The 72,089-nt window shown below is 34.6% G+C and overlaps 1 protein-coding gene across 4 annotated transcripts; it reads right to left on the reverse strand.

Moving 5' to 3' along the window:
- Positions 1-14,482: 14,482 nt before the first annotated feature.
- On the reverse strand, positions 14,483-52,074 carry DCN (decorin). Of its 4 annotated transcripts, XM_011933648.1 has the most exons (10): positions 51,601-51,828; positions 48,339-48,664; positions 47,309-47,552; positions 33,974-34,086; positions 28,032-28,245; positions 26,800-26,913; positions 22,581-22,674; positions 21,145-21,283; positions 15,505-15,695; positions 14,483-15,178 (listed from the first exon to the last, which is right to left on the reverse strand). In XM_011933648.1, exons 3-10 carry the CDS (start codon positions 47,517-47,519, stop codon positions 15,169-15,171), a joined length of 1,086 nt encoding a protein of 361 aa, XP_011789038.1. In that variant the 5' UTR covers positions 47,520-47,552; positions 48,339-48,664; positions 51,601-51,828; the 3' UTR covers positions 14,483-15,168. The 4 variants fall into 4 exon arrangements, with proteins under 4 accessions (XP_011789038.1, XP_011789052.1, XP_011789045.1 ...); XM_011933655.1 differs by lacking the exon at positions 48,339-48,664 and having other exon boundaries at positions 14,970-15,695; positions 51,601-52,074; XM_011933662.1 differs by lacking the exons at positions 26,800-26,913; positions 28,032-28,245; positions 33,974-34,086; positions 48,339-48,664 and having other exon boundaries at positions 14,969-15,695; positions 51,601-52,074.
- Between the last annotated feature and the right edge of the window lie 20,015 nt (positions 52,075-72,089).

Genomic DNA, 72,089 nt, shown 5'->3' on the forward strand with positions numbered 1-72,089 from the left:
TCTCCTTTGTTTAACCATTCATTTATTCAATTAGCTCATTCAGTCAATACAGAATGCCCAACTGTGTGTCTGGAATCATCCTGTGTTCTGGGAACACAACTGGAAAGGAAGGGTCTCTGCTTTTAAGGAGCTCATGTACTTGGAAGAAGAAAAGTAATAAACAAGTAAATAATATAATTTCTTAAAATAACATGTGTTATGAAAAATAAATAGGATAGGAGATTGAAAGTGATTAGAGTATATGTTGTTTCATATTAGTATAAATGGGAGCCAGGGAAGTGACATGTGACCCCAGATCTGGAATTATCTAGGCAGAGAGAAGAGCTAATATAAATATCCTGAAGTAGATAAGGCTTGTCATGTCAGTGGTAAAAGTGAACTACAGAGAGTTGGGCAAAGAAGTAATCCTGTACAACCTCACCGTTTGTGTTGTTGTCCAAATGTAATGGGAAGTTCCTGAATGGTTTAATCATGGAGTGATGTGATTCAATCTATGTTTTATAAAGGAACTGACACTGCTGAGTGAAGCAGTTGGGTAGACAGAGAGAGAGAGAGACAGAGTAGAATGGAAGCAGAAAAATCCCTCTGAATATTTCCCAGCCCAGGGGAGCAATTGCAGTGTTGAATTGGGTAGTAGCAGGAGAGATGATCAAAAAACAATATTGAGGACATGTTTTGGATGGTACACTGATAGTACTTGTTGATGGATTATTAAAATACTTCCTAGATTTTCAATGAATGAATAAATGCTGCTATATTATATAGGTAAGTAAGAACTTGTTCATTTTTCCAACCCGGAAGTTGTAAAAATCATATGTTCTCCTGGAAGAAAAAGATAAGCATAATAATGCCAACTAGTAGCAAACACATTTGGAATCCAGGTATACTACTAGTATTTAAAAATTGATGAGAAGGCTGGGCACGGTGGCTCACGCCTGTAATCCCAGCACTTTGGAAGGCCAAGGCAGGAGGATCACGAGGTCAGGAGATAGAGACCATCCTGGCTAACACGGTGAAACCCCGTCTCTACTAAAAATACAAAAAATTAGCCGGGCGTGGTGGCGGGCGCCTGTAGTCCCAGCTACTCGGGAGGCTGAGGCAGGAGAACGGCGTGAACCCGGGAGGCGGAGCTTGCAGTGAGCTGAGATCCGGCTACTGCACTCCAGCCTGGGCAACAGAGCGAAACTCTGTCTCAAAAAAAAAAAAAAAAAAAAAAAAAAAAATTGATGAAAAAAAATTATACCTCTTGTTTAACATTCAGGGTGTCCACAATCAGTATATTAAGCTGTTCCCTGGTGACTTGAAAAGATGTTCTCCACTCACATTTTTATTATTCCTTTTTTTCACTCATTTCACAAATATTTATTCACTGCCTACTAAGTGAATCTAAGTCCCAAGATCCAAGTCCCAAGGAAGTAACATAAAGAAGCACATAGGCAGAGTCAATTTTTTTTCTGTTAAAATTCTGACAATATTGCTTCATTTTCTTCTGAGGTTTAGCTCTGTGGAGAAGTCTGAAGTAGCTATCATTGTTTTGTTTTTCATTTGTACAGAGTATGTTTCATTCATGTTTGTCCCCATTTATATTTGTGTGACTTTTTAAATTGATACTTATGTTCATTTTTTAAATTCAAATACTTTACCAGGTTTTATTAATTTTTTAATGCTTCACTGGCCCACTTTTAGCCTGAACATTCAAACTTTCAAATCAGAAAATGTTTTTTTTTCCCTGCTTTGTCTTTGATTACCCTTCTGTGCTATTTAGTTTCTTTTTAAACATCACCAATTAGCCATAAGGTAGACTTCTCTTTTCACATTTTCTTTTCATCACATTAGATTCTTTCATTTTTTGTGTCTTTTCTTTGGCCTCCTAGGAGATAACTAATATCAGAAATGTTGCCCATTTGAATTTCTGTAGTGTTTATTCACCTCTGTACTGTTTCTGAAGCTAAACATTTTTTATTCTCATCTCATATTTCATTTATTTTAACTCTGCCTACCATCCAATTTTCTATTTTTTCTATCTCAATATCTTTTATTTCATACATACAATTTGTTTGGCATTAACTTAGAGTAGAAGATAGAGCTGTCAACATTTGTTTCCTAAAAAATGATTTTCAAAAGAGGTCTTTCTTTCCACAGCTTCAGTGTTTCTCTTTATGTTACATAATCTTTTCATAAGGTTGTAACTATTTTGAAAATGTTTTCTCATCTTTGAGTGATTTCTATCCAGTCTGGCATTTTGCCCATAAACAAAAGTTTCAGGTTCTATTTGACATCCTTTACTTTCTTCCAGCTTTTAAAGAATAATCCTTTTAGATATTAAGTTGGAAAATGAAGTGGTGAGCAACATTTTGTGTTTTTACAAGGGTTTTCTTTTGAATGTGAATCTACTGAGCTAACAGGAAGTTTCTGATTCCATTACCTGGTCATCTTATCTTGCCAGACACATTAAAAAATGAAATTTAACAAATAACTTAGAGACTCAAGAGTCTATCTGGCGCTTTCAGGAAACATGAAAACAAAAGCCTATGTAAAATATTCTTAAAATGAATTGCCTATTTCCAACTTCCTATTGTTAAAAATGAAATACTATCTTCTATGCAAATTTGCATGAACTTCTTGAAGTTCTGATCCCAAAATTAGTGCCAAAAATAGTTTAATAGAGGCACAATTTAGGGATTTTAAAAGCTTTTGTTACCCTAGAAATTAACTTTAGATAAGTAGTGTTCTTGGTCTCCTCATTTTGGCCAGCAAAGGATCAATATTTGAGCAGTAAGATCATACAGTGGGAAGTATGCATGGAAGACTCTTTAATTCTATTCCATGACTCCCCCATTTCATGATAATTATTTTATGGCATCCCCAATTCTTTTTTATACCTGAGTTTGGTTAAGGGAATTCTTCCTGGAGTCTGGCAGGACATTATTCAATAATGTAGTTCATTGTGTTGCTGAAAACATGCAACTTCTGGTAAATAACACACCAAAAGTTTTCTCTGGAGAGCAGCTCCTCATCAGGGATTTCATTTTCTAGCCCTGACTATCACAAAAGGAGGTGCCATGATTAATACTCACTAGTGTAATGTGAGTGGAAGTGATGGCTGGCATTTCTAGATGGAGGTGTATGTGAGATGGGGTTTCATTTTTCACACTCCTATCTGCCATTTGCCAGCTGAATGCCAGGATACCAAGCATCTCAGGGAAGGTGGAGCCACAAGACAGAGGGAGTCTGGACCCTAGCATCAGCACAGGAAGGCAAGTTGCATATCAATGAATATCCTTACTGGACTGTTTATGAGCAAGAAATTAGCTTTTATTGTATTAAATCACCAGGGGGTAGATTTTTTTCCCCTAAAACATCTACTGTCATCTTATAACTAGAACTAGTTTGTGTTTAGTTTCTTATTAAGAAGGTGGAAAAAATCAAATCAGTTGTTTCTAACTTTCCAATGTTTCTCAAAAATAATTCAAAACGAGATGCTATAGGTAACTAGATGTCCTTCAGTTTCCCCATTATTTTGAGTTGCCTTTTCCTTCAACACACAAGAAACATAAATTGAGTACCTCATCCTGCATGATGGGGAAATTATTGGGGAATTTCCTATGTGTTTATAAAAAACCACAGGAGATGGAATTTCAAGAAATACTTCATGTTGCCTGCACCTCACACCCTGAACTTCTTCATAAATCTCTTTTGGTCTTTTTGTAATAATGAGTCAATACCAAAGGATGAATTTCCTAGGGCCATCCTACACTTTACACTCACCCTTCTCTTCAGTCCACAAAGCACAGACACTATTTGAATTTAGATATTAGGGAAACCATAACATGTAATAGGAAAATTTAACACAGATGCCATGTATCATGACTTGTACAGCCCAATAGACATGTCCCTTCACAGGTGTTCCCTCCTGGCTGTCTCTGTCTTTACAACCTCTACTTTTGCCATGTTGCCTGTGTTGCTGGAGACAGATCTCATACGCAGCACTAACATTTCCCATGTCTTGTCTTTTCTTATTTAAATCAATATACCATAACCTGAATACATGCAATGAGTTATGACAGATGTATATACTTGTGAAACTAATGCTTTGTATAGAACCTTACCATCATCACCTAAACTTTTTACTTTCCCCTTTGCAGTTCATATCTCCCCTCGCCCGCCTTTTTTACTAAGTACTATTCCATTTTATGAATAAACTACTTTATAAAATAATTTTTTTCATCTGTGAATGGCCACTTGAGTTGTTTCTAGTTTTGGGTTATTGCAAGTAAAACTGCTATGAAGATTTATGCCCAAGTCGTCTTAGTACGGACATGTGTTGTCTATGAAAAATACTTTTAAATGGAATAGTTGGGTCCTATGGTAGGTGTATGTTTAACTTACAGTAATTACCAAAAATAATGTTTTAAGTGCTTATAATGTTTTACCTTGTCACCAGCAATATGTGAGAGTTCTAGTTCCTCCACATTATTCTCAAGGCTTGGTATTAGGAGTTTTAAATTGTAACCATTTTCATAGGTACAGAGTAATATCTTATGATGGTTTTAATTAACATTTCCGTGATGACTATTGATATTGATTTTATATGCTTTTTGAATATTTATTATTTATATATTTTCATTTTTAAGTTTTGTTTATAATTTTTGTAGGTATATAGTAGATGTATATATTTATGGGGTGCATGAGATGTTTTGATATAGTCATCCCTGTGAAATAAACACCTCATGAAGAATGGGGTATCCATCCCCTCAAGCATTTATCCATGAAGTTACAAACAATTTTATTATACTCTGTAAGTTATTTTAAAATTTGCAGTTATTATTGACTATAGTCACCCTGTTGTGCTATCATATAGTAGTGTTTATTCATCCTTGCTATTTGGTTTTAACCATCCCTACCTGCTTCCCAGCCCTCCACTGACCTTCCCAGCCTCTCATAATCATCCTTGTACTCTCTAAGTCCATGGGTTCAATTGTTTTGATTTTTAGATCCCACATGTAAGTAAGAACATGCAATGTTTGTCTTTCTGTGCCTGGTTTATTTCACTTAACATAATGATCTCCAGTTCCATCTATGTTGTTGCAAATGACTGGATCTCATTATTTTTTATGGCTGAATAGTACTCCATTGTGTGTATATACCACATTTTCTTTATCCATTGATCTGTTGATACACATCTAGGTTGCTTCTAAATCTCAACTACTGTAAGCAGTGCTGCAACAAATGTAGGAGTGCAGAACTCTCCTTTATATACTGAGTGTAAACCCAGCAGTGGGATTGCTGAATCATGTGGTAGCTAAATTGAAAATTTGTATATTCTCTTTCATGAAGTGGATATTCAATAATTTGCTCATTTTCTGAAAGCTGTTTGCTTGATCTTATTAAAGTCTGAAATTGTGGAGACACACATACACACATAAACACATACACATAGACACTCTGGATAGAAATCCTTTGTTAAGTACATGTAGTGTAAACATTTTCTCTCAGTCTGTGACTCTCTTTGTTCTTGAGATGTCTTTTGAAGAGCAAAGATTTTTAATTTGATCTGGTTTAATTTATTACTTTTTTCTATGATAGTTCATGCTTTTCATATGTTCTCTAAAAAAAAACTCTGCCTATCTTAATCTTGCAAAGATTTTCTCCATTGTTTTCTTCTAGAAATTTTTTAATTTTAGCTTTTAATTATACATATGCATTTTGGGTTAATCTGTAGATATAATATTAACATAAGGTAATAGTCAATGTGGATATCCCATACTAATATCCAGTTGTGTCAACACCACTTGCTGAAGAGATTTCCTTTCCTAATTGAATTGACTTTTCATTTTGTTGAAAGTCATTTGATTGTTTTTGGGTTGACTCATTTCAGAACTGTTTTCCGTTCAACTGATCTTTATGTCTGTCATTTTGCCAATATCACTGTATCTTCAGGGAAAGACTTAAAAGTGAAAGTCCTCAACTTTTCCTCTTCATAAAGGGCGTTGTATCCATTAGATTGTTTGCATTTTCATAGAAACTTTAGAATCAGCTTGTCAATTTCTATATAAAGGCTAATTAACATTATGATTAGAACTGTGATAAATCTATATGTCAGTTATCAATACTGAATCTTTAAATGATGTATATAGTATATGTCTCAATTTTTCAGATCTTCTTTAATTTCCATTAGGAACGTTTTATATATTTTAATGTATATATCACACATATCTCCTGTTAAGTCTATTCATGTGTCATTTTTTTGAATTTAAGATAATTTTTTAAAAAAATCACTTTCCAGTCTTTGCTATTAATAAATAAAAATTGAACTGATTGCTATATATTAACACTGCACCCTCTGACTTTGCTAAATTCATTTATTAGTTTTAGTGGGTATTTTTTATTCATGTCTTAGTATTTTTGATGAACACGTACATATCATTTTCAAGTGAACATCATTTTATGTTTTCCTTTCTAATTTTCATGCTTTCTATTTATTACTTTTTCCTACTGTACTATCTAGAATTTTCTATTCAAAGTTTAATAGAAATAGTGACCACAGCCATTCTTGCTTTTTCCTGATCTTAGGGGGGAAAGCATTCTGTCTTTCACTATTTACATACAGTATCTCAGTTAATGGCCCTAAATAACTTGAGTGGTAGGCACCTAATTATTGTTTCTCATTTTGATATGCTTAATGTCTCACAGCTTGTGAACACCAAAACAAAGACTACCCTAGGTCAGGTTGACCATAGGCTTTTATTCTCTTTTTTTAATCGTTATTTTTATAGATTTAGGAAGTTACATGAATACATGGCATAATGGTGAGGTCTGGGCTTCTAGTATGCTTGTAACCTGTAGAGTGAACATTATACCCAATAGGTAATTTTTAAAACTTCACCCCTCTCTCATTCTCGCCACTTTTGGAGTCTGTACCACCTATTATTTCACTTTGTGTGTCCATGTGTACTCATTGTTTAGCTCCCACTTCTGAATGGGTACATGCATTATTTGATTTTCTGTTTCTAGGTTATTTTATTTAGAATAATGGCCTCCAGCTCTATCCATGTTGCTGAAAAATACATGATATTATTCTTTTTTATGGTTGCATAGTATTCTATGGTATACATACACCATGTTTTATTTATCCAATTATCCATTATTGGACACTTAGGTCAATTCTGTATCTTTGCTATTGTGAATAGTCTACAATAAACATACAAGTGCAGGTGTCTTTTTGATATAATAATGAAGACTGGTCCTTTTAATTAACCCAGATGGAAATAAAGAAAAAAACTCAAATAAATGAACAAAGACTTCTGGAAATATGAGATTAGGTGAAGCATCCACTCCTACAAGTTATAGGCATTCCTGGGGGAGAAGAAGAAAAAGTAAAAGTCTTGGAAAATGATTATGATGGAAAATTTCAGGAAAACATCCCTTGTATAGCTATAGAATTAGGCATCCAGATACAAGAAGCTCAAGAAAACACTTAGAAGATTCTCAGCAAGACAAATCTCATCAAAGTATATGGTCGTCAGACTACCCCAAGTCAATGTGAAGGAAAAAATTAAAGCAGTTAGAGAGAAGCATCTAATCATTTATAAAGAAAATCTCATCACACTAACAGCGAGCTTCTCAGCAGAAACCTTACAAACCAATAGAGATTGGGGGCCTATTCTTAGCTTTCTTAAAGAAAAAATAATGTCAACCAAGAATTTTATATCCTGCCAAGCTGAGCTTCATAAGTGAAGAAGAATTAAAGTTTTTCCTAGGCAAGCTGCTAAGGGAATGTGTTACCCCTAGACTGGTCCCAGAAGAAATGCTCAAAGAAGTTCTAAATGGAAACAAAGGGGCAGTGCTTGCCATCATAAAAGCACATGAAAATATAGAACCTATAGATACTAAAAAGTGATTACACAATTGAGACTACAAAGCAACTAGGTAACACTAAGACAGGGGCAAAACCTTGCTGGCTTATATTCTTAATGCCTGCTCTGCACTGCCTCAAGAGAAGCTGGATCAGAGTCTGCCACTAAATTTCAGGCCGCCACCCAGGCTGCTTGCACCAGGCTTAGACCCCCAGGCACATTCTCTCTAAGCTTTGAGACCAGGTCTGTGCTAGACAACAGCTGAAGTCCATACCAGAAATCTCCTTTCCTGAGCCAGAGCTGCTTTTTATGACCCATTCATTTGGCAAGGATATGACTCTCTGTGCATAGTTGGGGATGGAAGGCATAAATAGGAGGGAGAGGGAGTAAGGGAGTGGAGTGGTAGAGGGCTTGCCACGAAGAACACTGAGCCACTAAAAGAAATCTTTTTCTTCCCTAACTCTGTTAGTTCCTCAACTCTGTTTCCCCTGGCTAATGGATTAAGTCTATATCTAATCTCATAGCAGTAGTCATTTACTAATCAAATACCTCTTAAATTATTTATTCCTTATCTCTTTTTCTTATCATAATATAACCCTATTGCACTGTTGATTATGAAATGGCAATGAGATTATATCAGTGAATATGCTTGTAAACCAAAAGCTGCCATATAAGTGCAAAGTAACATTGCCATTGTTGTTACTATTGGTACTGAAAGAAACTCAGAGAATGGACACAAAACTAAGTTTGCTATTTCTGAGAGTCACAAAGGACCAAGATTAAGGTGCGCTAGAAACCTATGAAAAGATTGCTTTTACATTTTATTACCTGATTTTCATCTTTTGCCAACTACGCCTAAGACATTCTTTCTGGGAAAGGAATTTAAAAGTGGATATTAGTATCTGGGAAAAAATGTAGGCTCTGTGAATATGACAGTAATTTTTAAACCTGGACTAAATTGTACAGTCATTCATGAGTAGTTTGAGTTTTTGCACTAATTTTCCCTTTCAAAAAACTACTAACTCTAGTACTACTAGCATTTATCTTAGGTAGATATATCTCTAGTATACTTGTCAATAGGAGTCACTGAAGCTAGAAAGGAATGATTTTTTAAATCCATGAATCCAGATGGTGTGAAATGAAGAATCATCTTAATCAAAATAACAGCATCCAGAAACATCTGGTCCCATAAGCTTTGTTTATCATTTCCTGAACCTCAGTAAAAGCTTTGTCTTGTGATTTGTAGGTGGCCTGGTATTTCTTACAATTTTCCAGATGTTTTTCCTGAAGTCAGGACAGCCACAGGAAATTTGTTTAACATTATAATTTTTAATCATGAATGAGTATGTAATACTTTTGACTTTCATTTCCTTTCGGAACCTTCTCAGATATTGTCTTTTTGTTCAGTTTTGAACTTTATTGAAATACCTCACTTTCACATTCCAAAGTTATTTACTAGAGGGAAGAAAATATACATTTTTTGTTTCTATTTTCTCTAGACCTAGCATAGTTTCTGTCATATTCTAAGTCCTCAATAAATATGTGAACTAGTGGAGTAAATGAATGAATAGTTAAATTGAAATTTTATTTTCTCTCATATAAACATGTTAAGATGTTAACACACACATACTTGGTTTTGTGGAAAGAGGAGGAAAAATAAATTATTTCAAGACATTTTTTATGTTGTTCACATATCATTGTCAGACCAAGTGGCAATATGTGTGCTTTATAGTCATCAATATAAACATTTACAGAATTAGATGGAGTCATTTCATGCTGCAATTCCATGTAAAAATTGCCTTAGCTATAGAAATTGTATGTGTTTTCATAATTTTCTAGTTAAACATGCTGGTATAATGTCTGAGGCTCACTGAGACCTCCTGCAGTTTCAGGAATATGCTTTCTTTACGTTATAAGACTGTTTGTTTATAACTGTCAAACCACCAGCAAGTTATCAACTCACATCCAATACAGGCACCAAGCCACACTTTTGTTAATGTGAATTCTTGAAGAAAACAGAAACTAGACTGTTTTTAAAAGTTTTAAACTCATAAGTCAAAACACAGCGATTTTTTAAAAAAAACAATGATTTCTTTCTCAAAAGGTTTTTTTCTTTCCTGGGTGGTGTTCAAGCAAGAACTGTTTTGGAAATGCTGACAGGATCATAGCAAAGGCATCCAGAGGGAAACATATAATATGTTTATTTATCTTAGAAACCACAGAACATTGCAAAAGGCCAAATTGGCCCTGTAAAATGTGTTGCTAACATGTACAGTATGATAGCTTAGTTTGGATAAAGTCAAGTCATTTCTGTGCTGATAAAGAAAGATCACCATCTATATTCTGGCATCTCTAGAATTTATGTCTACAGCTCAACCCTTTCCCTTGAACTCCAAAATTCTAGATCTAAATCCTTCTTGACACGTCCATATGGAAGTTGAATATGCATCTCAAAAAGAACAGATTCAAAACCAGATATTTGATTCTCAGTTCTTCCAACTCAACCTCCCAGTCATTCTGATCTCGCTAAATGGTGACTTCATCCTTCCAATGGCCCATGCCAAAATTCCTGAAGTCATCTCTGTCTCTTTTCTTTCTTTTTCATGCCCCATCTGATAATTGAGCCATCCCCCTGGCCTCTCTACCATAAAAACAAACCCATATTTTGATCCCTTCTCAACAGTTTTTCTACTATTATCCAGGTCAAAGTCTTCCTCATCTCTCACCTGATTATTGGACTAGTATCCGAAATACTCTCTCTTGGCCTATTCCTGTTACCTTACAGTCTATACACAAAAAGGGATCCTCTCAAGACAGTTAAATCAGGTCACTCCTCTGCTGAGAGCCCTCTAATAGCTCCCTGTCTTACTCAGAGTAAAAACTCATCTTTACAATGGCCTAAAGAGTCCTACAGGATGCAGTTGTCATTACTTGTCTGACCTTGTATCATATATTATCTCTACTTGTTCACTTTACTCTTCTCACATTTGTCCTCTCTGGTCTTGTTGGAACCTGTCATGTATTTTTTCCAAATTCAGGGCCCATTTCTTTTTTGCTTGCTCCCTTCAGTTCTTCATCTCCCTGCTCAAATGTCACTCCTGATAAGGTCTTTTTCCGACCATCCTATATAAAATAGCAAGTCTCACTCCCTTCACATCCCTTATTCCCCAGTTCTGCTTGACATTCTTCCACTTTAATTGTCATGTCCTGGAATGTCTCCTCCTGCTGCAACATCTGCTGCAGAGAGCAGGGTATTATGCACTGCTGTGTCTCTGCCACTAGAACAGTGTCAAGCACACAGTAGGTTATTAATAAATATTGGCTGAATAAATGAAGTAATATGTGCTAGTAGATATGTCTGATCAAGACAAAAAAGTTGGATTGTTTTGACATTTTTGAGTGTATTTTAAAATTGATTTGTGTTTTTACGCTTGTTCCTGATAGCCTGGAAGCATTCTTTCAGCCCTCACAGTCCCTGCAGAATGTGTGGCCTGGGAAGAGTCTCCTGATCTCCAATGCCTAAGTGATTGATGGCGGTCATAATACTCAGGAGGCAACTCACCCAGTCCTTGTCTGGTTATCTTATACTGGGGTAGGGTGTGCATATGGCCTTTCTCTTGGTTCAAAATTGTTCAACTTCACTGAAGGTTGTTTTGCTTTCCTGAATGTTTGTGCTTGTATATGGTTTTAATAAGTTTTGTGTTCTCCCTTTCTTGATTTTACTTTGTTTTCCATTATTATACTTTGTAGTGTGAAATTGACAGTCTGTCACAGACCTGTGATTTGAAGTAATTGTGACAGATGGTGTGCTTGAATACACAAGCAGATCCACTAGAAGGAATGTTTTAGCAATAAGTATGGGAATTTAAAATTGAGCCACAAAATCAAGAGTGAAACGACTGCAATGTCGACTCAGCAACCTCGAATGTCTGTGCTGCAGGAGAGTCTGAAGGACAATGAAGTCTTGTGAAGAGTTGTTGTGTGAGTGTGAAGGGGCATTCTTGGACTAGGACTGCCTGGAACATTGGATGAATGAGAAATGACTTTATAAAACATTTTTAGTTTACTTGAGGGATTAGGCATTTCTTCCTTTGTATAAAGATAAGATTATGATATCCTGCAGCTGCTTCTGCAATAAAATTGCGGAATAAAATGGCTTCTTGGAAGAGCGTTATGGAGAACGGTAAAGGAAAATAAAAAAGATAATAGTGATGATTCAGACAAATGAAAGAGCTGAAGAAGAGGAGATCCAACTTATGTCTAATTTATGTCATGAGAATTACTTAGTAACATTTATTGCCAGATCAAAGTCTTTGACGAGAAATACTTTAAAAGAACATGAATACTGTGTTCTGGAAAATTTGTGTCACTTGATAAACTAAGATGGCTGTCCTGAAGACAGAAAGTGGTATGGCCTAGGCTAGCATAAATGTACAACAGAGGCTTTTCCAACCAGGGGGGTCAGAGACAAATTAATAAGTTTTCAACCTTTTATGTGAACCACACATAATCGAATAACAGTTTTAATAAAAACAAAAAGATAATTAAACATTTAAACAGGAAAAAAGAAAGTGGATATGAATGATTAAATTGAATAAACATTCCTCCCAGAAGACAAGTTCAAGATTGAACCCCCAATACCTGTGAGTCTGACTTCGTTTGGAAATAGAGTCTTTGCAGATATAATCAAGTTAAGATGTGTTCATACTAAATCAGGGTGAGCCTTAATCCAATATAACTCATGTTCATAGAAGAAGAAGAGAAAAGACACAAACACATGAGAGAGAAGGCCATGTGAGGATGAAGATGGAGGCAGAAATTAGAGTCATGCTGCTATAAGGCAAAGAACAACTAGATCTAACTAGAAGCCTAGGAGGAGCAAGGAAAGGTTCTTTTCTAAAGGTTTTCGAAGGAACCTGACCCTGCTGAGACCTTGATTTTGAATTTTTAGCCTCCAGAATTGTGAGAGAATAAGTTTCTGTTGTTTTAAGCTACTCAGTTTTTGGTACTTTATTATAGCAGCTGTGAGTTCCTTAAAGAGGCTAAAAAGCAGGAGACAAAAGACAGACATGGTACAATAGGAAATGAGAGGACTCTCTGCTGACTTATTTCTCCAAGTGTGGACCAAGAAGCAGCAGCATTGCTGGAAGTTTGTTTGAAATGCAGAATCTCAGACCTCAATCCAGACCTGACATGTAAGAATTTCCCTTGAGATTATTATAGCTCCAACTGTGTGCCTGTAATAACAATGGCAGTAGCAACAACCATAGTTGAGCCCTTTCCATTTACTCTACATTTATCTAAAAGTTATACTCTACACTTGCTAACTGAATTTACATACCAATCCAAAAGACATGTACAATTAATATTCCCATTTTATGGACAAGGAAATGAGTCACAGAAAGGTTAACTAACTTCCCTTAGTCATGCAAATATTAAGTGTGGAAGTCAAAGAAATGAGCTACATTTATCTTTATTTCAAAGGAAATAAAGATACATATATATGTATATATACAAAAAGATATACAAAGAGATATATATGTGTGTGTATATATACAAATATATATATATATATATATTGGGGGAAGTTGTGTTGACACTTAAGAGTACTGGAGAATCAGGATTGTCTCTCATTTTGATATTGAACCAAATTAGAAATAGCTTGACCACTGGAAAAGTGTGTTGAATCTGCCTTACAGATAAGTGTCCAAAATGGCCTTCCCATCTTTAGATTTCTACTTATTTCTCACCACAGTTGTCAATTAAGCAGCAAGATAACTGCAGGCTTTTCCCCATAAGAGAAAGGCTGCAACATAAAGGGTGTACCGTTCAAGGCTGTAACATGGAGTGTGCATCATTGAAGGCTACAACATGAAGGGTGCATCACTCAAGAGAGAAGGATGCATCATTCAAGGTCCAGCTCTGAAAAAACAACAAAATGTCCACTGATGGACATGCACCTTGAATTCCTGAACGTGTTCCAGTAGAAACTACCTCTTCAATTGTAGTCATGAGAGGAGGATTTCTTGGGAGACGAAAAAGAGAAGACAAAGAGAGATTTCCCCCCTCTTATTAAACATACTGGAAAATTCCGATTTTATGGTCCTGCAAGAATGTGGAAAGATGGAAAAGAGTAACTTTCCCTAATGTTAATAATAGCTCGATATATGTCAAATGTAAATGAAAATGATTGCTTCTGCTTCTGAAGAAGTAAAAGAGTTTGATTAAGCTTCCTTTATGCCAACCTGCCAGAGATGTATCCAGGCATACCTCTTGGATTTGGAACTTAGTCCCTGTCTTGAATAGCGCCTCCCCATCCAATCTTGCTCTCGAACTATTATGCATCTATGGAAACCCACCTCAACTGTTATCTCCTCAAGTTGTTCGTGTTCCACTGCACTCATTCTGCTACTATTAGCGGAATTGATTACCCCTCATGCGAACCTCTACTGTAACTTGCATATATTTCTGTGATAAAATTTATTCCACCATATATCAATTATTTGCTGCATTTAATAAATTATTTAAATTTATCCTGTAGTATTTCAATTATTTTTCCCATATGAAACTATGATTTATAGGGCCTTTAACCGTCAAATATCCAACTTCATAGAAAACAAAAACTATTTTCACATATTTGCTTATTAATTGTTGATAGCACAAATGTACAATTTGATAAATGTTTACTCTAAGTAAATCATCCCCAGGCTTGTTAAATTGTCTACATTGATAGCTGTTTCTAAATTCTACAGAAAACATTTCTAACATTGGTGGTTTAACTAAAGAAAATACTTATGTCTAAAACATCTAGTAATTGTAGAAATGTTCAGTCTGATTACATGAAGTCACATCATAGTTTTAATATTTATTTAGCAGAGGAGTAAATTGAAACATCAGTTCTGTAGTCCAATCAGGAAATGTATGCTTTGTGCTTTCTAAGCTTACATTGAACATAGATGATGTAAGTTACCATACTCAAATGTAAGACAGAGAGAGGTAGAAGAAATAGCTGAGAACTTGAAAAGATATACTGTTATTGTCAATAAAGCAATGTCTTCTCTCTTCATAAAATTGTGTTTAGGGAATGTTAACAATTAAGCTTGTATACAATAGTAATTTTGAATGTATTTTTAAATTTATTTTTTCAAAATAATGACATTACCAAAAATTTTACATAGCCTGTATTGAATTCACACATTCAAATGAGGCTTTACCAGTAATAATGGGGATTAATACAGAGCTAGTGTTTGGCATTTGACTTTATCTCAAAGGAGCTAACTGCTCAATGAATTACAGAAGACTCATACTCTTTTTATTTTTTCCTGGAAATTCAAAAAGAAAAGCTTTACTAAATATTGACATATATATTTACTCCAAATTTTACATTTAGTGAAATAAGAATATCTCTAATAGCTCAGTTAACATCAACAGAAAGCTTCAAAAGATGATCTGAAAATGGCAGGCAAAATTTCTTTTTACTGTAGGCAATTACTTAAACTGGAAATTTGGCTTTATGCATAATAAGTCATGTGGGTAAAACATCCACATTGCAGTTAGGTTTCCAGTATCTAGCTTTTATTTATTTTTTAGCAATGACATTAACAAGATTTTGCCAGGTTATAAAAATGAGGGCTTTCTTGAGAATTACTTATAGTTTCCGAGCTGAATGGCAGAGCGCACGTAGACACATCTGAAGGTGGATGGCTGTATCTCCCAGTACTGGACCGGGTTGCTGAAAAGACTCACACCCGAATAAGAAGCCTTTTTGGTATTGTGTCCAGGTGGGCAGAAGTCACTTGATCCAACTACAGAGATATTGTTGTTATGAAGGTAGACAACCTACAACGTGAAACGACAGAAGATGATTATCATTCTCTAAATATGTTGAGGCCCTTCAGGTAAATATTTTATTCTTTTTATTACTTTTTCATCCTTCACTTTCTTTTTTTTTTTTTTTTTTGAGATGGAGTCTTGCTTTGTCACCCAGGCTGGAGTGCAGTGGCATGACCTCAGTGCACTGCAGCCTCTGCCTCCCAAGTTGAAGCTATTCTCCTGCTTCAGCCTCCTGAGTGGCTGGGACTACAGGCACACACCACCATGCCTGGCTAATTTTTGTTTTTAGTAGAGATGGGTTTTTACCATGTTGGCCAGGCTGGTCTCGAACTTCTGACCTCAAGTGATCCAGCCACTTCAGCCTCCCAAAGTGCTTGGATTACAGGCGTGAGCTACTGCAACCAGCCCCACTTGGAATAACTGACTACTTCTCAGATTAAATTTTTGATTTCTCCCTTCCTTTTGAAAATTTGTTTTTCCCTTCTTTGGTCTTGTCTTCCCCATCTCAGTAAATTGCATGGGAAAATGCTCAGGCTGTATACATTGTCATTATCCTTGAGTTCCAATTCCCTTATGCTCTCTACATAATCAACAACAAATCTTGCTAGCTCAGCCTTCAAAATGTACACTTAATCTAGTTCTTCTCTCCATGTCTACTCCTACAGCCTTGTCCAAGTCACCATTGTTTCTTTCCAAATGATTGAAGTTGCCCTGATTATTCTTCCTGCTTCCTCTTTTGCCTTCTGAAATTTTATCCTTTTTTTTAAGCTCTAAGAGCAATTGCTTTAAAAAGTAAACCAAATTATATGTTCTTTGCCTCAGAACTCCAGTGGTTTCCCATCTCATGCAGAATAATAAAATCTAAAGTTCTCAAAGGGGTCTACAAATCCTACATGGTCTGACATCCTTCTACTCTGACCTCCTCTTCTCTTACTGTACAAGTCAATCATCTGGTCTACTTGCTGCTCTTCTAATGCACAAAGCATGATCTCTTCTTAAGTTATCAACACCATTAACTCAACCTGGCATAATTTCTAAGGTGTCTTCAAGGCTTCCTGCCTCATGTAATTCACTTTTTCTTACCAGAGAGACCTTCCCTGACCACCCCATTCTGTCATTCTCTGGGGCAGAATTACATTTCTGCATTTTTCTTCATAGCATTATCAATATGTCACATATTATGCTTATTTGCTATTGTTTCTCTCCTCTAGAGTAAAAGCTCCATGAGACAGGAATGGTTCTGCTTATTTACGGCTGTATCTCCAGTACTAGAACAGAGCAGGTATTCAATAAATATATGTTGAAGGAATAAATGTTATTTCATATATCAGGTCTACATGACTACATTGGGTCTACATGAAATATTATGTTTTCAGGGCAAAAAAACTATATAAACCTTTTAACAAAATTATATAGAACGAGAAAGTGCTGTGTAGTGAAAAAGAAAAAGAGAGCATAAAGTACAGGAATTGAAATAAAGAATCAGGAATTCCAAGAAATTCTTAAATATTTAAATATCACAGCATTTAGAATAAATAGACCTAGGAAGTTTTAATAAACATATATTTTACATAATACATTTTACTTGATGCATACAGTGCAATAAAATTAATCAGAGATTTTTTCTGAATTATGTTTTACAATCATGTTTAAGATAATGGTAATTTGTCCATAGATTTTCATAGGGTCACTAAATACCAGACTTATACAAAGAATGTTAGAAATGAGTTTACACTTCACTTTGAGGATATAAGTTCTGTAGGTCAAGAAGCAACTTCTCTGAAATCATACAAGCAAGGTTAAAATATAACGCTAAGACAGCAAGGTCTTAAGTGAGCTATAAAACCTATGAAGTACTCCCTTAAAAAAATAACTTAAAAGGCTAGGCGTGGTGGCTTATGTCTGTAATCTCAGCACTTTGGGAGGTTGAGGAGGGTGGATCACGAGGTCAGGAGTTCAAGACCAGCCTGACCAACATGGTGAAATCCCGTTTCTACTAAAAATACAAAAATTAGCCAGGCATAGTGGCACATGCCTATAATCTCAGCTACTTGGGAGGCTGAGGCAGGAGAATTGCTTGAACCTGAGAGGCGGAGGTTGCAGTGAGCTGAGATCGTGCCATTGCATGCAGTCCAGCCTAGGTGACAGAGCGAGACTCTGTCTCAAAAAAAAAAAAAAAAAAAAAAAAAAAAATGAAATATTAAAACACACAAAAAAAAAAAAAAAAAAAACTTGAAATATTTGCTCTACCCACTAGGACATTCACATTCATGTGCTGGCGAAAATGGCTTTGTTTCTGTAAGGGCTTAAAAGTGAATTAGTAGATGTCATATAAAAACAGAAACAAGAAATATTAAAGTGAAAGCAACACTTATATGCATGGTTTATGATTCTCATCTTTTGGAAGTTTCTTGTTGTCATTTACCATCCTCTATATTCCAGTAGTGATTAACAACTAAAGGAAGGGGTGTTTCGTGAGCATTTATGGTTAATCTTGAAAGTGAGAGAAGAAAATATCAAGACATAAGTATTAGTCTGTGTAGAGCAAAATAAAAGTAGATTCCAAACTCATTCTATGGGGTCAATATTTTCTAAGATCAAAGCCAGACAAAATTCATCATAAGAAAAAAAATGTAATCAAATCTCTCTTATGAATATGGACAAAAAAATCTCTAACAAAATGTTAGGAAGCTACATTTCATAACATATAAAATGATTTTATATTATGGGACCAAAAATGATTTATCTCAGGGTTGTAAAATTGGTTTAACTTAATGAAAATCAAAGTAATATCAATGTAATACACTATATCAAAATTATAAAGGCCAAAACTCGCATGATTATCTCAATAGACGCAGGAAAAACATGTAAGAAAAAAAATTCATAATAAATGTTTTCAGTAAACTAGAAATAGAAGGGAACTTCCTCAACTGAATAAAGAGCATCTATAGAAGACCTGTGACTAACATCGTAACTAATGGTAAAATGAATGCCCCCTCCTCCTAAACTAACAAATAGGGCAAAGATGTTTAATTTCATCACCTTTATGCAACATTGCGCTGGAGATTCCAGCCAATGCAATGGGTGGGTTGTGGCGGAGGGGGGACCTAAAAGAATCCAAATAAAATAACTAAAGCTGTCTATTTGCAAATAATATATCCTAAATATAGAATATTCAAAGGAACTCACAAAAATTACTGCAACTAAAAACAAATTCGGGATAGTACCAGGATAGCTCAATATATAAACATCAATTGTATTTTTATACATTAGCAGCAAACAAATAAAAAAGATTAACAATGCAAAACAGGCTGGGCGCGGTGGCTCACGCCTGTAATCCCAGCACTTTGGGAGGCCGAGACGGGCAGATCACGGGGTCAGGAGATCCAGACCATCCTGGCTAACACGGTGAAACCCCGTCTCCACTAAAACACTAAAGAAAAATTAGCCGGGCGTGGTGGCGGGCGCCTGTAGTCCCAGCTACTCTGGAGGCTGAGACAGGAGAACGGCGTGAACCCGGGAGGCGGAGCTTGCAGTGAGCCCAGATGGCGCCACTACACTCCAGCTTGGGCGACAGAGCGAGACTCCATCTCAAAACAAAAAACAAACAAACAAACAAAAAAACAATTCAAAACAGCATCAAAAAGAATGAAAAAAAATGAATGTAGTAAAAGAATTGCAAGACATGTATGCTAAAGATGACAAAAACTGCTGAGAAAAGGAAAAGAAGATATAAATAACCCTCGTTTGTGACTTGGAAGACTCAATATTATTAAGATAGTAATTCTTTCCAATGATCTGTAGATTCAAAACAATACCTTTCAAAGCCTTACAAGAATATTTTTCCAGAAATGAAAAAATTGATCATAAAATTGATATGGAATGCAAAGGAACCAGAATAGCCAAAATAACTGAAAAAAAAGAACAAAGTTGGAGAACCTACATTTTCTAATTTCAAAACTTAATCAAAAGCTACAGTGATTGAAAGGTATAATACGGTCATATAACTAGACATATAGATAAATGTAATAGAACTGAAAGTCCAGAAATAAACCCTCACATTTATGATCAAGTGATTTTCAACAGATAAGACAATTCATTGGAGAAAGAATAGTTTTCCAGCAAATGACATTGGGACAATTGCTATCCACATACAGAAATGAATTAGACTCATATCATATACTAGGATTATCTCAAAATTAGATTATAAAACCAGTTTTATAAAATTATAAAATTTATAGATGTTAAAGAATTCTCAGAATCTATACAAAACTGTGGTCTACGAAACAAACAAAAATGATAAAATAGATTAATGATTCCCTGTGGCTGGAGATGACATATTATCTCACACCAGTCAGTATGGTGATTATTAAAAAGTCAGGAAACAGTAGATGCTGAGGAGGCTGTGGAGAAATAGGAATGCTTTTACATTGTTAGTGAGAGTGTAAATTAATTCAACCATTGTGAAAGACAGTTGTGAAAGAAAGAAATACCTCAAGGATCTAGAACAAGAAATACCATTTGACCCAGCAATCCCATTACTGAGTATATACCCAAAGGAATATAAATCATTCTACTATAAAGACACATGCACACATATATTTATTGCAGCACTATTTACAATAGCAAAAACATGGAACCAATGCAAATGTCCATCAATGATAGACTGGATAAAGGAAATGTGGTACATATACACCATGGAATACTATGCAGTCATAAAAAGGAATGAGATCATGTCCTTTGCAGGGACATGAATGAAACTAGAAGCCATTATCCTCAGCAAACTAACACAGGAACAGAAAACTAAATATTGCATGTTCTCACTCATAAGTGGAAGCTGAACATTGAGAACACACAGACACAGAGGGTAACAAAACACACAACAGGGTATAGGGGGTGATAGGGGGAACTTAGAGGACAGGTCAATAGGGGCAGCAAACCACCATGGCACATGTATACCTATATAACAAACTTGCACATTCTGCAAATGTACCTCTTTTTTTTAGAGGAAATAAAGAAAAATGATGAGGCCATGCCAAAAAGGGGCAAGAGCTAGACCATAGAAGCTCCTCCCAGTCAATTCTTGAATAATTTGAAAACTAAAATTAATAATGATGGTGAAAAAAAAGAATTTTGATTTTACTTGTGGCTTCAAACTCCCCCTACTCACTATGGCATCACCACCAACACCACCCCTACTGAAAAATATCAGCATTACAAAAGACTCTTAAGTTTCATCTCCATACTTTTAAATCAAAAACTTTATTGAAATCTAGCTAATGTAAGTTGTGCTTCTTGATTTAATTTTTTTATGGTATTTTGTCATAGAAATTCTAACTAAGACACTCTGGAAAAAAAAATTCTAAGAAGAGCTTCCCGTCTCCTAGCATCCCATAAGCAGGGTGGGAGCCTTGCTCTCTGGATATTTCTCACATAAGCAGTGGCTTTGCATTACCTGGATGTACTTATGCTCTGCCAGCCCACCAGGTACTCTGGTAAGCTTGTTGTTGTCCAAGTGAAGCTCCCTCAGATGAGGCATGTTGGCCAGAGAGCCATTGTCAACAGTAGAGATGCTGTTGAAACTCAATCCCAACCTGCAACAGAAAGCAGAAATGAAAGCAAACACCACACATGGATGCTTTTCTTACATGCATTGTGTAATTAATCAAGTCTATAGGAAAGGACATTTTTTGTTTCTGTACTTAACTGTTCCCAGTTCTTGGAGTGCTTTCTCCAACCTCTCTGAGCCTGGACAAAGCCCATGTATTGTTAAAGTCTCCACTCGAAGTCACTCTCTTTGAGATATATCTGACAAAACGTGATTGGACATTGTCTCCTATTTCTTACAATATCCTAAGTTATTAATATTATTAGAACATAATATTCCTAATAATTTATTTTTAAAAACCATTCACTTATTCAAATATTTATTTGTATATTTAATAAACAAATGTTCTTGAAAACTTATTATGTGCATGATATTATGTTAGGCATTGTGAGGGACAGAGGTCTCATGGATCAAAAATCACTTTTCCCATCAAAGAATATTTTACCTAGTAAAGAAGTTGATTATACACACACACACACATGCATATATATAACTATATATATATATTCAAAGATATATTTTATATTTATTTATCCACCATGAAATGTATATATAAAAACAAGAGTGAGTAAATCTGGCATGATACTGTGCTTCTCTGTAGGGAGAGTCAGCAATATATACAGATCAAAAATAACATAGTATTCCTTGAAGACAAATGAAAATGTTTGCCAGATTGAAGTTATGTTTGAAACCACGACAAGTACTAGTATCACTTATTTTTAAAAAAAAATCATTAAGAAGGGCCAGCAAAAACAAAACAACAAAGGCTTTTCTTTTGTTGATCTACATTAAATGTCCAGAGATACTTTATTTTAAACTTTTCAGAGAAATGGGGGTTAGAGAATCTCATAACTATTAAAATAGTAATTTGTGTGATGCTCAATATTTCTCTGTCTTGGTAGATTTTATTTGAATGTATTTTCAAATTCTGTAAGCTGTGTTATAATTTACTTAACCTTCTGTTTGATGCAACTAAGTTAGAACATATTAAATGCACATACTGACTTAATCACACACTTTGTGTGTAAAATATAACTAATCTATAAATAGTATAGTATTAATAAAATGTGAAGCTGATCTTGGTGGTTTCAGTAAGTGTAACTATTTCATGGGCTTCTTCTCAAGAAATCATTAGATATGCTGAAGTTTGAGATGATGAGAAACAACAGCAGCAGCAAAAATGTAGTACAGTCAAAAATCAATCATCAAGTTTGTAATTCTTATCATATAAGCACTAATATACCTAGCCATTGTTCTGATAGAATGTAATGAAAGATTATTACTTAGCCAAATTATTCAATCCTTTCAGGCTAGCTGCATCAACTCTGCTGATTTTGTTGCCATCAAGATGTAATTCAGTAAGGGAAGGAGGAAGACCTGGAATGTGAAGTTGAAGATGTTAAATTAGCAGATAAACATTATAAGTATGGAATGTGGACAGACTTAAAGAAGACATATGCCATCAATTTTCTAAAAGACACACAGTTTCAAAGAATCAGTTTTACTTATCTTTTTTTCATCCCTTTTATAATAATGTGTGCTTTGGGAAGTAGTGGAAGGCCTTACTATTTTTCTCTTAGGTTTACTTTAACAAAAACCTGGATTGTTTTTATCATGTAGTTGATTTTTATTCTTGGAATAGAAGAACTGAAGTCAATGCTGAGTCTCATTATTCTCTTCTACCTTTGTTATGGGCTAAAACTGACATTGATAAAAGATAGTAACTGTAAAGTGGGAAGGTCACTATTCGAACCATAATGAAGAGATTACGTATAAATCAAACCCATATATAAACTTAATTGTCTATTTCATTAATGAGCATCATTAAAAATTAACACTGATATGCTGTGCTGGTCTTAGCCTTGATTGACTTTTCCATAAAAACATCAAATACCTCTGCAAAATGTCTGTGTAGAAACAGCTAACATTTACTCATGCCTATTAAATCCAGAATGTTTATGCAGGAGGAGTGGAGAGGTCTATAATCAAGTGATCTACCATATGTGGAACACCTGGGGGAATAATTTTAGATCCAAAGTACCCACTAAACCTCTAGATAGTACTTGCATGGCTGTAATTTCCAAAGATTGAGTATTATAAATATAAAAGTTTAAATATTTTATTTTCATTTCCTCCTAGCGTCTGAAGATGTACTATATTTTATACAGCTTTTAAAATAGCATATTGTTCCACTTAATAGCAATAGATACAGAGAAAATAGCAAATTGGTTACGTGTAGAAAGAACATCTGATTGGCAGAAAGTCTTGACTATTTGTCTATAAAGACACAGAATTGAAAAACCAGAGGTTTCATTTTCTCTAAAATTTTTATCACATCACACTGAATTCTGTTAACATTGTCCATTTAATAGAATAGTTTAGTCCATATTTGACTTGAAAATGTTTCTTAGTTTCCTATGGTAGCATATTTTGTGTGGTAGCTGCCAGGAAAAGGAACATCTATTTATTGTATGTCTGTTACTCACCGAACATTGACCTTGGCACTTTTCCTACCTCAAATCCTTTAAGCCTCTCAAAATATAAACTATTGGTCACTCATCCCCTTTCACAGATGAAGAAATAAGACTCAAAGTTACAAATTTTGTAGATTATCTTTCTATTAGGTAGGGAATGTAACATGCTGATAGATGGCAAAAAAGAAGTTAAAATAGCATGTTCTTAACTGGAGGAAATGAAATAACAAGTACATTTTTCTTATAAATAAATATTAGGAAATCACAATCACTCTGGGAATGAGGGATTTCAACCACTTGATTCTCCTGAGAATAAACAAATATGCTTTTAAATACCCCCATAGTAGAGCAAGTGTGTATATAACAGAGCAAGTTTAATACACACCCTTTCTTCTCTATCGCCATGAAGATATGGTATTTTTTAATGCAGTGCCTCTAGGACACCAATTGCTATCACATCCATCACCCTTACTTAGTTTCAAAGTGTCTCCCTTTTTGGGATGTCAGTTTCCCAAATGTAAAGTTATAGTTAGGAAGAAGTTTGACTATGGGAGAAAACTTTGCAAAGGTTTGAGATAGACAAATTTATAAAGTGCATCATTAGCTTCTGCCACTGTGGCATTGAGTTAAAGAACCCATACTATAGTTCTTTTATTTATTTATTTATTTATTTTAAATTTTCTTTTTTCTTTTCCTTTTTTAAGATAAAATATATTGAGGTTTATATTGGGCCAAGTACTTGTGTGTACACTACAAGCCTTACTTCTACATAGTAATCCTCACAATAATCCTAGTAGATAAGTGTTATTAATAGCTCTATGTAACAGATAACAAACCTGAGGTTATAGAAATGCAGAACAATTATCCTAAAGTCACAGTACAACTAAATGACTGAGTTAGGTCTCTCACCCAGGTTGGTCTAAGAGTATGATTTTTATAGTCTCTACACTACTTTCTACTGCCTTTCCATTTCCATGAGTGATGGGAGAAAATATCACCAGGAGATTGCTGATATTCAGGCATAAGTATCCCAGCCTAAGCAAGGTGGAATCATGTATTAGATAGGCGTTAACGATGAATAGAAAGGAGGACTTAATATGCCAACACAGCGAAATAGTTAAACACACAAGTTCTGACATCAGCACCACACAATTCCATCTCTGCCGCTTCCTAACTCAAAGAACTTAATTATAATTGTCTTTACCTGTTTAAGCCTCATTTTCCACTTTCATGAAACAGGAATGATAACACTACTATATAGGGATGTTGTAAGAATCATATAAAAGACTCCATGACAAGCATTTGGCATGATACACGGAACTAAATACATGCTTAATAAATTGTAGTTACTTAACTTTTCTATTAAGTGGTGGTAAATAAAAGCAAGCTATAAATGATGAGGAAAGAATACTTGGGATAGATAGAAGACATAGCAAAGTAAAGGAAAAGAGATCATGAAATGATAAAAGGTATAAGTGAAGGATATTTTGGAGCATGCATTAAGAGGGACAGCAAAGTCTGAGACTGTGCTAAATGTAAGTCATCTGGCTGCATGAAAGAAATTTCAGCAAGAATTTTAGCAAGATCTATCTATCTAATCTCTCTCTCTCTCTCTCTCTCTCTAAAACCCCAATTTATATCTATCTGAGATATAAATATTTCATTCCTGCACTGGGGATAGCAAAAGATCACTTGTTACATGCAACAAATTGGAGATTCAACACGAAAGTGCTTTATAAATTATAAACCAGTCTTTATCATCTACGTATCTACCTATCCCAGTAGTTGCTACTAAGGAAGTCAAAAGCATGCTCTGTATTCAAAAGACTAGGAATAGGGCAAGGGGTGGTAAGAAAGCATCCTATGGAATATGTACTTTCAGGAGTCAAAATTTCTATAAAAGAACAAATAAAGCACAACTGACGTTTTCTGTGGCCAAATGCCTACATTTTTGTAGGCACTCAAGAACAAGGCATCTAAGTTGAAAAAGGGACAGACTGAGGGTAAAACTAGAGAATATAGAGGGCTTTTGTGAGACTGAAAAACCAAGAGTAGGAATGATGTGCAAGTTAGAAGAAATTTTATTGGTGGTTTGATGCCTTTTCTAATTCACAAAGACTGGTTTTTGTGCCTCTCCTGGGAATCCCTTGGAACAATGAAATTACCCTTGTGGCTATGTGGTCATTGCTGTGTATTTGTCTGGCTTGGTTTTAGATAGTAAGCTCCTAAAGGCATGTAGCATATCCTATTTCCTGCCCTGTCTTAAGTGTGTGGTACATCACCTACATATACTGATTGTTCAGAACATTTTTAATTAATAATAGAGAGTTATATTAATTCCCTACTTATCTATATCCTAAATATTTCTCTAATTATGTATTTAACTTTAAAACAACTTGATGAAGTGGACATCAGTATTATTTCCACTTGACAGATTAAGAGATAGAGGACAAATGAATAACTTTTTCAAAGTCTTTGAACAATTTGATGGTAATTTGGGCTCCAGCAAACTGACTCCAAAATCTACACTCTTCACAGCACACAACTACCACTATCATTTAGATATTAATAACTGGAAAAAACATTCCCTAAGGTATTTCAGACCTAAGGTGAAAATTGGATTAATTTCAGAGGTACTCCCATATATCATTTTGTTTGTTTGTTTTACAAACACCAAGGCATGCTAATTTTTTAAATAAATATACTTGTTCTTCGTGATTTCACAATATTGTAAAATCACTGTGCACTAAGTTGTGTCTTAGAGCAGACATTAACAGGAGTCTACCCATCTCTACAGTGAGCCTGGATGGCCCAGTGGCCCCAGACTGAATCACTGGATGTAACACTAGCAGTAATAGAGAATTTGTTGGAAATGTAAATACTAGATGAAACACTAACAGTAATAGAGTATTTGCTGCACATAAGGTCGGTCTCTCAAGTGACAATTCAAGTTTCCACCAGATTTTTTTTTTTAATTAAAGTCTTTGAATTTAAATTTTTCAAAATGTTTTGGAGAATCTTCTATCACCTTGAGGAATGCTGGTGATATTGGTGTCAGCAATGCGGATGTAGGAGAGCTTCTTCATTCCCTGGAAAGCCCCATTTTCAATTCCTGCGCTCTTCAGCGGATTGGTGCCCAGTTCTACAAATGTAATAAAAGGAAGGATTTTAGAAGAAATTTTAGGATATTACTAGTCACTGTAGTATCTGTTTCAGCAAGCAATCTATAAAGAAATAGGGATTAATATCAACTTGACTGAAAAACAAAAGTGAAATTAAAGGGCATGCGCCTCAGGAAAATAGCAAAATGGGATAAAAATTTCCCTTATTAAAACAAACAAAAGCCAACCCAACAATGACTTATGAATAATAATGACTTACGAAAAAGACTATTAGTGAAAGCAATAACAATAAAATTATTTAAGACGAATACAGAGGTTTGCCCAGAAATCAGCTAAAGCAAGTTTACAATTCCCATCTTATGTTATTTAACATTAAGGTATTTTTAAAATTTTGTTAAAGAATTTCAATCTAGCATTTTATAAGCCAATAATAAAATTACAATTTTTACTATATGTTTAGTGAAACATTATCACTTTTGTTTTGTTTTGTTTCATTTTGAGACGGAGTTTTGTTCTCTCGCCCAGGCTGAAGTACTGTGGCACGATCTCGGCTCACGGCAAGCTCCGCCTCCCGGGTTCACGCAATTCTCCTGCCTCCGCCTCCCTAGTAGCTGGAACTACCCGCCCCGCAACCACTAATTTTTTGTATTTGTAGTAGAGACGGGGTTTCACCGTGTTAGCCAGGATAGTCTCAATCTCCTGACCTCGTGATCCGCCTGCTCCAGCTTCCCAAAGTGCTGGGACTACAGGCGTGAGCCACCACACCCAGCCATAACATATTTTTAAAGCAAATGATTTATGAGTGTTTAGAATACAACAGGTCCCCAAAATGAAAAGGTATCTCAAAATATCTCTAGTTAAGCACTATTTAAACTCATTTTTGCATATCGTGCGTGTGGTAGGGTAACTTCAGCCCTAAGGTTTTCTCTTTATTCTCAGATACTCAAGGACAGACATAAAAACATCACTGTAAGGTCCAGATTCAAAATCCCAATTTCTCTTGGCCCTGCTCTTAAAAATCACATAGGCTCCAGGCATGTAGGTTGTAGCTGATTTACCTTACTGCACCTAAAACCCAGTTGAAATCTCTTGAGGTAAAACTTGAGTTTTGGTCTTAAAGTTATAAAAATGTCTGTACCTATGACAATCATCTGGTTCAGTCCATTGAAAGTAGTTTTCCGCACTTTGGTGATCTCATTCTCATGGGCACGCAGCTCCTGAAGAGTTTTGGGCATTTTTTCTGGCAGTTCCTTCAGCTGATTCTTGGACAGATAAAGTCGTTCCAACTTCACCAAAGGTGTAAATGCTCCAGGGCTAATTTTGCTAATTTTATTGTTGACAAGAATCAATGCCTGTAGATAGTGAAGCAAAACATCTCCTTAGATCCACAACCTTCCACATACACGTAAAATGAGTGCATGTTTGTTCATTCCATTCATAGGGATAGCAGAGAAATCTAAAACATTGCAAGAAATCAGAGAAAAAAATAAGTAAGTGTTAGTTCTTTACTTAAGAAGTGTATAGGACAGATGCGGTGACTCACGCCTGTAATCCCAGCACTTTGTGAGGCCAAGGTGGGTGGATCACTTGAGGCCAGGAGTTCGAGACAAGCCTGGCCAGCATGGCAAAACCCCATCTGTACCAAAAATACAAAAATTAGCTGGGCATGGTGGTGTGTGCCTGTAGTCCCAGCTACTTGGGAGGCTGAGGCAGGAGGATTGCTTGAGCCCGGGAGGCAGAGGTTACAGTGAGCCGAGATCGCAGCACCGCACTCCAGCCTTGGTGACAAGGAGAGAATGTCTCAAAAAAAACAAAAAAAGTCTAATATCAGGACCTGAAAATCAGGAATGAGGAGGAGGGAAATGTAATAAGATATATAATATGTCCATAAACATACATACACCCTACACACACAGACATGTATGTGTGTATATGTACATGTATATATGTATGTAATTTTTAAATAATAAATACTCCCAACAATTGAAATGACCCAAGATACCTGAAAATAATCAATGCCACAAACATCCATCCTGCAGTCAGCTTTTTAATCTAAAAGTCCATCTTCATTGATTGTGATCATGTATTCCGCAACAAAAAGATGATACCAATTTACGCCATCACTAGCAATGCAAGGAACTAAACTTTTTCTGCAGCCTTGCAATATTTGATATTATCTTTCTTAAGAGTATGGCCAAAATAATATCATGTTGTAGTTCATTGCTTTTCTATTTCCTTGTCATTTAAAAAGGTTAAGCTATATATATTTTTATTTTCCTACCATTTATTGTATTTTTTGGAGAGAGGAGATTGCTTGATCACAAATACTTCTCATGTTTATTAAATTTTAATATATTTTAATAATTGATTTAGAGAATAAAGAATAAAGATACAGTCAATATGACACAGAGAGCCTTAACATATTTTTCTCCTGATTTTTTTTTGCCTTTTTTATGTGTAAAGATTTTATATGACAAATAAGTTAATATTTTGGGTAATTATTTGATTTTTATTTCTGAGTTCTTCTTATGTAGAAATTACCTCTAATTCATTGTTACTTTGCTTATAACAATTGCTAGGCCTATTTTTGAACTATTTTATTCTTTTTCAATTATCTGTATGCCTAAGAAAACCACTTATTATTTCAAGCCACTTTGTTAACTAATTATAAGGAGCTTGCAATAACTTATTAAGGTCTAATTTTACATTTTCAATTGTAGTATAAGTTTTACATATATGAGAATATGGAGGGACAGAAGGGGACCTATAATAGGAAATCGAGTATTTTTAGTCTCAGAAATGCAAGAAGGTTTTCTAAAGGTAATAGCTGATTAATTAATGTATGTATATCCTCACATAGTCCACATTACTCGATTAATTAAAAATTCTTATTAAGTAACATAATCTTTTAAATAATCCTGAAAGATGCATTGGTTGATTGATACAAAATACTAACACATTGCGATTAATAACCAAAAGTTCAAAAACCTGTGGGAGTTAAGGTCATAAAAAAGTTGACATTAGTAAACAGAAATCAGGGAAAAGCCAGTGCAAGCTGAGTGGAGTGCGATGACATATATCATTACAAGACATCCAAAATTGTGGATGCCTAACGAAAATCGCAAAGGAGATATTCAATTCTTATCCATGGAGGAAAATTTTGAAAGTATGATGTAATTAAATGTATTAAACATGATCTGAAAAATCTGTATTATGTTAAATGTTTTTAAAACCTGACTTTTAATATCATTTTTTTCTCCAAAGCCATTTATATAGGGCTTACACTGTACCAAATACTGTTCTAAGGTCTTTCTTGGTGACTGTTATATTTATAGGCAATTATTAGTGCACATACTCAAGCCAGAATTCTGAGTTTAGAATCTCAAGTTCTGAGTCTTACTTGGCCTGTGACTATGAGCAAGTAACTTAACCTTTCTGTGCCCATTTAAAGGACATATCAAGTGTGATTACCTCATAAGAATAGTTATAAGAATTAAATAAGTTAATGTATATAAGGCACTAAGAACAGTGCCTAGTATATGTAGTAATTGCTAAACAAGTGTTTGCTTTTGTTCAGTCTTTGACAATTTTTGTTGATTTTTAATTAAAAAATGTTCCTTACTCAACTTATTAAGCTTCAATTCAAAGAAAATATAGTAAATGTTGGCATTACCACACTTAATTTTCCATCATTTTATAGAACAATTATGTAGCTTTTCCTGCTATTTATAGGTATAAAATTACTCTTATGCAACATGTACCACTCCTAATGAAGCACAGACAGGGAACATGATTCTGTTAAATTCTTTCTATTTTAATCCTTGCTAAATTTTCATTTCTCTCCTTCCTTAAGTGTGGCTTTGCTAGCTGAAATCATGATGTTTATTTGCAAAATAACAAGGATAGAAAGGATCATGAATGAAAGAGTAAGAGAAAAATAGCTGTTTAACATCCTCTGAATGGTTGAAGGCTCTAATGAACTCTCTTTATTCATCTGATGTATATTTTGAAGTAGAAAGAAAGAGATTGTCAAGATAATGGCTGCTTAAAAACATAGTTAGAAGGAGACTTGGGAAAAGAAAGAACACATTATTACAAATGCCAGATTTAATAAGAATGTCACGGACACTAGATGTCACTTATTTAAGGATATAAAGGGTTTTTTTTTAAATATTCAGATTATACTTAAATGTACAGGAAGTTGAGATGAGAGTAAGAATGTTTCATCCTTTAAAAAAAGTAGCTAAACGGCAAACTTAGGCAAATAAAAGTTTTAAAAATATTTTAGTAATCTAAATTTAGTAATATTCATTTTTTATGGTCTCCTTTTTAGACTTATGCCAACAGTAGCTTAAACAGTCATTGACAGACTTTGCTGGTTTCACCATCAGCTCATTCCCAGTGAAACCTTAAGGTGAAGGCAGGGAATTGGTGAATAAGTTTCTAATAGGTGGAAAGAGACCCACAGGTCGGAGCCTCCAGTTTGTCCTTATCTTCCATTGTTTCAGCTGTTTCTTTCACTCTAGCCAACTTGTATTTTTATTTGTCTGCTTCTTATTTTCTTCTGCCTTTTCTTTCTTCTTGTACAGAAAGTCCTTTTCTCTTTGCCTTTCAAACTTCTGCTGATCATCTAACATTCCTTCCTCACATATTCTCTCAAAACTGTGTCTGGTAATTGGATAAATACTGATGCCTAATTTTTCCTTTTACTTTATGTCTTTAACACTCACTACTTATATCATATTGTGCTTATATTGTTGGACACATCAATAAATTGATCATGCACTGTTTTAGCTATCATTTCTTTTTTTTTTCTGAGATGGAGTCTCACTCTGTGGTCCAGGCTGGAGTGCAGTGGCACGATCTCGACTCACTGCAACCTCTGCCTCCCGGGTTCAAGTGATTCTCCTGCCTCACACTCCCGAGTAGCTTGTAATACAAGAGCGCGCCACCGTGCCCAGCTAATTTTTTATTTTTAGTAGAGACGGGGTTTCACCAAGTTGACCAGGATGGTCTTGATCTCTTGACCTTGTGATCCGCCCACCTTGGCCTCCCAAAGTGCTGGGATTACAGGTGTGAGCCACTGCGCCCAGCCTTTCTGCATTTTTTAAATGATTCCTTGTAGAGTCTTAAAATTTTAGAAAAAAAAATTTTCCTCCTTTAAAAAAATCTGGTATATTTTCTTCTAATGGCTAAATGTTAACTGTTTTTCCCATCTTGGTTGTTGGAAAGTTCGTACTGAATGGTATCTTCATTATACTAACTGTAATAATTATGACCAGTTTATTCTATTTTATATTATGTTATTTCCCTTGTATCTATATTTTTTATTCTTATGTATATCAGATGATTTATATTTATACTTTACTGAGTAGTGCCTATTCTCATGATATATCCTCCTCAACTATTTTCTATAATGACTAAAATAAATAACTAGATATGAAATTACAGTTTGGTATGTCTATGTTCCCAACATTAAGAATGTATTCCTATGCCATTCATTATACAAAGCTGTGAACTCTGATCTTCACAGGCAGGTAACAAATCATTAGGTAAGTCTCTCTATTTTCTAAAAATTCTGATTCTTTAAATTTTATTTTTAATGTTGAATAAAAATCTGCTTCTCTAAAATTTCTGCTCACTAGGACGATTCCGTCATCTTGCAGTTGAAGCAAGTAAATACAATCCTTTTTGTTCAACATGGCCCTTCAAATGTGCCATTAGTGACCCTCCACACTCAGTTTAGACATCCACCTCTCTCCATCCACTGTGTCTGTGAGACCTAATTTCTAGATTCTTTATCTCCATCGTCGTCCTTCCCTAGATATTCTTTAATGCATTTCTTAAAATGCCAAGAACCAGACTCAGTACTTTAGAGTGGTCTACCAGAATGGAAGTAGACACGGTGAGATTTCTAGAGTATCTATTTTGGACATTGAGGTCTGGCTTATTTATATTTCATGTGCCCTCATGTTTTGAGGGAAGACCATGTCACACTCATCCCACAGATAGAGAGCTGGGGGAGAAAATGCATTTTATAGTGATTCTGGTGTTCAATGTGAACAAACGATGCATTTACTCTTACAGAAGGTTGTCTTAGCAAGGCTTATCTCTATTTTATTGGGTTTGTCATTTCCCTTGGACAGTATATCCTCTCCCAACTACCACTATATTCATTCTTTGTACTTTTTGGCCCTTCCTCATGTCCTGGGAAGCTGACCTCTGTGGAACACATTAATCAAATGCCCTTGTCTTTTCGTCCGAAGTAGATTCAACCATAGGGGACACAGGCAGGAAATTAAGAAGTGAAACTATAGCTCCCCACCTCTCCCATGGCTCTGAGACCCTCAAATTCTTCTGGACCTTTGTGGGACTGGGTGCCTCACAGTGCCTAGTTGGGTTCCCACGCCCCTTTGCAAATACAGGTTTCAATAACGTCTCCTCCATGAAACCCCTTTGTGAGTGGCATCTCTTTTCTGATGAAATCCTGACTGATAGACTGAACATTATGATAGGGTAGAGAGGTAAGAGAAAACCAAAATAAACATACAGATAAGGACACAGCATGCGTAATCCTAACTGTAAAGCAAGAAACATACATATGAAGACAGAATTATATTTTACTAAATAAAATATGAATAATTATCTTTTTTCCACTTGATACCAATCTTTGAGATTTTAGAACATCATTCACACCTCTCTTAGAAAATGCATGGAAACAGACAAACAAAGAAATAAAATAATACTAGGATCAATCCATTTTGTGTTTTGTTCCACTATTAAAATACAACTTAATTTGAAAGACAATTTTTATTCCCAAAAACGTGAGAATTAAGATCTAAAGTATTTTTTTGAATAAAATACCTAAGATATATGAGGTATATGTATAAAAGGCTGGGTAAATTGTTAGTGGTTAATGAATATGATGCTTTGCTTCCCTACCACTGCTAAAAAAGTGAGGTTAATAAACACTAATGTGCTTCTTTGTTGGTGCATAATACTCTTGGTCTTATCTAGGTGGTGGTTTGAAAAATACCTTGAGTCCTATCTTATTGTGATTTAAAAATAAATAGTTCTTACGTGAAGGTTCTTCAGGTTCTTAAAGTCTCCATCTTTGATTTCGGTTATTTTGTTGTTTTGCAGGTCTAGCAGAGTTGTGTCAGGGGGAAGATCCTTTGGCACTTTGTCCAGACCTAGCATAAGAGTAATAGGAGTGTGTGGTGAGTCGAAGGGACAAATGGCTACAGAATCACACAGTATATATTTACCAAAAAATTAATGTTGTGATGATCATGTTAACAACAGCAATTCTTCTTCTAAGAATTGCATTCATTGTAGGGTAAAATTTTTGCTTTATCTTTTGCATCCAAGTCAAATGACTTTTTGTATTTAATAATAAACTCAACATGATATTTTCCTCATGGAATTACTCCTCTGCATTAGGGGAACATTGGTGTTTCATTAGGGTGTGGTTCAAATCTATATATTTTACCTCTTTCTTGTTGTATTGAAAAGTAGTTATTTTGATAAGTAGTCAGCATAAGTGATTTGTAAATCTATACATTTTTACATAAATAACATGTCAATAATTACTCTAGCCAAATCATCAGTAATAAAGATCTTTTCAATAAACCTAACCCTGTCACAGATCTACAGTTAAAATTATATAAACATATAATCAACTTGTGGCAGGATCTTGAAAATTTATCCAACATTTTGGGATGATGGTTCTTTTAGTTTTCATTAGAATGCCAAAACAATATTAATTTCAGTTGACATTTTATGACCAATAGATATATGGCTACTTAGAATGAAATAAATTTGGTAGTATGATGTATCTTAAATTAATTTTATGAAGCATTACTTTTGGACTTTAGATTTTGGTCTAACTGACAGAATTATTGTTTTTAGTTTGCAAATGTAAATTCATTGAATAATCAAATGGTCTATGGTATTAAGAAATATTTTAATAGTCATTCAGCTAGTCACATAAGGATGAACCAGAGTTATACAAAAGGCAATTATTTTGAATAAATCATTGTGAATCATAATGGAGAAAAATATTTAAAAAGGCTGTTTGCTTTTCATTTTTCCATTGTTTCATATTGAAGTAGGACATTAAGTAAAAATTTGATGTTCTATTAACTCAAATTAATGTGATCATTTCCGTATTTTAAGACTGCATAACATAAATCAGAAATAGTTTTTAACCTTTGGTAGAAGCAATCTCTCCATTATATCTGAAACTGGAAGTACTGAAGGTTATTTTTTCATTAATTCAACAAGCCTTTATTGAATATCTCCTGGGCAGCCTAAATTTATTAGATCCTGGGAATATAGCAGGACCAAAATAGACATTGCCCATGATTTCATAAAAATGTAATTCAGTTTACCGTTTTCAAGTAAAATAAAATTACAACAGGGTATAATTACTGCTATGTTGAAAAAATCACTTTTCAATTTTGAGTTTTATGTAAACATACTTGTAAACCACCATGGTAGCCATATTTTGACTGTCTTTATTTCTTCCATGAAAATTACAGAAAACATACCTGAAGCTACCTATTTCTGAGTCTTTTCTAAATAATTTTTTCTTTACAATATCACTACTTCATCCATAGTTGGGGTTGCGGGTGGAATCGTGTTCTTAATTCAGTGACCACCTATCTTTATAAATTTAAGTATCAAAATACAGGTAATTCTGAACTTATGTAAATATGTTACATAAATGTATAACTTTTATAGACACAGTTCCCATCAAAATAACAAGAGTTAAGTGTTTTCAGTGATGAACAGTAAAATACCAGAACAGTTACCTTGTAGGAGGCTGTTTAATGACACTGTACAGTTGTAATCACTGCCATTTTCAGAAATGTCAATTTGCTAATTTCATGCAATTAGGAATAGTAGACTTCTGCCAACTCTTTGATAATTAGTGTTCTCCAACCCAGAAAAGACAAACTTCTTTTCATTTGGAAGGTAGTTACTACATTTTATCATTCCTTCTTGGGCACCTTCATCAAAGTCCTAATTTCCACTTATGCTTACTTTTATTCATTGGTGAACTTAAATTCTAGTGACTCTCAACATTTTGTCAATGTGCAACTGCAGATAAAATTTCAGTGTGTAGGGAAAGAACGATGTGTCTGGTGGCTGACCCTTTTGATTACATTGTCATCCTAAAATTTTATAACAATACGATACACTTAAGGTAATTTATATACATCTTATTTCTAGAGATTCAGAAAAAAGGAATGCCATCCTCAGGATTCTAATTCTTGTATTTTAGTTCTTGGAGAGCCATTTCAATGATTAAAATCATAGTTCCACAACCTGCTCTGAATTAGTAAATTTATGTTTATTTGGGGGATTTCACATATTAGTATTTTTTATTAATAATTTAGTTTTAGAGTTTATTTTTTAAAATGAAAATATGTTATTATTTACCTTACAACAACCCAATGAGAGAGGTAAGGCAGTATGGTAATTTCATACTTTCAGACAATTCTTTTAAAAACTTTCATAACATGAACAAGCTTATCTAGTTAGGAATGACAAAACGTGGATTAGATGACAACTCTCCTGGCTTCCAGTATGACTTTTTTTTTCTGCCATACCTATCTGTATCCCCTGAAATAATTGTTCTGACATCAGACCCCGTAATATGCTGTACCTGTAAGGGGTAGATAATGCATTGGAGTGTTAACTAGCTTGCTCAAAGACAAGAGGCAGAGTATAATGGAGAATTTACCCTAGTTATTATGAGTTCTCTGAATGTCATAAGGGGAAGGGCCCTTAAATATCAGCTAGTCTATGGTTCCCAAATGCTGATGAGGCAGACTCTGTGATGAAGTTTTTAGCAATCTATATCAAAATTTTAAAAAATCAATAAGAGCAGTGTGGTTAGTTTAAATTATCTCACACACACACAGACACACCACACACACACACACATACACACACACACACACACACAATTTCTGAGACCATCTGAGACCAGTTCCTGCCTTCACTTCCATTTCTACTTTTAAATACACGTTCTTTAAAAAATGATTATGATAGCAGATGGCAGGTTTTTCTTTTGTTAGGTTTGGTATTGATCTTAATGAGAAATTAGCGTGTTCAACATTCAAAAAAGTTTACTTATCCCAGAAATCAGAGAATTTTAAGCCAGTCTAATCTTCTCATTTCATAAGTAAAGAAACAGAAACCCAAAGAAATTAAATAGCTTATCTAAGGTGCCTCATGGCTAAAGTAGACCAAGAACCAGGATAGTCTGAGTCCTCACTCCAGAACTACATGTTTTTTGTTGTTGTTGTTTTGTTTTTGTTTGTTGGTTTTTGTTGTTGTTGTTGTTTTGAGACAGTGTCTTGCTCTGTCACTCAGACTAGAATGCAGTGGTGTCATCTCAGCTCACTGAAATCTACACATCCTGGATTCAAGAGATTCTCCCGAATAGCTGGGACTACAGGCGTGTGCCACCAATGCCTGGCTAATTTTTTGTATTTTTGGTAGAGATGGGGTTTCACCGTGTTAGCCAGGATGGTCTCGATCTCCTGACCTCATGATCCGCCAGCCTTGGCATCCCAGAGTGCTGGGATTACAGGTGTGAGCCTCCGTGCCTGGCCATGGTTTGCCATTTATTCATGCAGTTGATCATTGTGCATATTTTCTAATGTTGATCTACAGCTATTCCTTGAGCATATTATACTCATTCCTAGCTATTCATTTTTGTTCATACAATGCATATTTTATGTAAAACTCCACTTATTCATTTATTTCTATTTCCATTCTAACAATCCCTTGAAGCATATCCGTTATCTCCTCACCTCTGTAATATTCATCCTGACTACCCCTGTATAACAGTAATCTTGCACCACTGAACTTCTTATAGGCTATAGATTTATAAGTTTAAACTATACTGTCCTGTATTGCAGGGTCAGGACTAATTACTGTTTCACATCAGGAATTTGCTCTGGCTGCTTTGAAAACAGGAAGAGCCTTTCTGATTAATTAATTTTTAAGTCTATCTGCCTTGCTGTCCCATGATGAAAAGTTTATGAGTATGGCTTTGAGATCATTTCTGCCGTGTTCTGTTGTAACCATCTCCCTATAACCTGCTATCATAGGAATTTTTATTTTTCCTCAGAAGTATTAGGATACAACTGGTTATAATGATTATATATTTTTTCCTAATTATCAGTTGGCCAGGAACATTTTACAAATGAATGCTACTTACTATCAAATATGTCATTCCCATTATCTGCACCTGAAATTGCTCTCACTTTCTTCAGTGTCTTTGCCATATTTGTGAAGCACCTTTTGTCACATGAATATCTAAAGAAGACTGATTTTTCTGTCTTACAGGGTGACTACTCCAGCAGTAAGAGTTTCTCTACATGGCATATATTTCTCCTGGGAAAGGATCAATTAGAAACTTCTATATGAAGAAACAAATCCCCATTCATAGGTTTGTATTGTCAAAAACAGTTAATCCCGAATCTGATTAATCCTCTAAATTCCAAAAGAAAATGAAGAAATTGTGAGTCTGTAGTTTAAAGAGAGTTAAGAGACATTTTAACTGGGTGCTGTGTCTCTTGCCTCTAATTCCAGAAATTTGGGAAGCTCAGGCAGGTGGATTGCTTGAGCCTCTGAGTTCAACACCAGCCTGGGCAACATGGCAAGACCCCATCTTTACAAAAAATTAGCTGGGCATGGTAGCACAAGCCTGTAGTCCCAGCCGCTCGGGAGGGAGGAGAGGTTGAGGCTACAGTGAGCTGGGATCGTACCACTGCACTCCAGCCTAGGCAACAGAGTGATACCCTGTCTCAAAAACAAAAACAAAATTTAAAAAAGCTATTTTTTAAAAAGCAATGTATGTACTTCATCTGGATCCTGATTCATATAAATAAGCTATAAAATACGGTTATTTTATTTGAGAGCTTTATTTTTCAGAGAAACATACTGACATGTGTATTGATAGATAAAATCATATATCTGGAATTTGCTTCAAAATGATATGGAAGTGGGTGGAGATAGAAAAATAGTGGCATTAGTTGACACTGGTTGAAGCTCTGTTGTGGGTACACAATGGTGTCATTTTATTCTGTAGAATTTTCATATTTAAACATGCTCCTATAATAACAATTTTTTATAAGACTGTTAAGTGAATTTCAATTCTGGTTCCTCTTCTTGATCTTTAAGATTAGAAGACATATTCTTTAAACTCTCTGTCCTCAGTTTTCATAAGTCTTTCACAGAATTTTTGTGAAAATTCAATAAGCTATGCTACAAACTAATCTCCTACCATAGTGCATAGCAGTGTCTCAAGTATTGCTACCAATGATTATTATAATAAGCAAAATAGAGGGTGTTGCTCTCATTATCTTTCTGAATAATCTTTCTGATTATTCATCTGCAATTCCTTCTTTTCTGTACAATCACCATGCATATTATCCTAGAGACTGAAATCTGTTTTTCAGGTATGTCAAACACAAGATGTTCATCTAAAGATCTTGGTCTTGAAATGTTTTTTTTCTTTACAGTTATTTCCTGTTCTTTCTGCATTCATCATTGTTCTCATGAAGTTCAGGACCTTTGGGGTGCTTGTCGTCCTATCTCTGCCTTTGGATAAGCCTTCAGTTTAGGAAGCACATGATCCGATCCCCACTGAATAATTAGACCCCTCAAAAACTGCTCCTTGTCAATTTAACCCTATTTTAAAGGTGGCAAATGCTACACTCTTGCAAATCTATAAAATACTACTCTTTGTTTGTACATCATTAGAGTCAGAACGGCTTGGGTTAAAATCAACTCGGCTATTAAGGAGAGATGACCGGAATCTGTAAGTTAGCATTCCTCAGGCTCCATTTCCTCATCTGAAAACACCAAGCCTGAAGTAAATTGTGGTAGAAATATACTAGGACTAAAGATTATTTTTTATGATGAAAAATGCTTATTTGAAGTAAACCTAATCTTCAAAAAATATAAAAACCGATAGTATTCTATGAAAGTTATCCTACCTTAATTTTTTAAACTTTTAAATAAATTTAAATTCTGCCTTTAAGCATATCTGATTGTTTTAATTGTATGTGATTTTTAACTAAATAATTCCTATTGATAGTGATGAATTTTATGGTTATTCAGAAAACAATATAGAAAGTAAAATGTTAGCATTTTAAATTATATGTATCAATTAGACAGGTTCAATTTACATCCAAAAAATGTTCCATAATGAAAACAAAGTCATCAAGATATGACTTAATACTTTTCTTACAATCTTAAGTAGAAGAATTAAGTAACTATGAAGTTAATTTATAAATTAATTTAATTATAATTATTTAACATCTTAATGTAGTTTGTAATTATTAAATAATGACCTTCATGGGGGACATGTAATATCTGTGGACTTTCTCTACATAATATATAATTATGCTCAAACTTCTCATTAGAAATTTATATAAATCTAAGTATATATGCAGATGATTATATTTTCCAAAGATGCCATACATTAAATTTTCTATCCTACACCCTCTTCTACAATAAGCATTTGTCCCATTACCATTAGAAGGCAGCATCTAATTCCTCTCTCTTCCCTTTGAATGTAGGATGGTCTTTTGATGCCTCTAGGAATCAATAGACTGAAACACCATGACATTTGAGACAAGGTCAGAAAAGATTGTACAGCTGCTATCCACTTCTTCTGGGATGCTTGCTCTGGGATAGCCAGGGGCCATAGAAAAAAAAGAGAAGCCGCCTGAGGCAATTCAGAGGATAGAACAGTCAAGCTTGTGGGCGATAGTGGCAGCAACTGTCAGTTATGACAGTGAACTGTCTCAGGTGTCCAGCCCAGGCTAGCCTTCTTATGACTATAATCTCAGATAACATTTGACTACAAGTGCAAGAGTGACCCCAAGTGAGAACAGCCCTTCAGAGCCCTTGCCAAATTTTCCATACCTCAAGTCATGAACAAATTAAATTATTTTTAAGCCACTATGTTTTGGGGTAAAATTCATTCAGCTGTAGTAACAGGAGGATAGTGGTTTCCTACATTTATTTTTCATTGAGCAGCCTTTATTTAACATAATTCTAAATTTTCCATTAAAACACACTATTTTCAAGATAGCCTGGATTAGATATTTGCTCTCCCAGTTTTTATAAGGAGTTTTATCTTCTTTAAAATCTAGTTAGTTATTAAAGCAAATAAGATACAACTTAAGACATTACCAAAAAATCATTTCTGAATAAAGACTAGTAAGAAATAGACTTCTTTTTTTTTTTCTTCCCTTCTTTTGGTTGTCCCAGTGATGAATAGCATTGTTCTGTTAGCAAATGTCAGCAATCTGGTAAACATCATGTTGGACAAAGGCCAGGTCGTCTTAAAACATCATGCTTTTTTTGCCATGTGGCAGGAGTCCAAATTCTAAAATTTGTTCTTATTGACTTTCAACAATTTTTTTTATAATTCTGTATTCAACTTCATAATTGGGACATTGGTGGTGTACTTCAGTTTTTGGGCAAATGACCAAAATAATATTTAGGAGCTCCAGCTCCAACAAAAAAACTTTTCTGCTCAAGGCAGGCATGTTTCCCTCTTTCCATCTTAAAAATGGCAATCTGACTGTATTATCAGTTAGACCAGGCTTCAGACATAAACGATTCTTCTCTTTAATTCTATTCTCTTTCCAGTCAAACTCAAGGAATTTCTAAACTTCTTCGTTTTACAGTTGTCTTTAAAGGGAAAGAGCAAGGATGCACTAAGAAATCACTTCTGTTTCTCAATCAGACATGTTCCCTTCTCTTTGCAGCTTGCTAGAGTCAGGAATATTGTAGAATATTCATCCAAGCATTAATTCAAGAACGAAGCCATGCATATGTTCATGTGTTCATTCATCAATCTGATTGATGTTTAAAGAGTCTAGAAAGTATAAGGCAATTTATTGTGTAGAGGTTGTACAAAGATAAATTATTGCAATACTTCTTTTCTAGTGAAGAAAACAATAAAATAGATATATAAAAGATAATTAAAAGATATTGTATAATCACAGATACGTATATATAATTGATTAGTATAGAATAATCAAAGCAAATGTAGATTACAGTTAAAAGGCAGAAGTAGGCAAGCTACAGAAGTTAAAGCAGTCCACAGACTAAGTCAAGAGTAACTGAGTCTTGAGTGTTACAGTATATATGCTAGGGGCTTTCTCTTTTTATTAAGACTGAATTGCAAACTCATTTTTTTTTTTTTATTTTTGAGGAACTATGTAATCTTTTTCCACTCTTTTGAAGGAGAAAAGTTAAGATTAGAGATCTCATAGTTTTCCTCTTTTACTCAGGGAATTGATATTTTAGCTAACCAATTCCCACCATGTCCCCTGGAGCTAGGGATGTTCTTCCAAAGGACAATGAATCACAGCTGCAGTCTCACAAAATGCCTTGATCCCACACAGCTGCCTCTCTCTCCTTCCTGGGGACTGAGAAGGAAACCAGGGTTATGTTAGTTGTCAGTCCGGTTAAGGAGACAGACGCTTCCTTTGGCCTTCTTGACTCCCTCTCTTCCTCCTCTCCATCTTTTAACCCCTTGATTCGGGAGACTTTGGGTCACACTGAGCATTACTCTTGCTTCATCTGAAGCATACTCCACTCCTACCCAATGTCAATTTTGGCAATCCAGTGGGCATATTCTGTGCACAGCCTCCTTCCCATATCATGTTTTGGAAACACCCTTTTGGTGCATTAGAAACCCTGAATGAGGAACACCTCACACCCCTGCTGCTGCAGAGCCAGACATAAATGATAAAGGCAACTGAGCATCTAGCATTCTGTCTGTTCCTCTAAAAAATGTCCTAATTTATTTTTCTGGGTTGATTTCATGGGAGAAGTGTAATGGTTCATTTATCTCTTGTATAAGGTCTGCTTCTGGAAAACCAGTTTCCTCAGCCAAGTGAGAAGCTGTAGTACAATATGTCCCAAGTGGTAACCTCTGACAAAATTTTTCACTAGTTCAAGAAAAATGAATATGAATAAGAAGCAACTGTATAATTTAAAAGGTTGTACTTTTTCTGAGATTTTAAAAATTCAAACATTATTTGCATTATAACGTACATTATTAGAAACCAGTAGTTATTTGTAATGCTTCCATATGGCAAAATTAAATGTGTTTCATCTTCTGGCACCATTTCTAGAGGGCTAAGTGTGTGGGGGTGTGAATCATTTATGATTATAAAATAGTCAAATGCTTCATTGTTCTCAAATCAAACAAATTCATTTTGTTCAAAGGAATATTGGTTTGGAGAATATTCAATTGCTTAGTAAATGCACATGTTTTTTATTCTTGTCTATTTACACTTGGAGATGATGTGGTCCTCTTTAGAGAGGTGGAGAGAGATGGTACTATTTTGTCTCCAGCTTGAAAACCCATATACTTATTAGAGACTCTTAATAAGTCTCTAATAAGACTCTTAATAAGTCTCTAATAAGTACATGGCTTATTTTCAATTAGTATAATATGATATAATTTGAATTGAGAATAATAAGTATAAGTCATTGACAGTCTCTAATAAGTATATGGCCTATACCTATTATTCTCAATAATAAATAAAAATGAAAGGAAATATCAGAAACAGCCTCATGTTCTTAGCCAACTTTGCCTGAAATGGTAAGTGAAATGTAACAGTTACTATAAGAAGCATTTGTACATATATTTTCTATTCCTACCCAGTGAAATAAGATATATTTCCATTTGTCAAATGAGAAAACAAAGTTTTGAAAGTTTCAAGGTTTCAGGTAGTAAACAGCAAAGCAGAATTTGAGATCAGAGGTGTTTAACTGCACAGCCCAAGTTCTTTCCACTACTAAATAGTTTTAAGAGACATTTCAACTCTTGAAATTTGTTTATAAGAAATATATCAAGAATTATAATTTTAATTTCAGAGACTAGTCAAAAGACAATACTTGTTCTTATTTGACTTGTCAGGACTGATTTACATTTCAGTAATGAGGTGTTAGTCCATACCAAATTATACTACCTGATGACACTTGATCCAAAGATGAATGGCTGAGTCAAAGAGTACCTAAGTAACAGAAGCTGTCTTCCTACAGGATGTCAAACATATAAAATAGAAAATCCAATCAAAATCAGAACATTTAAAAAATTTTTGATTTTTAAAAGACTAAGTTACCTTGTGGATTTATTATTACAAAGTAACTGAAAGACTTCTGAATTTGCTAACTCTACATTTATTTATAATATTACTTTTTGAAATTAATGCTGTAATTAAGAGGGAACTGATTTATGTCTTAACATGATAGATAAAAGAAGACAAGATATGGGTCTCATAACATTGTGGTTCCAATTACAAAGCAAGTTGCAACAAGTTCAACACAACAACTTGACCAATATCTATGGGGAATCCATGTTTACTGTCTCAATCCCTTATCCTCTAAAAAACAAAAGAAAGAAAGAAAAAAAAAACACACATTTTAATACTACTGTGATAAATTAGAATTAGGGACTAAATCAGTCCATGCATTTTCCAGAGGCCTCAAATTACCCTACAGAGTAATTACATAATTTTAATTTCATAGTTTTTGACTTCTTAGCTTTGAAAGAATTGTTTAAAATTTTGATGTTTAATTTTGCCAAGAATATTTCTTAGCCGGAAAAAGTAGTCAAACATTTTAATTTAAAATATTTATTTGTATTACACATTATTCAGATAATAAGATGACAAAGGACTTTTGTCCTTCAACATTGTAGCTTCTCTCTGCTCATTAAATGTCTGCCGAGGATAATCCACCAAGGATAATCCTGAAGACAACATTGGTCTTTGATACAGATAAGCATTAACATTTGCTATCCCCAACTGCACTGCATTTATTTTCTTTTTTATAATAATTCAACCTTCATGCTTAGATCACTAAAGCACATAAAACAAATAAAAAATCAACTATATTGCATTTACGGTGAATTAGGTGGTCCATTTCTCCTTGCTTGCTTTCTTTTTTCTTAATCTGTTACTGCATGTAATCATATTATTTTAAAACTGCTTGAAGCTGCTACTATGACACAAGCACCTCATACAATTAATAGGATTTCTAAGACTGTGATTTTTCTACCGATGAAGATGTCAAGGCTCTCAACAGCTTGCCAGCATCATAAAATAAGAGTTAGATAATAGTTAAAAATATGAAATGATTTCATTTGTTTTACTTAAAGTCAAGTGAATTTCATTTCCCTTTAAGAAATGTATTTTCTTAGAGATATCTGATTTTAAAATTTATAGTATATTTAAATATTCACCTTTAAATTTTAAGATATTGAAAATACATCACATGAGACCACTGCTCATTGGAACTTAGTTCTCTTAGTTAAATATGGTTTTAAAAACAAATTATTTTTATAATTTTAGCTACTTCCTTAGTATATGAGTCAGTAAACCTAGCCATAATAAAGGGATGATGTACACTTTGAGCTCCTAGAAAAAAGATAACATGTAGAAAACTTTCTCATCTAAAAACAAAACAAAATAAACAAAACAATATCAATAGCAACAACAAAACGATCATAAAGGTCCCAAGTCAGTGAACTCGCTGCTTCCTAAGACTACATTTTGTTGTTGTTGTTTCGCTTTGAACAATAGACCTATGCCCAGTGCTTTCATTGGGGTCAAGCTTTGTGAACTATTTTTCATGGAAGCAAAGGCCTCTATTTATGAAAAAATAAAACTTCACTAAAGTAACTGGCCAACTCCGCTTTCCTTAAAAACATCAACCCTTCATTTTTGATAATATACGTAGTGAAAGTAATAATACATTATTTTAACTTGTTCTCAGAGGCAAAGTGAAATTTAACTCGCATCACATTTTTGGGGAACTTTGCCATTTTAGTAACTTCAGAAAAGATTATCCTGTGTATATCCATCAACTGGTGATTTCTTTGTCCAGATTTTTTCCAACCCTGTTATTTTCCTGCCCAAGACAATAATGCAGGTCATCTCTAGATACTTATAAAGTTTCTGAAGAGTAATCCAATCTCCCCTGTGGTGAATACACAATTCAAAAAGTAATAGTCACCACCACCAGAATATAAGATCCAGAGGAACTAGGGCCATATTTGTCTTCCTCATCCTTTCCTCCCCACGCCTAGAGCAGAGTTCATCCATGATGGGTTCCCAATATAGCTTCTGAATGAGTGAACAAATCAATCCACTGGAATTATTCTGTGGCCTTTTGAAAGCCTTTACATAACATTTGTATTTGGGTTTTAAATGGCTATACAATATATGTGTTGAAGAAGCTATTTCGAATGTTTTTCAGTTGTTACTGCTGAATATACTTTATGTTTTTCCAGGTTCCTAGAGGTAGTTTATTCCAACTGTAGAAGCTAGTGGCATTTTTCTTCTGCAGACTACTGCTAGAAAGCATGTTCTGAGTAAATATAGGACTTCTGAAAGAAGTGCCTGATCATAGTATGGGATTTCCTCCAGAAGGAAGTACACATGGCGGAATCATGATATAAAGATTTTTTTTTTTTCTTTTCATCTCCAATAAGAAAATACACCCCTTCCAAAGGAGGAATGTGAATCAGCTGCCATGTAAACTGAGTTCATTCCCCTTTGGCCCATCCACTGAGCTTCAATCTTTCTGCAGATTTATCTTCTAAGTGTAATGCTCTTGGAATTTCCAGACCAAATTTTTCTGAAAAGATGATAAATCAAACTGTCTTTAGGGTGTTAGGCTAAAGATATATGTAACATGATTATATTGAATATTTACACCATACCTTAGTGATAAATATTTCCTTTGAAACTTTCTAAAGAATATAAGCAGCTGGATTACAAAATGTCAAAAGTAAAGACAAAACTAAGGCTCAGAGATTAAGGGAGTATTTTTATAATTGAAAGATAAGATTTTGTCATAAAATTTGACAAGTTTTGCTTTTGATAACTGCATATTTTACAATTTAGTAATGCTGAAACTCTGTTGTCCGGGCTAAGTGAATAGTAGAGAGACTGACCTGATTTTCTTCATATCTAATATTTTATAAAACCACGTTATAGAATTAAGATTAAACCATCACTCTGAAATTTTAGAACATAAGACACTGTTTTCTTCAAAATTTTGTCTTGTAGAAGAAGGGATATGAAGCTCAGAAATATTTTTTAAAGTGATTTTTCCAAGATTGCAAAGTAATGGAGGAAAAAAGGAAGAGGGACGGGTGGGGGCGGAGAGAGAGAGAGAGAGAACCACAACGCTACTTTTCTTTCTCTCCTGTTCTGCTTCCTTTATTCCTCATTAGGTGGCACTGTGTCTCACATTTGGAGAGATTAAAACTGAAAATGCTAAACTCTCAGAGTTGCCATTCCCAAGAACAAAACAAATAAGGTAGGTAAAGAGAAACTGCATCCCACTCACCCAAGTCAGAACACTGGACCACTCGAAGATGGCATTGACAGCGGAAGGGGCACACTGGGCCTAGAGGGGGCTCAAAGTCGCGGTCATCAGGAAGTTCTGGGCCTATCCCAGAAGCCTCATCTTCTAGCATAAAGTCAAATAAGCCTCTCTGTTGAAACGGTCCGGCCCAGGAAACTTGTGCAAGCAGAAGGAGGATGATAGTGACCTTCATGACTTATCTCATGTATTTTCACAACCAGGGAACCTAGGAAACAAATGAGAGTTTAAAGAAGAGTAGCTCTGCCTAATCTGTGTGTTGTTTCTTATGTAGTATGCCACAATAGAGTGACCACAGAGAAAAGGTGCAAAATAATATTTCATTTATTATCAGGAAGCAGTGCATTAAGAATGTATTGAAAGATGATCGGGTACATTATAGTATCATGTGCACAGCTATTTACTTAGGATGAGAAATCCAAATATTATTTAAATCTGCTTGTTTTGAATTTTCGGTATAAACTAAGATGTATACTATATATTCAAATTGTTTGCAAAATGGTCACGATAATAAATCATGTTGGACTTTTCAATGCTCACTTAACACAAGCCTTGCCATGGTCAAATAAAATTCTCTCTATACACACAGGAGATCTCCAATTTCTGCTTCAGAAACATCTCTGGAAGCCAGTCACATCTCTCCATCCTACCACATTTATTTTGGTCCAGGCCTTTCTCATCTCTCCCTAAACTACTACAAGAGTTTTCAGTTCATCTCTGCCTTGCATGTTTCCTCTATTTCAGTCCATCTCCCACTTTGCTGCCCGAATCATCCTCTAAAAATTCAATTTCATCTTATTAATTTCTACTACAAACCATTTATTAACTTCCTATGACCTATCAATACTGCCCACAGTCCCTGTGCTGTATGTCATACCACTCACAAATTGGTATGAATTAATAGCTCTAGCCACATTCCTTTTCATTGTCACACCATTCCCAGTCCTCACCTGAACCCTGACAATCAAAGCTACTTGCCATGTAGAATACCGACCTTGCAAGAGTGTTGTAAAGATTAAATGAGATAGTGGGCTTGTCTTCTGTGTCCCCTGGCTCATCCAGGCAGGATGCTGCTTTCTCCCTCTTCTCTGCTCCCAAAGCACGTTGCTCTTACCTCTTTTAAAGAACTTATCACATTATATTGCAATTTGTTTTGCGTGCTTGGTCTGTCCCTCCACTAGACGATATACTCCTTCAGGGCGTGTCTTATTATTCCTTGTGCTGTACCCGGGCCTTGCACAATATTTTGCACACAAATGACTCAATTGACCATCACTTTATTGACAAGACGATTTACTCCATTTGTTCCAAGCAATCAGTCTGATTTTTTAAAACACAAAATTAGCTTTTTTCAATATCGAATTTCTGATATAAAAAAGTTAGCAGATTGAAAACCTCAACTTGGTATAAGCAAGATCGGCTTTAAAAAAATAAATCAATTTCCTAGTTTCTCAAACATTATTTTTAATAAGCTAATAAACACATGGAAAATTCTAACTGATTTTTATGTGATGTATATATGATCTCATTTTGCTAACAGGGCATTTTGTAAAAAACCAAGTATTCTTTTGATAAATGTATTCCATATTTATCCATTCATTCCACAAGCACGAATCTATGTTGTTAAATCAACCGAAGTGCACTAAATAAATCTGAGTGACAAAATCGTAATAAATCTGAAAGGTATTTGATTATATAGAAACAAAGTCATTTGGGAGACAAAATATTTTTAAAATCGCATTGAAACTATTCTGATATCTCCAAAACATAGCAGATATTTAGCAGATGTTTAGTCCCATCATAGCAGATAATTAGTCCCATCATCTCTACCTTGAATTGTACACTTAGATGAATCCATATTAAAGCTGTATGTTCGTAAGTAGAATTTTAGAACTGTTTTGAGTCATTATCCAATTGTAGCATATTTTAAAAAAAAGGAGGAGAAAGAAAGAAAAGAAAGAAAGAAAGAAAGAAAGAAAGAAAGAAAGAAAGAAAGAAAGAAAAAGAAAGAAAGAAAGAAAAGAAGGAGAGAGAGAAAAGAAAATAAAAAAGAAAGATCTTTGTATGTTCTAACCTTAAGGTATATTCTGGAAATTTTTGCCTAGATTCTCTAGAGAAGAAACAAATGTTTTTCAGTTTCTTACATTTTTGTTCTTAGTTTATATTTACTACTGATATGTGTCTAAGGCAGTACATGTTGAATACAGGCTTGTAGCTTTTCATTTAACAAAATATCATAAAGATTATTCTTCACACTGCCACTTTAAGTTCAACATTAAGCTTTTCTAGGAGCCCACTCCCACTCAGTTACTGAGTTTCCCTTTAAGAGAAGACTCTTGTTTTGGCAGCCTGTTCCCTTGAATTGTATCTGAGGGAGTGGTTTTGTATCTGTTTCCCATTAAAAATGCAATGTTTATGGTTTACCACAGGCTTGCTAGCCTTGCATATTTAATGTCTTACAAGCTTAAAAGAAAAATGAAGCCAAGTAATTGCAGATTTAATAAATAGCAACGACAGTTAATGCAGATGTCGCTTTGTAATCTTTTCTCCAGAGCAGAACATGCCTGGTTTTTTCACTAACAACCCACAAAAAGAAAGTGTTGAGTATTAGCTGAGAGAAATAGTATTATAATTTATGTTTGTTTACTTCTGTTAAAATGGCACAAATTCTCCAAACAATATTCTTTTTGATTGAAGCTGACTATAGACAGGCAGCTTATAACTTCAATCACCGATTTTTATTTCACTTTCATTTGCTCGTGTGTGTGTATGTGTGCATGTGTGTGTGTGAGTGTGTGTGTGTGTGCATTTAACCCTGACTGTACTGTGAAAAAATAATAGCATGTCCAGAAACTTTGTGCAAAATCCTCCATAAAATCATCTGTTTTAAATTAGTGTCATGGTACTTGAAGACCCAACATCTTAAAATATTTAATGTGGGTTGTCAATACTGATAAATCCTTTAGTCATTTCCTTCTTTCCTTAATTAATCAGAAATATAAAGAGCAAAGAGCAGCTGTCCAAGTAGAAACCAAGGAGATTGTTATTGAGATGATATGCTGTTTAAATTGTATTGAAACTGTTTTAAGTAGTCTGAAAATGTGTGACACTCTCCAAGATGCTAATTACTAATGCAATATCACTACTCCACTAAAGCTAGTTGCCATAGTTTACAAATGTTTTACCAAAAATAATAATTTCTGGTTCCTAAAACTACTTAAGCCCATTAAATGACATTAAATGAACTATATCATTCAGATCAACATTTGCATTATGTCATCTATGCCTTTGGTGTCACTTTCAAAGACAAAATTTAACCCTCAAGAGGTAAGTGAAGCTGTAAATGCAAAAGCAAAATTAAAATCCTACAGCACTAGATGATTAAAAATTTTAATTTTATATATATATATATATAATTTTAAAATAAAGAATAAAAGCAACATTTATCCACAAGCAAGGGTTACTATAGGGGGCATTTGGCTCTTTTTCTGGTTAGAAACAGCAACAGGAAAAAAAAGCCACAGGTATTTACATCACTGGGAGCCCACTTAACCAGTGGTCACTGTGTTATCCTGTTTTAAAATTAGAAAATTAACCCACATCCTCATTTTATAGTGAATGTATCTTAAAATTTCACTTGCAGTGAAGATACTGACTGGGACACTTTACATTTAAGAAATTATACAGCTTTTTTAATATCTTAGGCATTTATAATAACATAAATATTTTCAATGTTTATTTTCACTTCTCTGGTGATAATTTCTATTGATTTCTGGGGTTGAAGAAATATACGTTAGGTATCTTCAGCTAATCACCAGAGTTCAGTTCTTCTGGGCTTTTGAAAGTTCTTAAAGCAAACAAAAATTCAGGAGAAAAATACATTTTTAAATATACAGCTCAATTACAAATGTGCTACTTTAGAACACTTTTCAGTTACCATCTCTTAAAGAGCTAAACATTCATTAATACAAACACAAAAACATAAATACAGAGAGTCATGGTGTTAGGTTACAGTTTTTTAAGAAGCATCTTTGCAAATACAGAAGAGAAAAATAAAACAATACATTCAATCATTTTATCAAATATTTAACTTCTGTTTTCAAATAATACTTGTTTAAAATGTTGCATAAAGACTATAAAAGTTTAAGTATTTTTTTTCCTTTTCTTTTTCTCACCAAATAATCCCTTTTGCTCTCAACTTGACCGAAGTTTTATTAGTCTGTAGCAGAGTTCAGGACAGTTATTGAAAACCATACCTTTTAATCCGGGAATTTGCCACAGGAGCCCTCAAAGCTGAGATGTAATTACACTAAATATTCAGCTCAAGTAAAAGAGTTTGCAGGTGTGGAAAGGAGGAGGGGGTAGGTGCTGCTCTGTGACTGTCACTAGGTTGAAAACCTCCTGCTTCTACTCCATAGCACAGTTAAAAAATAAGGTTTCCCTCAATGAACACAATCCGGCTGACACCCACATTAGATCATATGGTAATGATATGTCTCTTGTATTGTAGCCAGAAACTTTATCGGCCTTTTTTTCCCTCCCATTTGCTTTATTCTTTTTGCATCTGCTTAAAATCTAAACTGCTTATGTAGTATAGTGGAACAACTTGATTTGAAATTTGTCTTATTGTAGATTCATTTCCCTAAGATATTGTAACTAAAGGGTTTGCTTCCCCACCCCCATCCCATTTCACTCTCCACCCTTTCTAGCCTTGTTTACAAGTAGCATTTAATATACTTCCAAAATGACATTTTTTCTTGCTTTCAGGATGTATAAGTCCAGAAAAATGGAATGAAATTAATCTTGTAGTTGTTTTAAATGCAGACTGCAAAAATAAATGAGTAGCCTTATGTGAAACTACTCATTCGGATTCTTACTTGCCTTGGAGTGTTTGTGTAAATTCATGCTGTGGATGAAACTATGCTGTAGAGTTTCTCTGTATATTTTGGACATATTTCTAAAGTGTCCTGAAAGAAAGCCATGGTTTTATACGAAAAGTATGTCATCTATCACTTTCATTAATCATAGTTCAAAATCTTTCTCATTGTCTACCAGTTTTTAAATGAAATACATAGAAAACTAGCAGCTGATCACAACATAGTTTCATCATCTCTATATGAAAAATTTGCTTTTCATAGATGATACTTTTATGAAAACTAGAACTTTGAAAAGGCAATAGAGTCTATGTGTCTTTCCAAATTTCAGTAATGAAAAAAAAAAAAAAAAACTGCAACTACAACGAAGGGTATTTATTTAGCCACTGGAAATATTTTTTGAGCTTTTGCAATTCCCTTGCTGGATGCTATTAGTTGTCTCTGTGTAGATCTCTGTGTTTTGACTTGTATCATTACGCTCTGGCCCCTAGGCTGTTACCAGGTGGAAACTGGAAATCAACAGCTGTGAAACACAAGAGGATCCCCCTCCCATCCTCCAGCCTTCTTCCTTCCCTCCTCCAGCCATCAAAGTATATTCTTCCACAGTAAATATTCTTTTTCCTCAATAAAACTTAGAGAAATTAAATTCTTGAGTGGGTGTCTAAGGAGGGGGAGAGGTGTTACCACGTTATAGTTTGCCTTATTTCCGAAGCATAGTCTCCCAGGTAAACAATTTACCCTACTCTCCATCTCTTTAATATTTAATGACCACATATCTAGTTATTCTGACAGTTTAGACAAAGGCAGGCACTACTGCCCTGGACATTGGTGCGAAAGTTCATGATCCCCTTACCTGGAATGTATTAATTTCCTTTCTGAACTCTCCTTATATGGCATTTATCTCTTTTTGATGACATATAATCACTCCTGCCTCACATTGTAATTATTTATGTACATGTCTTACTCCAAGGGAGGAATGACATTGTGTTCATGTTTGTAGAATCCCTGTGCCCAGAATAACCATGGTATATACTAAGTTACCAAGACACATTTACTAGATTAGTAAAGACAATCAAATTATTGGCTATGGACCATACCCGGACTGGTGTTTTGCCCCAATCCTGGTTTACTATTTATCAAAACTTAACCCTACTAAAGTGTATATGACAAATTATGGCAATCATTATTACAAGACAGAGAAAGAAAGAAAAGAAAGTATTAAAGAAAAGGTAGAAGAAGAATAAGGAGGAGGAGAAAAAAAAGACATAATGCCTTTTTATGTAGATAATTTTACTTTTATAAAAGCAGAACCATTATGGTTAAGATTTAGATCTTGTTCCTTCCCCCCCATAGTAAGCTGTATGAACTCAGGCAACTTACTTAACCTCTCTGAATTTCAGTTTCCATATCTGAAAAATGGATAGAAGTTCTTACCTAACTCATAGTGCTGGAGTAGAGGTTAAATAAGGCAATATATATAAAACACTTTACTCAGAACTTAATCCTTAAAAGTGAGAATCTCCATAAATGCTAGCTTTTATTATGTTCTGATATATTTCAAAACAATCCTTTGAGTTAGAAAAGATAAGTCATATTTACTATTTCTGTTTTACAAACGAGAAAATGGAAGTCCAATGACTTGTCCAAGTTCACAGAGCTGGCAAGAAGCAAAGCAGAAACTAGTATCCAGGTCTTCTCACATGTAATCCATTACTAAACTGTAATATATCTTAAGAAAGAGCAAGCAAAGTCTTATTGTATAGAAAATTAATTATCACAGTTTTGAGATAACATCTTTTCAGACTATTTTACAAACCATGACCAAGTTACAATGCTTTTAAAACTTTATTTAATTTGTTCAGGAACAAATGAAAATTTCCTTTTTGTTGTTGTTGTTTGGAAAGAAACTCACCTCCAAAATGTCAAGCATTTTACCAAACATCATCATATTTAAAAGCTGCATCTTTAATCACAAGTTACATCTATTGTCGTACTAATTTTTCAGTAGAAGACACTATGTCCCAACAAAGTCATATGCAATTAAGTCACCAAGAGGTCATGACACTATGACCAGAAACCAGGCCTCTTGCAATCCAACATGCAGTGGAACAATTTTAAGGTTAGAAACAGCACTGTGCACAGATTGCTTAAACTCATTCCGGCTTGGAATGTTTGGGGTAGGATTCCCTGAATCCCTGACTGTCATGTAGATATGTGAAATATTCCAATTCAGAGCACATCCCACATCTACTGTTAGAACTACTTAAACTTTGGTTTCTACTGTCAACCCATTAGCTAATAGGGTTAACTGTACTCTGCACATTGTCCAAGTTCATTTCAGGACCATTCTCTCTCATTGACATCACATACAAAGTATTTAATTGTACCTGATCATTAAGGATATGAAGAATGCCAGAGCTTAGAAAGGTCTCCTTCTGACACCCCTTTCCTTTCTAAGAGGTCTAGAGGCAAGTGATTATCTTCACAATCCTCATGTGACTGGTTTGTCTGTGGACTGACTCTTCAAAGTCAGATCTGGGTCTGGTGTCAATTGTCTGGCTTTATACTTGCCACTGTAGACAGAGTTCTTCTCTAGCCGAGAAAGATGGCTAGGGTGGAACTGAGGGCACTTTGAATACAGAATAGCTTTAAAGAAAATTTGGTGTAGAAAACTTTTAGCTTGGCTATCTTCTCATGCCTCTATTCCTCCATCCCTCACCATTGTGTTCTGTGTCCTGGTACCTTGTACAAGTAACTTAACCTCTTTGTTCTCCACATTTTTAACCTATAAAATGTGAATAGCCACAGTGATATCTCCTTCATAGGTTTATAGTGAGGTTCAAAGAAGTTCAATACATAAAACATTTAGAACTGTGCCTGACACATCTCAAACAACACATGAGCATTTGTTGTTGCTTCTGCTGCTGCTTCTCTTGTGGTTTTTGTTATTACAAACCTTACCTTGGACACTCCAGCACAATAACCAGACTGCACATCTTTTATAGTCCAATGGGTTTTCTGCCTAACAACACAAGAAATCAGTTAAGCTATGACATAGTCTGGAGTTAGATAAGCTTTGGTTTAAGCCTTGACTTTGTATTGTTAAATAACAGCCTGGCTTTCTTTATGCATAACATTTTATTGGGCTCCAAGTCCAGCTGAAATCCATTCATGAACTTCATAAGGAAACAGACTTCAGGTTAAGAATTTCTACTCTGAACAGTAAACTAGAAATGGGAATAGAGACAGGGACAGGATAAGTAATGAATTAAAATAGATTAAAAAGTATCAAGGAGATATTCAGTTCCTTAATTTGCTGACTCTTCTTCAATGCTCTGGGGCATCTCTTTTGTCAGTTGTAATCAATTAAAAGATTAATTATTATTTCCATAATATTGATTAGTTTGTACTTGGACAGTAAATCAACATTTACTGAATATCCATTAGTCTGCATAAGGTACATACCTCTCTGTTAAATACAAGGAAATTTACAATAACTCATCAATCAATTAATCAACAAATATAGACTGAGGAACCACTGTGGGAGGAAGTGTTAATACCAGGCCCCATGGAAGATACCAAGAAATACAAAGTACGAAGTGAAGGGCATAGCCTCAAGGGAAATAGGTTGCATAAGGAGATACGGCATAAACTATAGATTTCTATAATAATATTTTCGTTTCAGCATACCAGAAAACTTATAATGTATAATTCCTGGCCAAAGTAAAGTATGATGTAATTAAAATAATTGTCTTAGAAAGTCAGAGGAGGGCTTCAGGGAGGGATCACTTTACATTCGAGTGGTTAGGTAAGTGTTTATAATGAACAAGGTACAATTTGAGCTAAATCCTGAGGGATGAAAAGAATGTACATGGAGAGAAAAGAAAGAAATGGCTTTTTATGCTGGCAAAATGGCACTAACAAACCTTGGCAATGGGAAAGCAGAGGTCAATAAATAAATCAATGTGGCTTAAGCGGATACTTTCTTTCAAAGAAGCCATGAGCTCCTTTATTTCTTAGAATATTCAGTAACTGTCATGGTGTCTGACATGTCAAAGTCACACAATAAATGAATGTCCCATGTTTATGGAAATAACTAAAGGGAGATAATGAAATAAATGAAGGTAAGGTCTAACTGTGGAAGGACTTGAAATTCTCCCATGGAGCACTTATCCATTTATTCATTCATTTGTTCATCAAATATTAATTTGGTAATGAATATGTGCCAATTATTATGCTTGAATCTTAATGTTATCAAAGGTAATTGAATGAGGTAATAACATGATCCAATTATTATTTTAGAAAATCAAACCTAGCAAGTACAGGTAGGGTGGTGAAACTAGAGTCAAGGAAACTAGTTAGAAGGTTATAGTTTTAGTTTCAGTATATTAATACCTTAGTAAGGGAAAGGAAGATAGATGAGCATGGCGAAAATAGAGCTACTTCTCAGGAAGATGATGTAATACATTACAAAGAAAAGTCTGGAACACTCATTCTGCGCCAGGCATCATGGTACATTGTCAATTTTAAAAGCACAAATAATGTGTGATGAGGCCACGCACTCTGAACACTGCCCTCTGCACCACTCTAACCAACACTTCTGCCATTGTAAGTGATAGCAGGAGCAGCTGACTGCTTTGTTTGCATTTTCATCTCCAAGGAGAATATGCTTCCAATGGAAAGGAAGAACAAACAAAAATGATTATGTTAACTAAAGTTCTCGATGTATGTGAAAATTATAAGAAATTACTCATGCTATGTGAGTTCAACTTTACTTTTAGGATACTAAAATAATGTATCATCTTGAAAGGGACTCTAGTCTGAGCAATGCTGGAGAATCACACAATCTGAATTATGGAATGACAGAAAGAAGGAAAGATTCATATGGAATTTTCCCCTGATTGGCTGGCTTTTCACATGGGAAAGGACCTTGTGTTTATTGAAAGCTACTCGTACTGAGTGATGGCAAAAATTTTGTCATTTTACAGATGAGATGATCTTTGGAACTGTGTGTACTGGGAGTGAGGGAAAACTACAAAAGAGAATGATAAAAGCCAGACATTACCTGGAAGACTCCTTCCCGGTCCCTGCTCCTGCTTTTTTGCATATTAGCTGAATATGCTGCTGAAACCAGGCCTGCTACCATATACCCGCCAAAATAGATCCTTTAACAATGCTCTACCTCCTTTTCCAACAAAGAAAAATGCCCTGTGTGAAGTCAGAAGTTGAGGCCAAACACAAGATATGATATAATAGAATAGTGTGGAATGCCTGACATGTGCAAAACAACAAAGACCCTGTGTTTGTTATTTCCTTCACCAAAGATCACTTCTCTTCACTAGTGTTTCAGAAAGGTAGCATAATGCAGCAGTTCAGCATGCAGACCTGGGGCCAGATTGCTTATGTTTGATTCTCAACTCTGCCACTGGCTATCTGTGTGACCTTAGGGACCTTCTCCATGGATAGTACCTGCTTCAGATGAGAATAAGATGAGTCAGTGTATGTAAAGGTTTAGAACAGAACGGTCATATAAGACAAACTCTGTTAAGTTAATGACACATAAAGAAAATTTGAGAATGGATTGAAGATTTTAAGAGATTGTTTTCTTTTTCTACTTGACTTTTATTCTCACTCTAACCTGAAAGTTATGTCGTGTTTAGTTTGGAGCATTCAAATGCAGGTCATGTCTGTGCAGCGTGTATTTACTGTAGAGCCCCTATTTGGTGTGTAAATATTCTCCTTGCAATTTACCCGGTATCCTAGGAAAAGTAAATGCTCCACCACAGGGTACAGCCTTGCAGAATTTAAGTAGGCAAATGAATGAAAAGTTTTATTCTAATGTTGGTACTATAAAATAATGACTTAGTGTAGCAAATTTTTCTGAGATAGTTTCAGCCCCTTGAGAACTATTTGATTTGATTCAAGTTGCTCCTTCAAAGGCAGTAATTCATCCCTTGCAATTTGCCTTTTTGAGATTATTTCTTTAATAATTCATGACATGATTTTTTGATGCAGATATATATTAACATGACAACAAAGTAAAACATGCTGTTTGAATCATGAGTGTTTTTATGTTTTGAAACAATCCTGTATCCTGTATAAATCCATTTCCACTACCTGTGAAAATACACTGCTTGAAAATAATTTATGTGCCCATTCTTTATAGAATAATGTCTGAGCTTATCATTTATAAAAGCAGTAAATCACCAACATGCAAGCTTACTTTATAATTATGAGCCTGTGGGGGCAACAAGAGAAAACTGGGGCATGATCACATTTGGTGTTTCAGGTTTAAATCTCTTTGGAGCTTTCTTCATCAAAAGATTGGCTTCTTATGAAACATCTTCATTCCTGGAGGCCAGTTCCAATAACTTTTCTAGCATTACTCATCATCTATGACAATTCAAATCCAACTAGAAACAGAGTATTTAATTCTTTCCATGGGCCAAGAACCACAGAAGTCTGTGCTATCAAAACACTCTCCAAATAGGTGATTTGTTAACCCTCTGAATGATAAGAACATTATGTGCCTGTCACTGGAAAGTAAAACCACGTAGGGAAAGCTGCTGAGAGATTACAGGAAATACTGTGAAGGTTTCTTGTTTTTATTCCATGTAGTTGCAAATCTTGACTGCTGCTAGCTGACAATTAAAACGTGATAGTACCAATGTTACATTAACTCGTGTTTAATGATGCCATTGCAAATGCGGTGGTTTAAATGACTCCTTTGTGTATGTATGCTTTTCACTGTGGTAAAAATATACATAAACATTAATGTTACCATTTTATATTTAAGTGTTCATGTTAGTGAAATTAAGTATATTTACAACATCTTGCAACTATCATCACTATTTTCAAAAGCTTCACTACATCCCAAAGACTCTGCATCAATGAAACAATAACCTCAGATTTCCTTTGTCTCCACCTCCAACCACTTGTACCCTCAGATTTCCTTTGTCTTCACCTCCAACCACTTGTACCCTCAGATTTCCTTTGTCTCCACCTCCAACCACTTATACCCTCTATTCTACTTTCTGTCTTCATAAATTTGCCCGTTTCAGGTACCCTATATGAGTAAAATCATATAAGTTTTCAATTTAAAAAAAAAAATAAGCTTTCTATATTTCTTTGTTTTGTGCTAGATTTTTTGTTAATTTAAGTGCGAGGAGAGTGAAATGGGAAGAAACTATCAGAGGCAAAGGAGGAGACAGCACTATGAGGCTTCAAGGGAAAGACTTCTAGGAAGACAGGCATTACTTTAGTCAATAAGCCCTGGGAATTTGCTATGATTCTTCAAAGGTGCAATTTGGAGAGGCTTAACTTTTTTTTTTTTTATTAAAATCAGTACCAAACAGAAACACAGCAATTAAAATGTACAACTTTTCTGTAAAAATAATTCATCAAAGAAGCTTTAATGTCACCAAATGTTTGTTTACAAAATATCCACTGTGGACATAATTTGGAGACCAGCTAAGATATCTGGAGGGATGATACTGACTCCCTATAACAGGCCCTATTTTAAGTTCTCTAATCAGTATTGACAATAGGGCTTCAGTAATATACCTGTCTTGTCACAGCAGTTTTATGAAAAAAAGGAGAGGATATATCTTGTGACTATAAAATACAGTTTAACTAACTTGTCATAATCAAATAAAAGCTTTAATCTTGGTCTTATGAGAAATATTTTCCAAAAAAACAACTGTTTTAATGGAACAACTCAATGTCTTCCTAAAATAATAATATCTATTACTGTACAGTGTTGTTTTTATTTTTAAAATGCTGAGTACTTTGAAATTAAAAACAAATGACTTAAATGTCTAAATTTAAGTAACAGAAATAATTTAAATATTATGTAAAGAGTTTTAGGAAAAAAAAATCAGTACAAGACAAAAGTTGCCTAAGGTTACTTTCATTTGCAGTTTTAAAACCGTAATTTAGCTCACCCCACAGTAAAATCATGCTAAGACATCCTGGATGTGACTCCCAGAATGCAAAGTCCCTAAAAGCAAGGATATTGTCACTTTGGTTCACTTTTGTATTTTGCATGCCTAAAACAGGCATGGCGCATGGTAAACTAAATAAATAGCTGTTGATTATTAGCCCTGTAGGGGTCAAGATTCTTTAAACCCCAAGGCATATACATTCAATCTTTCTATGTTACATCCCATTTAGCAGCTAGAAGAATCTGCCTTTGCTGGCAAAAGCCTGTTGGCTTGGCATTGCTTCAAGTCCAAGCTCTACTCAAGCCGAATGTCCCTTCAGAATGGTAATTTTTGACATCTCAGTCCATCCAGTGCCCTGCCAGGTTCCAGAGTTGAGATTTCACCATCCCAACTGGCTCTGCTCAAAGTTTCACAAATGATCCCCCAGGCACCCACAAATTAAATTGCAAAACCCTACTTGTCTGTACTTCCTGTTGCCTCTCCACTTTTATTTCCATATCTCAAGGCTTTTGCCAGAGGCAGGATTTCCCCATAACTGGGTAATCCTCAAAATGCAGTCAGTTGATTAAAAACTTTGTGACCTTTTTCAAGTATTATAAATGATGATAAAATCTGCAAAATCGTATCATTATAAAGTAGTTATATTTTACATGATACGTTAAAATACATATGCAATTATTATGAAACTATTTATCCATGTATCATCTAAATTCATGTTGCCTACTACCAATTGTATAGATTTTGCTTTTTTTGAAAAATATTTAATATCCTTTAACCTGATGCTTTTAAAACCAAATTCCAAGACATTGTATTTAACTTAACATTGGTAACAATTAGTTCCTAAAAGACATCAGGCATATAGATATTTGGAAGATTTCTATCTGAAGACCCCTTTAGTTTGTTGGGATCATATCAGACACACATTCTTAGTTCACCAACCTTGTGAGGTCATTCATACCTCTGTCTTTAACGTCATAAAGCATTCCTAATAACAGTGATACAGTTTGGATATTTGTTCCCACCCATATTTCATGTTAAAATGTAATCTCTGATCCTGGAGGTGGGGCTTAGTAGGAGCTGTTTGGATCACGGAAGTGAATCCCTCATGGCTTGGTTCTGTCTTTGCCATAGTGAATGAGTTCTCTTGAGATCTGGTCATTTGTAAGCATGTGATATCTCCCCTGCTACCCCATCTCTCACTCTTGCTCCTATTCCAGCCATGCAAAGTGCTTGCTACCTCTTCATCTCCTGCAGTGATTGTATGATTATAAGCTTCCTGAGGCCTCCCCAGGAGCCAAGAAGATTCCAGCACCATGCTTCATGGAAAGCCTGCAGAACTGTAAGCCAATTAAGCCTCTTCTCATTATAAATTACCCAGTTTCAGGTATTTCTTTGAAGCAATGCAAGAACAGCCTAATACAAACAGCCATCTAAAGGTTATACTAATCTTATGTCTTATGTGTTACTTCTACTACATATGGACTCTGAACACTCAAACTTCTCGAAATCGTACAGAGGTTTATCAAAAAACTAAAACTAGAACTACCATACAATCTAGCACTCCCACTTATGGGTATATATCCAAAGGAATTGAAATCAGTGTGTCAAAGAAATGTCTGTATTCTCATGTTCATTACAACACTGTAAGTATGGAAGATATGGAATCAATGTAATTTGTCATCAACAGATAAATAAATAAAATGGTATATATACACAAAGGAGTAATATTGAGCCTTAAAAAAGAAAATCTTGTCATCTGTGACAACATGCATGACCATGGAAGACATTATGGTAAGTGAAATGCTCCAGACACAGAAAGATGAATACTGCATAGTCTCATTAGTATGTGGAATAAAAACCATTGAATTCATAGAAGTAGAAAGTACAATTGTGGTTATCAGAGGCTGGGGGTGCGGGTTGTGGGGAGGAGGCAATGGAGGGATGTTGGTCAAACGGCACAAAATTTCAATTGAAGACTACACTTTTGAGCTATATTGCACAGCAATGTGACTATAGTCAATAACGTATTATATTTTTCAAAATAGCTAAGAGAGTAAATTTCAGGTGTCTCCCCACAAAAGTGAGGTGATAGATATGTTAATTCACTTAATTCAATCATTCACATTTTATTCATAGTGAAAACATCACATCACACCACAAAATGTATAGAATTATGATCTATAAATTAAAATAATATTAATTAAAATAAAACAAAACATCTAGTGCCCTCCCTCCATCCCACTTCCCTCTGCATAACCTGGTCCATCCAGGTTGCAAAATGACAAAGCTTCTGTACAAAAAGGAGTATCCCTTAGAGAAGCACTGCTCTGAGGGTGAGAAGATCCAAAGGAAATATTCAGAACTAGCAGGAGGTAGTAGAAAAGCCTCCCAAAGCTCAGATGGGAAATCTGGACAAAAAGAAATACATGGTGCTTTCTCATCTCACAGCTGGTCAGTTCTACCTTTCGATCTGGAAGTGAACTCATCTCAAATTGGAACTCATCTTATATTCAATATACTATCAAATTACATTGTATTGATAGTATATTGAAATAATAGACTTGGCTAACAGATTTTTACATGACTGTTTATATATTTTTCATAGGATATAAATGCCAAATGGACCATATTATAGCATTTTGTTATAAAGTATAATGAACTGTAATACATTGTAGGGGTTTTTAAACATGCTACCCTTTGAGGGTTGAGGGAAAATGTGGCTGATACTTACCAAACCTCCTACCACTAAGAAAAGGTCTATAAAAATATAATAGTTCTCAACAGTCATTTTATAGTATGCATATGAAGAAAGCATATATGAATTTCTCACATTTATAAACATCTCTAAAGAAAGGGATGCAATATAAAATAGAATATATAAACAAAAATGTATAAAATTACATTTATCATGTAATTTTTATTTGACTCTTAGTTAAAGAAGCAATTTTTCTAGTTTCCTCAAGCAAAATTAAAGCTATTAAATTTAGATATTTCTTACTTTCTCATTAAGCATTTCATATTACAAATGTCCTTCTTAGCACCACTTTCACTGCATCCCACAGATTTTTATATGTTGTATTTTCATTCACATTTCAATACTTCCAATATTTATTAAATTTTCTCTTTAGATATCTTCTCTGACCCAAGTGTTACTCTGAGTGTGTTGTCTAATTTCAAATATTTGGAAATTTGACAACTATCTTTCTGTTTCATTTTCATTTTAATCCCATTGGGTCTGAGAAAATACTTTGCATGTCATCTAATCTTGTAAACATGTTAAAGCATATTTTATGCTCCAGAATGTGGTCAATCTTGATTAATGTTCCATGTGAGCTTGAGAAGAATGTATACTCTGCTATTGCTGATTGGAGTATTCTATAAATGTCAATTAGTCCAAGTTGATTGATGGTGATGTTCACCTAAAATATATTCTGATTTTCTGCTTGATGATACATCAGTTATTAAGAGAGGTGTTGAAAGTTTCTGCTGTAATAGTAGATTTGTCTTTCTCCTTTCAGTTTTGTCAGCTTTTACATCATGTTTTTTGACATGGGGTATATACACATTTAGAAAAAATTAGAATGGACTCTATCATTATATAATGCCCTCATTTATCCATGATAATTTTCCTTGTAAGTATACTTTGTTAGAAATTAACTCAGCTACCTTAGCTTTCTTTTGATTTTGTTAGCATTGATGTATCTTCAACCTTGCCTACACTTTGAACTGATCTATTTATTTCTAAAGTTGGTTTATAATACACAACCAAAAGTTAGCTCTTGCTTTTTTATCCACTCTGACAATCTGTATTTTACGTGGTGTTTTGACCATTCATATTGAGAATTATTATTAATATCGTTGGGTTAAGATCTAATATGTTTGTAACTTTGTCCTTTTTGTTGCATTTTTTTCTTTTCTTACTTTACCACTTTCTCTGGTTTTAAGTGAGCATCTTATATAATTCCACTTAATATCCTGTCTTAGAATATATACGTACATTTATTTAATGATTACCTTAGAGATTCCAACATACTTTTTAACTAATCGAATTTTCATTCAATAACACTATGACACTTTACTTGCGGTACAGGTCCCTTATAACAGATTATTCCCAACTCCTTCTTCCTCTCCCTATGATATTCATGTCATTCATTGCACTTTCCCATATGGCATAATCACACAATAACTTGTGCCTATTATTATTTTTAAGAAATGGTTAATTTTAGATCAAATGAAAATAAGAAAAATAAAATATTTTTATCTTTTTTGTTATCTCTGAGGCTCTTCTTTTGTGTATGTAATCAAAGTTTGTGACTCATATAATTTTATTTCTGCCTAAAGAAAAATTTTAACATTTTTTGCATGCAGGTGTGTTGATCATGGGTTCTTTAAATCTTTCTTTGTCTGAGAAAGTCTTTATCTCTCATTCACTTTGAAAGATAATTATGCTGGATATAGAATTATTGTCTGAGCTTTTTTTTTCTTTCAATGCTTTAAATATTTATCCCACTACATTCTTTCTTGCCTGCTGAATTGGTCCATCCTCGTGCTGCTAATACATACCGGAAACTGGGCAATTTATAAAGGAAAGAGGTTTAGTGGACTCACAGTTCTACATGGCTGGGGAAGCCTCAAAATCGTGGTGGAAGACAAAGGAAAAGCAAAGGAACATCTTACGTGGCAGGCAAAGGAGTTTGTGCGGGGGAACTCCCATTTATAAAAACATCAGATCTCATGAGGCTTATTTACTAACATGAGAACATTACAGGGGAAACTGCCCCCATGATTCAACTGTCTCCACTCGGCCCTGACACATGGAGATTACTACAGTTCAAGGTGAGATTTGGGTGGGGACACAGTCAAACCATATCACCTGCCTTGGGACAAGAATTCCACTGTACTCTTGTTCCTCTGTAGGTAGGATGCAGCATGTTCCTCTGAATTGTTTTAAGATATATTTTCTTCTCTGTCTTTTATATGAGGAAGTAGGGGTTCAAAGTTGAATATGATTTGCCTAGATTTGTTTTTGGTTTTGTTTTGGTATCTAGCCTTTCTAGTATTCTCTGAGTTTCCTGAATTTATGATTTGGTGTCTATCATTAATTTTAGAAGGATCTCAGGTATTATCACTTCAAATATTTCTTTTTTCTTCTGGTACTCCAATTATGTGTATGTTACACCTTTAAAAATTGTCCACATTTTGAAACTCACTTATTGTTTTTTCCCATCAATTCTTTTTTTCTCATTGAATTGCAGGTTAGGAATTTTCTGTAGAACCATTTTCAAGCTCACTGATTCTTTCCCCAGATGTATCTAGTCTACTGATGAACCTGTCACAGACATTCATTTCCGTTACAGTGTTTGCAATTTCTAACATTTCTTTTGGATTCTTTCTCAAGGTTTCCATCTCTCTGCTCACATTATCTAACTGTTCTTGCATATTGTCTATGTTTTCCAGTAGAGCTTGTAACATTATCATAGCTTTTTAAAAATTCCCTGTCTGATAATTCCAACGCATGTGTCATGTCTGAGTTTGGTTCTGATGCTTACTTGTCTCTTTAGGCATTTTTGTTTTCTGCTTCTGCGTTGTCATTTTTATTAAAAACTAAGCATTTTTTATTGATTGATAGGAATGAAGGTAAATAGGTTTTTAGTGTGAGGATATATGTAAATTTTCTTAGGTATTGAACTGTATCAATATTTGATTTGACTTTAAGTGACAAAGTCTTAAATTCCCCTACTGTCCTTGTTTTGTCTCCCTGCTTGGCCTTGACTTTCCTTAAATACTCCTCCTCAGAGAGAGTATGTGCTTCACAGAGCTTACAGCTGTAATCCACTGTTGAGCCTAATAAGAAATAGGGGAGATAAATCATTCTCTTCTACAGTTAATTTTTAGTTTTACTGGTCTTTTCAAGTATGTTTCTCCTGGTATAGCTTCCTACCTCCTTGATGAAACAGGAAAGCTAAAGGAGCTCGAGTGGCAGAAAACCACTACCCTCAGCTAGGATACAACCCTGGTAACGACTTCTCCACTGGATAGGAGTTCTTTGTTACAGAGAACACTCCAGACTTACTATACAATGACCATCCTCTGCCCATTCCAGAGCCGTGTGGGACACTTACTTACATCTTCAACTTGAGAACTTGGTAAAGTTTCTAAAGGAAAAAGTCATGAAAGTGTAGTCTCCCCCCTAAGACTACAGAACCCAGGAGTTTCTCATTTTCATGTTAGTCCATATTCAACTTCTAGCAACCAATCAAAATTACCATTGAAGTGTTTATACCCAGGTAGGACTCCAGTGACTTTTGCTCCAGTTAAGCAGATCTCAGCGTGACTCTTCAAATTCACCTATCTATCTATATTTTATGTGGCATTTTGCCCTGAAACCTAAGTTTTCTACTGGAGGCAAGAAAGATTATTGGTATTTCAGTTTGTTTAGATTTTTTAAATGATAAGGATGGAAATGACTTCCAAGTTCTTTACATGCTGTTGCTGAAACCATAAATGCCATTTATTTTAAATTGGTGAACTTTTTCTTTTTAGCTTCCAAAATTCTATTGCTATAGTCTCCTTTTCTCTTTTCATTATTCTTAGATAGATCAACAGATAGATGATACAGATATAGATACAGATTATATAGATATAGTGGTAAGAAGATGTAATATGAGATCTACTCTCAACAGATTTTTATGTGTACAGTACAGGATTATTAACTATAGGTACAACATTGTAAGCAGATCTCTAGGAATTAATCACCTAGCATAACTGTAACTTATATCTCTTGTATAGCAACTCACCATTTCTGCCTCCAACTGTCTCCAGAAAGCCACAATTCTACTTTCTGTTTCAAAGAATTTGATTACTTTAGGTACCTCATATATATGGAATCAAGCAGTATTTGTCTCCTATGTCTGAACTGTTTCACATAGCATAATATTCTCAAGGTTCGTCTATGCTGTTGGATATGGCAGGATTCCCTTCATTTTTAAAGCTGAATAATATTTCATTGTATGTGTATACCACATCTTCTTTACCCACTCATCTGTCAATGAGCATTTAGGTTATTTTCACATTCCGTTATTTTAAATAATACTGAAATGAACATAGGAATGCAAATACAGTACACAAAGGTTCCAATTTCTTCACATGCTTGCCAAAATTTGTTATGTTTTGTTTTTCTGGCAACAATCACCCTAACAAGTGTGAAGTATTAGGTTGTGGCAAAAGTTATTGCGGTTTTGCCATTAAAAGCAATAATATAACTACAATTTCTTTTGCATGAACCTAATAATATTGTGGTATTGATACAGATTTTCTTGATGATTAATGATGTTGAGCATCTTTACATGTATCCATTGGGCATCTGTATATTTTCTTTGGGGAATGTCTATTCAAGTCCTTTGCTCATTTTTAAATTGGTTATTTGTTTTCTTACTATTGAGTTGGAAGAGTTACTTATATATTTTTAATATTAACATGTTATCAGATATGTAGTTTGCAAATATTTTTTCTGACTTCATAGGTTGTCCTTTTACTCCATTAATTATCTCCTTAGCTGTGCAGAAGATTTTTAGTTTTATGTTACACCACTTGTACATATTTGCTTTTGTTGCCTGTGCTTTTTTGTCATATCCCAGAATCATTGTTAAGACCAATGTCATGAAGCTTTTCCCCATGTTTTCTTCAAGACAAGAGTTTCAGGTCTTATATTTAAGTCTTTAAACAATTTGAAGTTGATTTTTGTATACCGTATAAGATAATGGGTCTTATTTCATCCTTTTGAATGTGGATACATAGTTTTTCCAAGGCCAGTTTTTTTTCCCCATTCTGCATTCTTGGCACCTTTGTCAAAGATCAATTTAACTTATTTATATGGATTTATTTTTGTACTCTCTATTACGTTTCATTGGTTTATATGTCTGTCTTTATGCCAATATCATACTGTTTTAATTACTGTAACTTTGTAATGTATTTTGAAATCAGGAAGTGGGATGCCTTCAACCTTGTTCTTTCTCAGTGGCCTGAGGATTCTTCATGTGATATTTGTCTATTATCTCTTCTTTATTACCATTGACATTCCCTTGACTGAAGTTCTCTGTCACTATGTCTCGAATAAACTATTGTTATAATATGCCTTCAATGTTATCTTCCCCTACTCCATCATCCATAAAGCTACCAGAGTGACATGTGTGACTTAATAATGTCTTCATAGACCGAGCATGGTGCCTCATGCCTGTAATCCCAGCATTTTGGGAGTCTGAGGAGGGTGGATCATTTCAGGTCAGAAGTTTGAGACCAGCCTGACCAACGTGGTGAAATCTCGTCTCTACTAAAAATACAAAAATTAGCCAGATGTGGTGTGGTGGCACACACCTGTAATCTCAGCTACTTGGGAGGCTAAGGGAGGAGAATCACTTGAACCTGGGAGGTGGAGGTTGCAGTGAGCCATGATTGTGCCACTGCACTCCAGCCTGCCTAGGTGACAGAGCAAGACTTTGTCAAAAAAAAAAACCAAAAAACTGTTCTCGTGATATTTATTGCTTAAAATTCTTGAAACACTGCACAAAGATTATAAATAGAGGCTAAACTTTGGATACAACCTTTGGCTCAATGATTGTAATTTATCTAATTTCTTGAGCAACTGGAAGATCTCAAAATGACCCAATAGTTATATATTTATTTGCCTAAAAATGTTCCTACTCTTAAAATTTAAGTCTTAATTCAGATTTACTCATTTTTTATTACTCATCTGATCTCTATAAGCATTAAAATTTGGGATTCCCATTCTATGTGATTCAGTGCTATTAAATAGAACTTTCTCCAATAATGGAAGTGATTGACATTTTACTGCCCCAAATGTGATCACTTGCCACTAATCACCTAAACTGTGATTAAGGTGATTGCAAAATTTAGTGTTTTATTATATTTAATTTTAATTAATTAACGTTTAAATTTGAGTGGATACATGTGGCTAGTGGTTATCTTATTGGACAATACTGAAACAAACCACACTACTTGGAATATGAGATTAATGTGAGAGTTTGCTTAGGTTTTTTATCTTATTTCTTACTATGTTCTTCCATGTCCTACATAACTCACTGGTCATAGTGAACCACCTGAAATGTCCCAAATGCATCACAGTTTTGTACTTCCTCCTAGCTCATGTTTTTCTCTTCCATCAATTAATGAAATTCACTTAGTTTTTAATACTCATTTAAAAATAACTTCTCTATAAAGACTAATTTGATGTTTGTCGTTGTCTTGATCTTTACAAGTAGCTGTTACTCCTTTTTGTCATTTACACCATCAGGTACTTAACACAGAATTGTCTCAAATCAACTATGACATTCCATTGTGTGTGTTTGTTCATATGTCTCTCTCTTATTAAAAGAGAGTGCACTTAATACACTTCTCAAGAATAACGATAGTGCACTATTACCTTTGTTACCTAGCACAGTGGGTACTCTATAAGTACTAAACAAGTATATGTGAAATAAACCAATACATAGACAGTTAGGACTCTAATGCTAATCAATTTGAAAACTGGTTACATGATCTTACCAATATCTATTCTAAAACTAAAATGAAGTAAAATAAACTCCATTAAATAAAAGCCATATTATCAGAGTTTCTAAAAGTTTGATAGAGAACAGTATCTCTTTCATTTTATAGGATATATAAAAATAAAATTTGAAATTAGTTGTGTTGTTGCAGAGATGTGATCATAGTTTCCTTTGAATTCCACCAGTGTATCTCTGTGACTATATATATGAGAGATTTTTTGGAGATCATGGTAAGAGTTGAGATTTGGAAAACTGTGAATCTCAAATTCAGTGTTAAATGTTCCTACTACACCTGGCCTCCGTGGTAGACCTTGATTATCATACATGGAAACATAGAGGAAAAGGAATATATTCATCTTTGCACATGTACAATTTGTATTTTTTGAAATTTTTATAGGTTTTAGTGAGACAATGTAAGAATAGATGGGTTCAGGTGTTTCCTAGTACTGTTTTGAATAGTTGTCATTGTAATCTAAGATTTCCAGAATTGGTTATCATTTGATTGCCTTTTTACCCCTCATTGTTTTTTGTATGTAATTATTGATAAAACCTGGTTGTTCTCTAAAAGAAATTCATTTTCTTATAATGTTGCATGGAATATAGAGCTATGAATCATAATGACACATAATTTATGTATTTGGAGGAACGCATTACTGCATGTTTTCACTTGTATTAAATTATACCCCGAAGATAACTGTAAATATTATTCAAGCTGCTTTTTTCTGGTTGACATGAAAACACAAAATTTCTTGATTTATAGTGTGGATGAAGATTAGCATTCAGAAGTAATTTTTATTCTTAAGAAAAAAATAGCTTGCAGAAAGTAATTCATTTGTTTTAAGATAATTTCCATCTATGAACATAAGAAATTGCAACAGCCATAAAACAGCTCTGCCAGACACTTAATTAAGTTTACTGTTTTGGAAATTAATTTATTTAGGGTCTAATTATTCTCGCATTCATGCATTTAAAGCAAAATCTGTTGACAGCTACATATTCTACATGGCATGGTTAACATTATCAATGAAGGTAATATTCATTAATCACTCATGGTTATTAAATCTGATTTTGTATCTGTTTCCTTACTCTCTTTTAACCACTGCAAGTATGTGTACATTGGTTTTATATGGCTGACGATGGACAGTTTCTGTGATAAAGCAGAAATTTTCTAAGTAAATTCTTTATTGGAGGGGGCAGGACTTGGGCATATGTTATTGTTATAACAAATGCCTAAAACATAATATTGGCTATTGAATTTGGGAATAAATAGTGATAGCCAAGAAAACAGATTTTTAAAAGGTTCAAAAATGGAAGGGATAATAATACAGGAAGCTAGAAAAATGGCAAACTATGTTACCCACTTCTAATAAAAATTTACTGCTATAAATTGGAAGATGGTAAATGGACCCAATGAACTTACAGATTTGGGAAGTTGACTTCCGGGCAAAATGTTGAAGCAAGAGCTAATGGCTTTATGCAGCTTATGACTAGTTACTACAAGAAAGATGGTATTTTGTGTTTATCAGACCTGAATATGAATCACAGTTTCACTGCTTCACAGCTGAGACACTATGAGCAAGTTTTCCTCTCTGAGATTTGGTTTGTAAAATTATGCTTAAAATAAAGAAACTAATACCCCATCCCAGAGCATTATTGTTGGGCTTTGACATTTAGATAGATGTGCCTAGCACCTGAAATATCATAATTCATTAATAGTCCCAAATGCCACAGTATATTAAATGAATGAATATATTTCAGTATGATTGCATGTGGCTTTTACAGTGAAATAGAAGAATCTATTAAGCCCCACGAAAACCTCCACAAACTACAATGTATCTCTCCATGAGGGCAGAAACATGTTCTGCCTTGTTTATTGCTCTATCCCAGCCTCAAACTGATGTACATAATAGGCACTCAATACACATATATACATTGGGTAAGTGAATCAGAGAAAATTTTAATTTCTAGAATTAGAGAAAAGGGGACTGGTGGGACTATCTTTTTGCTTGAAGATGGCTGATGTAAATGCATTTGCCTCCGGTGAGTTAATTGCAGAGACTGTGGCCACCTGAAAGAGACACATGTTTTCTAAAAGAGTCGCTACTACTCACCTCCAACACTCTGGCACTTTTTAAAAATAACAAACATAAAAATCTGAATTTTTATATACAATTTACAAACTTAACATTTTTGCTTAAAATTCTTGGGGTACACTTGAAAGTCTAAACAAAACACAACACTGGGAACATATGCCACATAGTCCATCAGTTTGCAATGTCTGAACTTTGCCTTTGTATATACTATTACCAGCGTGCGTATTTTGCGTCTTGGAGTCTGCACTTGAAAAATGAGAAAGCAACAACTC

The sequence above is a fragment of the Colobus angolensis genome, unplaced genomic scaffold (genome assembly GCF_000951035.1).
Source record: "Colobus angolensis palliatus isolate OR3802 unplaced genomic scaffold, Cang.pa_1.0 Scaffold10, whole genome shotgun sequence".
Lineage (NCBI taxonomy): Eukaryota > Metazoa > Chordata > Mammalia > Primates > Cercopithecidae > Colobus > Colobus angolensis.

Coding starts and splice junctions, on each gene's coding strand:
- DCN (XM_011933648.1), bottom strand. CDS start 47,519: ATGAAGGTCACTATCATCCTCCTTCTGCTTGCACAAGTTTCCTGGGCC. Junction 26,914..28,031: donor GAACCAGATGATTGTCATAG/GTACAGACATTT, acceptor TTACATTTGTAG/AACTGGGCACCAATCCGCTG. Junction 22,675..26,799: donor TATCACCAGCATTCCTCAAG/GTGATAGAAGAT, acceptor TTCACATTCCAG/GTCTTCCTCCTTCCCTTACT.